At 35.7% G+C, this 72089-nt stretch overlaps 1 protein-coding gene and 1 long non-coding RNA gene across 5 annotated transcripts; one reads left to right on the top strand and one right to left on the bottom strand.

Annotated features, from left to right (window-relative positions):
- The first annotated feature begins 17102 nt into the window (after window positions 1-17102).
- On the top strand, window positions 17103-43307 carry LOC127842466 (uncharacterized). 4 transcript variants are annotated; one of them, XM_052371994.1, is made up of 11 exons: window positions 17103-17462; window positions 24210-25180; window positions 26374-26717; window positions 27370-27435; window positions 30161-30320; window positions 34139-36008; window positions 37048-37258; window positions 37759-37871; window positions 39075-39286; window positions 39848-41882; window positions 42077-43307. In XM_052371994.1, the coding sequence occupies exons 1-3, from the start codon at window positions 17122-17124 to the stop codon at window positions 26706-26708; spliced, it is 1647 nt and encodes a 548-aa protein (XP_052227954.1). In that variant the 5' UTR covers window positions 17103-17121; the 3' UTR covers window positions 26709-26717; window positions 27370-27435; window positions 30161-30320; window positions 34139-36008; window positions 37048-37258; window positions 37759-37871; window positions 39075-39286; window positions 39848-41882; window positions 42077-43307. The 4 variants fall into 4 exon arrangements, with proteins under 4 accessions (XP_052227954.1, XP_052227953.1, XP_052227955.1 ...); XM_052371993.1 differs by having other exon boundaries at window positions 34142-36008; window positions 39848-43307; XM_052371995.1 differs by having other exon boundaries at window positions 39112-39286; window positions 39848-43307.
- Window positions 43308-68703: 25396 nt separating this feature from the next.
- On the bottom strand, window positions 68704-69519 carry LOC127843222 (uncharacterized). Its single transcript, XR_008032140.1, has 3 exons — window positions 69428-69519; window positions 69141-69211; window positions 68704-68860 (listed from the first exon to the last, which is right to left on the bottom strand). It is a non-coding gene; the product is annotated as an uncharacterized LOC127843222 (long non-coding RNA).
- Between the last annotated feature and the right edge of the window lie 2570 nt (window positions 69520-72089).

Here is a 72089-nt window from a genome sequence, read left to right as displayed (position 1 = left end):
ATGTAAAATTAAGGGCCCGTAAATGTTTTGATGACATGATTCATTTCTTTCAAACCCAACAAACAAACAATGCTCAATTGGAGCAGTTGATCATCTATTGCAGAAAAATAGTATATGATGCAAACTGATGATTGCTAAATCTTGGCTGACAAGAAATTCACCGCTTGGACCGACAGACTCACAATTTCCTAAAGACTGAGAAATCGCATCTGACATAAACATTTAAGGGGTCGAGAAAATAACATATAATTAAGCCATTTTCTGGGGTCCTATAACATCTGACATGGCCTACACTGGCATGATGCTACATTTATACTGAGTTTACCCTATAAAAGACAGAATATGGCCAAAAGATAAATATTTTGAGTAAAAACACATACAGGATTTTAAATGGTGTTTTTACAAACGATTATAACCTCATCTTTCCAACCATGCATACTTATATATAAGAAAGTATGGTCATGCCGTGAATTGAAATAACCCGGGTGTACATTGTCCAGGGTAATCATGGAACTTAGGCTGGAAATCCATGGTAGAACATGGAATTACATGGAAATCCCTGGAATTTGAAACAGTTTCCAGGGTTTTCCAGGGTTTTGTTCTTGAAATGTCAATGAAATGTGGACTTTTTTTCCAGCATTTTCCAGCTTTGGATGGAAAAGCAATGGAAAACGCTGGATTTAGGCTGGATAACCATGGACAATATTTCCAGATAACATGGAAAGTGGAACACGGAAAGCAATATAGAAAAAAATATCATTCAAAATAGTGCAGCTAAGTTCTTTCTTATATTCTAAAAAATACTTTGAAATACATGTAAAGTTTTATTATGAACTAAAATTTTCTAAAAATCTGATCACACAATTGCAATATTAGACTTAACCTTACTGTGTACCAAATGTCATTTTATTACAATAAGATCCCTTTGTTATGATAGTTTACCTTACAACACTTAAAGTACATGTAAATCTACGACATGTATGTATTTAACATTATTATCTTTGAATTTTGGGTCTTAGAGTAAACTTGATCAATTAAGGGCTGTATGCAAGTTGAAAATTGTCAAGTAAATGTATCCTTGTTTATCAGTAGTGTTTTGTTGTAAGATGTCAATTTGGTCCCTCTAATCTTTGTATTCCCCCAGTTATAAACAAAGAATTAATGGGTAATTTGATGCTACAAACACTGATAAGACCGACTCTGGTTCAGAGTGAGTCAGAAATTTTGAAAATAACCGCGGTGTTTGCCAAACTTGTTACTGAATGGCTTGAAAATTTGAAATGTAGTCTTAAAGCAATGTTTGAACTTTTTCATTTGAAGTTTTGATAATATGATGAAATAACTTACTTTGATGAACATTCTGAATAGTTTGGTAAACTGTAGAAATCAACATTCTGTGTGTAAAAAAGCTGAAAAGAGTGATTCAGTGAGTTATGATGGACCTTTTTTGAATGCTCTGAACTACTGAACAGGTTTGTGGCTTTATTTACTTTGTATTGTTCTCTTATAATGCTGTGTTTATTATAATAATATTGTTTACAGTAATATATGTTTTGGCAGGTGGTTAACATTTAAAATGACTCCTCAACCCAGTTAGCTTTGCAGTATTTTCACATTACATAAAAGAGATAATGCAGTCAAAGTTGTATGTGTGTATTTTTCAAAACAAACATGGCTGTAATGATTAATTGCTTAAAAATACAGTGACCTAATAAAATGGCAATATGACTAATACTTAAATTCATTTATTAATAACAAAAATCTGCCACTTAATGCTAAGCTTTTTTTAGATATAAGATAGCTATGGCAGATTCTCTTATGTTATATTGCAATTTAAAGGGAAAAAACACAATTTGAAACACAAATACATAAACATACAAATGAAAAAGTGTAAATGTTTTGTACAGTGAATTATAATGGCTGGGTTTTATGGTTATTGTAATCTTATTTATTTTTTTAGCTATTTCTGGTCATGATATTAAACAGATTGCTTTCCCACATATTTAATGAGTACATTTATATTTTAATTTTGAAGGTTAAACTCTTGCCCCAAGGCAAAATTTACGTTGAACAGAAGATCCTAAGGAATGTGTGCACATCGGCTGCCAAAAATGGAGCGAAAGGGAGATGTTACCTCATGATGTATGGACTTTTAGACAAGGTACCCAGCACAAGTTTGCCAGCTCAAGGGGAACAGGAGTGGGAAAACCGCACCCTGGTTATGAGCAAATACCTTTCCTTGGCCGACAATCTGGATTTGTTGAGAGGTAAATTTATACAGTTAACCCGTGCAGTCCACACATGCTTATCTGAGAGGACTCTTTTCTCTTACTTGGAATTGTTTCATTTTAATTTGCATTAATTGAGAATATGTTTTAAAAGTATTACCAGAAAATGCGCAGTCAAAGTGATTGTTAAAAATAGTTTGAAATGGAAAAGTTCAAAATAGAGATGTTTCTCACTTTTTCGAACCTATTGTGTAGTAAATATGCATTATTTTAAGTAGATATGGTATTTAAAAGAAGGTTTGTAATTATACAAAATAATTTTTATGCACCCGAAGGGAGCATATAGTGATCGGACTGTCCTTCGTCTGTCTTTCTGTCACACTTTGCATTTAGGTGTCGCGTTTAGGTTTCGAACAATGCTCATAACTTCTATATCACTTCAGATAGCAACTTGATATTTGGCATGCATGTGTATGTCATGGAGCTGCACATTCTGACAAACACATTTCTTGTTATTTTTTATTCCGCTCACTTTCCAGCCATATTAGGAAAATAGTTACTGGCTTTTATTTTATACTAATATTCGCTCAATATCTCACCTTTACTTGGTGCGAAATTTCTTAGCGGGATGACCTTATAATTAGGGCTACATTAGTAAATTTGCGGAGAGTAAATTCGAGATATAAAGCGAATTTAAATTCGAAATAAACGCTAATCACCTTTTTACTGATTTACTGATTATGGCTGGAAAGTGAGCATCATTTAAAATATAAACAAAAGTAATAAAAGGTATAAAACGGCGAAAAAAATAACGGTCTCGGTATGGACATCGCCATCTTGACTATCACGTGATTACCCTGTCTGGTTACTGAATCAAAGTGGTTAGTGAGTTATTGTTACAGTCGTGATTAGATCTTTTAGAAAGTAATATGATTTTTTTTCTGAATGTTTTTTATCTTTCTGGAAGTAAATCGAAAAGCCACTTGCAAAAGAGTTTAAATTTCAAATAATGCCAACAAACTACTTGTTAACTACTTTAAATCATAAATGTTTTCTGAAATGAACAACTTTCAAGTAGACACAATTTGAATAGATTATATACTGCTTTGTGTAGTGATCAATATGAAATATCTTAAGTAGACTTAATAATAAATGAGAGTTATAAAGAAATTCCATCTCATGATTGCTGCGCAGTGACTTTTAAAGATGAATGACTATTATGCTTTTTCTTTCAGAGATCATGCAGACGTAGGACAAGGTCAAATCTGTGCTAGTGCGAGAGAAGATCTGCAGCCTACTGAAACCCAGCAAATTAAATAAACAGTTTTAATAAATGATGGGAGTTCTATACTAAAAACAGTACCCTGGTGCTCATGTGTACATATTATGACATAATAGCTTAAAATAACTTCTGTGTCAAAACATGTTTAAAGAATTTCCATTGATCATTGTTTCTTTTGTTTCTTGGCATATAGTTTTTAGCTAGGTTGTTTTCGGAGATAACCCGAGGTATTGTCATAGCCAGCACATCGTGCCGTGTCGTCCGCTGTAGGTGTCCTGCTAAAACCTTAACATTGGCTCTAAAATCAAAGTGCTTCCAGGTCAAAGGTCAAGGTCACTGTGACCTCTAAAAAAATAATATTCTGAGAAGCTTTCATTTATTCTCAAAACTGCACCCGCAGCCGAGCGTTGGCACCCGTTATACAGTGCTCTTGTTACAAGGTTTGTGACTGTACATTACTGGACTTATTTGTATTTTTATGGCTTTGAATACACTTTTTGAGGGTACTATACTGTTAATTTGCTTCTTTTTATTGTTTAACTTAAGACAGGCGTGTTCTTTTATGTAATGGCAAGTTTTTTAAATAATGGACCTAGAAGATTTGTATGCATGTATTCATTTTTGTAGACCAGGAATTTATTTTTCCTTTCTAGTGACCATGGTATAAGCTGGACAATTTTCCATGTTATACCAGGCAACCATGGAATATTAAACATGGAAAACACTATAATATTTTCCAGGGTTTACCAGCCAGCATGGAAAAAATACTGTCCGAATACTCCATGTAATCTTGAAAACCATAGAATTTTTTCCAGGGTTTTCCAGATTACATGCTGCCTGGAAAACCCTGGAAAAAAATCCATGGTTTTCCAGATTACATGGAGTATTCGGACGGTATTTTTTCCTTGCTGGCTGGAAAACCCTGGAAAATGTTCCAGGGTTTTAACTTGCAGGCTGGAAATTGTTCCAGGCTATTTCCTCAGACCATGGACAATTTTCCACCGTTTTTTTTTAATATTGACGCTGGAAAAGGCTGGAAACTTAGTCCCAATACTCCAGCCTCATATTTTCCATGGCTTTCCATGGAAAACCCTGGACAATCTACGCCCGGGAAAACTTTACACTCTTTTTATAGAAAGACATAATTTATTTGAATATTTGTTACTTTTATATTTTCTCAGGGATCTTTATCATATTGTGTTGTGTTTAAAGAAATAAAGAGTGCATACATTCAACAATTATTTATATTGTATAAATACATCATTGAGTGTATTTAAAATCTACACTTTATATATTTAAACGTACTTGATCATTAAACAAAAATGAGTATGTTTTGAGTAGTTTGTTGTCACATGGGTATCAGGTTATTTAGCTCTCAACTGCATTAAGTTTCACCCTAGGTCGTTTTGCTTTTGGTAATTTTGCCACCTGATAACATAATATTTAGTAATTGTAATGGTGATTTTTTATTATAATAATACTGGAATACCTCAAGCTAGCCTTGATAAATCCCATTTCAGCAATACTATGGTCAAGCAAGATAAAAGTTAAAGTAACATAAATACTCAAAATCAACGAATAGTTCGCAACATATTTCATATAATTAAGTTAACACATATTGTAATATAAATGTAACGAGATACATCATAGTCGCTTTTATTTTTTGTGCAACAATTTATTCCGTGTAAATTTCTAGCAACGATATCCAAACGTTTACGAGCAAATGCGAGGGGACCCATTCCCAATGGAATAAATATATATGTTTTTCCAAAGTGGACCTATACAATTTCTATTGAAGGTTTCGAAAATATATTATTTTTTAAATAAGTTACATGTTGTTCATTTTCATAACCAGTTATTATGAGTTGAAACTTAGTAAATATAATATTGAAATCACTTGTATTATCCATTATGAAGTACTTGTAAGAATACAATCAACAATATTGATCACTGGTATTATCCATTATGAAGTACTTGTAAGAATACATTCAACAATATTGATCACTTGTGTTATCCATTATGAAGTACTTGTAAGAACACAATCAACAATATTGAAATAACTTGTATTATCCATTATGAAGTACTTGTAAAAATACAATCAACAATATTGATTTCCAAATTTTAGTCAAAAGAATGCGTTTGTGAAAACAATTGTTACTAAGCAGCAAAAACAGCAAATATGCACAAACTATGAGTAATTAATGAAATTGAACAAATGAAGATTTGATTCGTTGGTACAAAAGTCTGCAGTAAGAAAACAACTGAACAAAGATAAACAACATCGACAATTTAACTGCAATGAGGGCACAAAAAACTGTGGCCGCGTCTGAGAACAGACTTGGCATGACAGAATGCCGAGTGAACCCAATGTCCATGCTCGACGCACTGTCCCCAGTTGACTATGTTTAGGTGTGGTCGCTTGTAAACATTGATGGGCGTGAATCGCTCGCAAACGCAGCAATTTTCTGTGTCGTCAATATCTGACTTGCTTTCAGAATTGTCGGTTCGGTTGATGATTAAACCGCTTGTAGATTGTTTGGGGCTTGTTTGTGGCAGGTTTGTCCTGGATGATGATGGTGCCTTGCTTTTTTTTGTGCGTCATATATTTTGAGCGCCTCAATGTATGCATCACTGGTGAGTAGTTTCCCGCCAGGCTTCGGTTTTGGGGTTGTGGAATTTTGCTTCCCTTATTTGCATTTGCAAGGGGCTGTTGTGCTGGTAGATTTGGACTTCAACCGAAGATACTCATCCACTGCCTCTGCCAGCGCGTATCGACTGCATCTTGAACATTGGTGTCTCATCTCGGAACGATTCACACGGCAAGAGCTTTTCCATCGGAACAGCATTTTTGTTAAGGGGATGCACGCCGGTTTTCCTAAAAGTGGAAACTATGTTCCAGGGACAGAGGGCCGTCAAGTACGCCTTACATGCAATGCCTGCTATTTCGTATTTTGTGACGATCTTGCCTTGATTCGCCTTCATGTACGAAGCACATTCGCTGTAATAGAAGTGCTTGAACAGCCCAACACTCTGACATCAAGGGGTTGCAGGACATGCAATGTGTGTGCTGGCAAACAGAACAGGTGGATGTGTCGATCTCTAGCCCATTTCACCATCTCTTGGGAAGTGTGTGTGCTTGTGCTGTGCCCATCAAGTAATAGAAGTACTGGGTTGCTGCCGTCTCCTCTATTGACGTACTTCAAAAAGTAGTTTTCCTGGTAGTCCTTGAAGGTTGCAGTGGTCGACCAACCAGTTTCCGACATGGTCACAACAGCACCAGGTGTAAGTTCATTCGACAAGCTGTCGTTGGATCTTTTTCCTGCATTAATTATTTTTGTAAATTACTACAGCATTTAAATATTAATGGATAGTACATTAATGTTGTGTTTCAAAGTTAATATTCTTTTGCAATTAATTAAATAACATCAATGTATTAATTTACACGACTGACTGATACTTTAAATGCATGTTTTAGTTTTATAAATACTGTACTACATAATTATCAATGTAACTCATTTGCTTAGCATATATGAATTAAAATTTAGTTTGCTTAGATTTTAATGAACCTTTAAACACAAAATATGGCGGCAGATGGTGTCCTGATGCGCTTGCGCACGCGATCAATGTTGTTGTTGCTGATCGTGGCGACGTGACCGACTGCCATCTGTTGCATGGCTGTATTACTGAAGCCGTACCCCAGTCTGGCAGAGTCTTCTGTGTGTTCCACCAACCTCAGTACCTCGTCTTCAGTGAAAATCGTTTCAGTTGTGAAGTTATTTGAATCCACACGACCACTGATCCGATCACGCAATGTCCGGTATGGAATGTTGTATTGAAGAGCACCCCGACGGTAGGTTTTTTTTTCAACTTTACTTCTTCAACTGCTTTTAGCAGTATGTCATGGGTATAGTTTTTATATTTTCCATGATATTTTTGAGGGACTGCCTACAACGTTAAAAATACATGCGACGTTAATTGGATATTAATCAGTTTTCGTTCAACTTTCCATTTTCCCCATTACGGGCCTCTACTTTACAAAAAAGTCGACTTTAGTCGATATTGTTTTTAAGTCACGTGACCTTGACATTGTAAACAAAAGTCTGGGGCAGATGTAAAACCTAAAAAAGCGTAATATTTAAGGTATACTGTTTTTTTACTCAGTTAATTCAGTGCACATTGCAATTATATGAATGTGTATACAGTAGGAAAAACTAAATAAATTATAACCTTTTTTGTCTTCATTTTTCACTTTTACTGAGAATGCAAAATCTTCTGGATATACTAGTATCTAATTCGGACACGTGCGACGCACAGATGTTTTTATTATTGCGTCACAAAAACATTCACGTACTAATAGGAATATGATATGTATATCTATAATCCAATATTTTTTAATTTATGAAGGAAATAAATGCATACAATTATACAGGTACTTAATAATAAATTCTCAACATGTGGTGTGTTTTGCACTTAAAAATGTAAAATGCATAGTTGCACTTATATTAGAAAATGAGCACCTTAATGGCATACACTTGTAAGCAGATCAGAACTGCCTCATTCCATGACAGCAGAAGTGGATGGAAACTTATGGCCCAGACCATGACTGCCAAAATTTCGATGCCTTTTATCATTCATTGTTAGGTTGATACTGTTTGCGACATGATTGAAAAAATATAAGCTTTTACATAGGTAATGTTCACAACACACATAACTATTTCAGGGATTGCCCAAGCACGCTGCTTTATATTAAACTCTGAATTATAGTACTGTGTTTAATACAGCTTTAATGGGGATTTTAATAATTTGCAGTGCGGATACATATCATAAACATATTACAAATTCCATATCATTGCAATGAACCTTAAACCTTTCATGTCAGGGTTAATAGAAGTCTGATTAAACAGTTTGAATTTATATGCAAATACTAATATACACACAATATTTAATTATATTTTCTATTTAACCATAACTTTTATTTAACCCTTTCCCACTTAAAGAAAAGTAAACATTGCTATTTATAAAAAGCACAAAACCAGAACAGCCTGGTAACTCGCAGGTTGTTCAGGGTTTATGCTGTTTGCTGCTCAGCAGTTACTAAGGGTTGGAAATGAAGCTTTTAAACTTGGATATAGTAAGAAATGCATTTAATTAGATTTAACATTTCTAAGGGAATACAAATGCGTTGAAATACGTGTCTAAGTGGTAACGGGTTAACATTGTTTTTATTGGAAATTATATACATATAAATAGTGGTATTAATTACAATATAAGGTAATTCATTACAAAATCGAGTCAATGAGATTGCATTAATATATTTAGCCCAAGGTCTCATCAAATGGTTAATGCAGTGTGTTTAAGTCAGAAAAAACATGAAATTAACTTAATATTAGGCTAAAACATTAACATAAATAAAATATATAATATTCGTACAATATAACTTTTATTGTAAGAACTACTTGACTAGTTATATTTTATTCCTTAAGTGTCATTGTGTCAAATGTGAAATGTAATCAACCCAAAGATTGAAATTACAGGCACAATAATATTAAATGATTCATGGGCAAATATTTTGCAACCTGTATCTATATTCATACATATGGACAAAGTACAAAATGTTCAAACATACCTTGTTCTAAAAATGGCAAAGTCAACAGATAACGTGATATGCTAGTTAAATTATCTTATGTTCACTTCACCTAATGATATGCATTATCTCATGTTGTTAAATCAAGTAACATTAATACATGTAGACAGGTAAAATATTAGAACATTGATGGTACAGTTAGGGTTATGGTAATCTTTGATCAGATTGTTGACTTTAAATATTCGTCTTAAATTAAGTTAACTTAAATATATGATTGAATCAGCTATTAAGTTACATTTAAAACACTCTTCGTACTAGAGTTGCGACACCTTAAGTGTTTCGCAGGATGGAATGAGTGGAGAGATCAAATCAAATTGAAAATCGATTATTTCTAAAAAAAGAAAAAAAAATTGGTATGAAAAAAAATGTGGGTACGAAAAAAAAAATTAATTGGGTACGAAAACAAATTTGAGTACAAAAAAAGGGTACAAACAAAATATTAGGGTACGAAAAACTTTATTGGATACGAAAAAAATGGGAACAAATAAAAAATTAGGTACGAAAAAATTTGGGTACGAAACAAATTTGAGTACGAACAAATGGGTACGAAAAAATTTGGGTACCAACAAATTTGTGTACGAAAAACCATTAACACCACCACCAACACCACCAACCACTAACCACCACCCACCACGAACACCACCCACCACGAACACCTCCCACCGCCACCACAACCTACCACCACTGCCAATCACCGCAGTACCACCACCACCATCACCCACCACCACCAACCACCACCCACCATCACCACCACCATTCACCAACACTACCACCACCACCACTAACCACCACCCACCATCAGTATCACCACCCACCACCACCAACACCACCACCACCATCCACCACCACTGCCACTCACCGCTACAACCACCACTGCCACCCACCACCACAGCCACCACCACCACCACCCACCACCACAGCCACCCACCATCACAACTGCCACACACCACCTACCAACCTACACCCACAACTAACCATCACCACCATCCACCATCACACCACCCACCACCACTGCCACCCACCACCACCACACACCACCACCACCACCTACCACCACTGCCACACACTGCCACCACTGCCACCCATCACCACCACCCACCACCACCACCACCCATCTCCACCACCACAACCAACCACCACCCACCACCAACACTACCACCAACCATAACCACCACCACCACATTTGACATTGCTTCTGTCCGGTCCAAAATATGACTAAAGGTGAAAGTAGTTCATCAAGGGAGTATATAGAAATCATTATTGTCGATAATTAGTTTCGTTTGAAGTTTTAACAAATATTTTAAAAACAATCCCTGAGGTAAACATTGGCACTTCACTGAGGTTCACTTGCTTGTCTTACATGTATAAGTATAGAGCAAACACTTTAACAATTATTCTCTGAAACTCTAAGGCAAAGGATTATGGCTTTTGGCCTGTATCATTGTATTGTGTGCCAAGTTTCTTCAAGAATCTTCTCTTAAGTAAAGACTTGCCATGCCCAAGGGTGAATATAGACTTACATATTTGAATAAAAAAGGGTATTTTTCACTCAAACATTAAGGCTTGGATTATAAATTTGTTGTTGAACATCGTATAGTGATCCTCTAACAACTTTGTTAAAATCATGTGTCTGGGGTTAAAATAATCCCTTCCCTTAGGGCAACCTGTTTTATTATGTGTATGTAGTGAAAACTTTGAAAATATTCTTTTCTGAAAAATTAGAGCCCTGTGGTTTGTTGTTTGTTGCATGTAACGTCTTATAGTAGGCCTCTACTACAGCTGTTGAAATCATGCCGATTGGGTCAACACTTACCACGCTCTAGAGATCAACACATGTTTAAATGAAATCATGCCCATTGGGTCAACACTCACCACGCTCTAGAGATCAACATATGTTTAAATGAAATCATGCCGATTGGGTCAACACTCACCACGCTCTAGAGATCAACACATGTTTAAATGAAATCATGCCCATTGGGTCAACACTCACCACGCTCTAGAGATCAACACATGTTTAAATGAAATCATGCCCATTGGGTCAACACTCACCACGCTCTAGAGATCAACATATGTTTAAATGAAATCATGCCCATTGGGTCAACACTTACCACGCTCTAGAGATCAACACATGTTTAAATGAAATCATGCACATTGGGTCAACACTCACCACGCTCTAGAGATCAACACATGTTTAAATGAAATCATGCCCATTGGGTCAACACTCACCACGCTCTAGAGATCAACACATGTTTAAATGAAATCATGCCCATTGGGTCAACACTCACCACGCTCTAGAGATCAACACATGTTTAAATGAAATCATGCCCATTGGGTCAACACTCACCACGCTCTAGAGATCAACACATGTTTAAATGAAATCATGCCCATTGGGTCAACACTTACCACGCTCTAGAGATCAACACATGTTTAAATGAAATCATGCCCATTGGGTCAACACTCACCACGCTCTAGAGATTAACACATGTTTAAATGAAATCATGCCCATTGGGTCAACACTCACCACGCTCTAGAGATCAACACATGTTTAAATGAAATCATGCCCATTGGGTCAACACTCACCACGCTCTAGAGATCAACACATGTTTAAATGAAATCATGCCCATTGGGTCAACACTCACCACGCTCTAGAGATCAACACATGTTTAAATGAAATCATGCCCATTGGGTCAACACTTACCACGCTCTAGAGATCAACACATGTTTAAATGAAATCATGCCCATTGGGTCAACACTCACCACGCTCTAGAGATTAACACATGTTTAAATGAAATCATGCCCATTGGGTCAACACTCACCACGCTCTAGAGATCAACACATGTTTAAATGAAATCATGCCCATTGGGTCAACACTCACCACGCTCTAGAGATCAACACATGTTTAAATGAAATCATGCCAATTGGGTCAACACTCACCACGCTCTAGAGATCAACACATGTTTAAATGAAATCATGCCCATTGGGTCAACACTCACCACGCTCTAGAGATCAACACATGTTTAAATGAAATCATGCCCATTGGGTCAACACTTACCACGCTCTAGAGATCAACACATGTTTAAATGAAATCATGCCCATTGGGTCAACACTCACCACGCTCTAGAGATTAACACATGTTTAAATGAAATCATGCCCATTGGGTCAACACTCACCACGCTCTAGAGATCAACACATGTTTAAATGAAATCATGCCCATTGGGTCAACACTCACCACGCTCTAGAGATCAACACATGTTTAAATGAAATCATGCCCATTGGGTCAACACTCACCACGCTCTAGAGATCAACACATGTTTAAATGAAATCATGCCCATTGGGTCAACACTTACCACGCTCTAGAGATCAACACATGTTTAAATGAAATCATGCCCATTGGGTCAACACTCACCACGCTCTAGAGATTAACACATGTTTAAATGAAATCATGCCCATTGGGTCAACACTCACCACGCTCTAGAGATCAACACATGTTTAAATGAAATCATGCCCATTGGGTCAACACTCACCACGCTCTAGAGATCAACACATGTTTAAATGAAATCATGCCAATTGGGTCAACACTCACCACGCTCTAGAGATCAACACATGTTTAAATGAAATCATGCCCATTGGGTCAACACTCACCACGCTCTAGAGATCAACACATGTTTAAATGAAATCATGCCCATTGGGTCAACACTTACCACGCTCTAGAGATCAACACATGTTTAAATGAAATCATGCCCATTGGGTCAACACTCACCACGCTCTAGAGATTAACACATGTTTAAATGAAATCATGCCAATTGGGTCAACACTCACCACGCTCTAGAGATCAACACATGTTTAAATGAAATCATGCCCATTGGGTCAACACTTACCACGCTCTAGAGATCAACACATGTTTAAATGAAATCATGCCCATTGGGTCAACACTCACCACGCTCTAGAGATCAACACATGTTTAAATGAAATCATGCCCATTGGGTCAACACTCACCACGCTCTAGAGATCAACACATGTTTAAATGAAATCATGCCCATTGGGTCAACACTTAACACGCTCTAGAGATCAACATATATTTAAATGAAATCATGCCCATTGGGTCAACACTCACCACGCTCTAGAGATTTACACATGTTTAAATGAAATCATGCCCATTGGGTCAACACTCACCACGCTCTAGAGATCAACACATGTTTAAATGAAATCATGCCCATTGGGCCAACACTTACCAGGCACCAGAGATCAACACATGTTTAAATGAAATCATGCCCATTGGGTCAACACTTACCAGGCACCAGAGATCAAAACATATTTTTTTTAATTTGTATAGTAATTATTGATAATTATTTCTACTTTTAACTGCAAGGGTCAGGGGTTTTATGTTTCAGTTTGGTGCGCAGGTCAAAGTCACAAAATTAAATGACACTTGAAGTTTGTGAGTATCGCATGTTTGTTTTCTCAATGTCTTGTATTTAAATTCAGATGTTAATCTTACCTTTCTGCCAGTTAATGTGTGTGCCAATTGGAGGTTGCTTTGGTACAAAATCAAATTAGGTGGTAAACAGCAATGCCGTCGCACTATTACATGGGATGTGGTATTCCCCTAGCAACCAGACAGTCTTGGGTCATACTTCATTTTGGCAGCTTCTTCCAAAGACACCAAGCACAGGTTCTTTACAGGAAACAGACCGTAGAGTGTCTTAATTAAGCTTTGGGCTTTTCAACAATCAAGCTAAAATATAGAGACACTCAACAGTATAAATATATATGTTGTGTGCTTTACCCAAAAAGTAAAAGAAAAAGACTAGATGGTGTGTTTAGCTCACATGAGCACAACGTGCTCATGGTGAGCTATTGTGATCGCCTTTTGTCCGTCGTGCGTTGTCAACATTTACCTTGTAAACACTCTAAAGGTCACATTTATTGTCCAATCTTCATGTTGGTTGAAAAACATGGCTGCCAGGGGGGCGTGGCAGTTTTCCTTATATGGCTATAGTAAAACCTTGTTAACACTCTTTAAGTCATATTTTTAGTCCAATCTTCATGAAACTTTGTCAGAACATGTGACCCAATAATATCTTGGACGAGTTCGAAAATGGTTCCGGTTGGTTGAAAAACATGGCCGCCAGGGGGCGTGGAAGTTTTCCATATATGGCTATTGTAAAACCTTGTTAACACTCTAGAAGTCACATTTTTAGGCCCATCTTCATGAAACTTTGTCAGAACATGTGTCCCAATAATATCTTGGACGAGTTTGAAAATGGTTCCAGTTGGTTGAAAAACATGGCCGCCAGGGGGCATGGCAGTTTTCATTATATGGCTATAGTAAAACCTTGTTAACACTCTAGAAGTCACATTTTTAGTCCAATCTTTATAAAACTTGGTCAAAACATGTGTCCCAATAATATCTTGGATGAGTTCGAAAATGGTTCCAGTTGAATGAAAAACATGGCCGCCATAGGGCGGGGCAGTTTTCCTTATATGGCTTTACTGTTTGGTAAAACCTTGTTAACACTCTAGAAGTCACATTTGTGGTCCAATGCTCATGAAAGTTGGTCAGAATATTTGAACTAATAATATCTGTGCTAAGATCAAAAATGATTGAGATCCGTTAAAAAACATGGCTGCAAGGGGGCGTGGCATTTTTCCTTAAATGGCTATTAATACTACAAAACCTTGTTAACACTCTAGAAGTCACATTTATTATCCAATCTTTATGAAAATTTATCAGAACATTTGTTCTAACAATAGCTTGAGTGAGTTTAAAAATGGTTATGGTTCGTTGAAAAACATGGCCGCCAGGGGGGCCCGGGTGCCAGTTGTCCTAATATGGCTTTAGTGAAAACTTGTTGACACTATATTAGCCACATTTATTGGCCAATCTTCATGAAACTTGGTCATAACATTTGTCCCATTTTGCCAGAGATTGAAGCTGGGTCATATGAGCTCAAAAACTAGGTCACAAGGTCAAATATAAAAAAAACATGTTAAAAGTCACTTTTTTGGTCCAAAATAATCTTCATGAATCAGCTAGCATTTTTTTTCAGAATAGTCTAGTTCCTTTGGCTTTCAGGTGAGCGCCTTAGGGCCTGATGGCCCTCTTGTTACTTCTAGAATCATTAAATAATTAGATAAAAGGTAAAAGTGGTAATGGTAAGAAAATGTCAAGTTGTAACTTTAGCCAATCTCTTGGAAAAAATGACATTTCTGCTAGCCAAATAATTATGGTCAGTCTTTGTCTGCTTTTAATTGTTATACATTGTCTGAATTATTTAATTGTTATACATTGTCTGAATTATTGTAAGTATTTTTTTAATACATTAGCTAGACTGGCTCTTTCAAATGTATTAAATATTGCATCCCACAGATATGTTGTCATTTAATGTGTCTCAAACATAATTTCTAAACATCTTTCATTTATCTTAATATACACAAAATGATAACAAAGAAAATCAAATATTAATACTGTTCAGTTCATATGTGTGTAAACTTGTATGATGTCCTATATTGGGTACATTTGTTCCAAATGGCATAAGTTTTTCATAGGTAAGATAACACTTTGTATTTAAATTACTTAGCATAACAGTTAAAAACAGTTCTTTGCTTATGCAAAATTAATTTTAATCTGTGTTAGACATTAAATCTCCTTCACTTAAACATAAATTTCAGTCCATGTATCAATATACACTAAAGCTCAATCCATTTGGTCTTGCTCATCAATCTGTTTAACATTATCTAAACGTCAACTTTGTATCTTCCTTGCCAAAGTTTGACAGATAATACAGTACAAACTCTCTAAAGGACCACCCTTCATAACGACCAACTGGCTATGTTGACAACCATTTTAAATCCCAAATTGTTCCTTCTATATTTGAATGGTTGATACACTCACTTATTTAACCAACCCGCTAACATCTATTATGACCACTTTAATCAGTACCAATCAAAACTTTTATCTTAATTGACACCTACCAAGCAACTAGTTACTTTCACACCTTACTAAATTTGGGGTTGTGGTTCAATAGGAATTGTGTACGACATCATTGTGACCCAATTAACAACAACAGTATTGCATTTACTGTGAGGTGTAAGATTTTTCGGCCCTGGATTTTGTTGTGAACCCTTAATTTTTGATTGAAAATTAATTAAAATGATCGAACAATGTATGTGTCAATTGGTTATTGTTTGGTACACACTTTAAAGATTAAAGACGGCCAATAATATAACAGTTAGGATTATTGTGTAAGATTGTTTTGTTGATGATTGATATAAAAATGGCCTGTATGCCATACTGTTATTCAAATCGGTTAAGCAAACACTTAATGAGTTGTTTTTAAAAGAAAAGATTGATTAAATCAACACGAGTAATTGGGAAATGCCATGGGCAGTGGGCCGTTTATTGAGTATTGGAAAGAAGGAGTTGTGTCAATTTTTATTTTGTTGCGTTCCTCCAAAACATAATTTAATCGGCTCTATTCGCTTTTTTATAGTTGAACATTTATCCGTTTTATACATTTTGTATGCAGCTGAAAACCTATTAACAATATTGTGACAACAAAACTTGTTCATAAAAGTTGTTCCCATTTTGTTTAATTATTTTCTACTGATGTATTGTTGTGTCAGCTGAATCAGTGACTTTTTGTACCAGCATTAGCCATTGAAAAATGTACGCTCACTTTATAAATTGTTCGTTATGATAAACTTTCCTGTTTAAGCTATGCTAAAGTTCATGCAAATGGATTAATATTCATTGAATATTAACGATTTGTAGTATCAGTCCATCATGGAAACTCAGCAATTAAGACTACCTTGCTGTTTAGACCACTTTTAAAAAGTCCCACATGCGGTTTTTGTATCTAGGTTTCACTGTATATTCAATATTCACGTGACCCAATAGTCCAATTACAGTAACAATGTTCACTGCTATCAGACCATTGAATGACATTTGACAGTTAAGTTGGTTTATGTTCAGTTCAAAAAGTGCTAAGTCAATTACGAAAATGGCAGCATTTTATAACGCTTCTCTTGCCATAGGCTCTGATGAAGTTAAGGATTTTATTTGTTCGTCATGCGAAGAGCAAGCAAATGCAGATTTTTACTGCAAAACATGTTCGAAACTTTATTGTGGAAAATGTATTCAGTTGCATGATAAGTGGTTTCAAAAACATTCAACTTATGGAAGGAATGACATGAAAATGGTGGAATTTCTATTAAAGTGTGAAGCGCACAAGGACGACACAATTGAAATGTTATGTGATGACCACAGTCAGCTGTGCTGCACAAAGTGTGCCTTCAAAAATCACAGGTATTGCTGAAATACTTTGGCACATATAAGAGTGTAGATATCAATGAACTGTATCACAATTTAAATGAGAAATAAGAATTGTCAAGTTGTCAATTTTGATAAATAGTATTTTAACAAACACATTTTCCCCAAAGTTTTTGTTAAAAAAATGAAATACTATGTAATTTTAAGACTAAACTTTCTTTCTAATTTTTGGAAATGGTTTATGAAATTAATTTAAAATGTTGCAAATTGCCATTTGATATTGTTTGCAACAAGGTCGCACATAATTTATTCATGATGCTCTGACACTTCTCTACCATATGCAGATGTTGTTTCCTCATGCTGCACAAGGTAATTTATCTATGCAAACCATTGTTATAAAGAGTAGAGCAGATGATTGCCTTAAGGACCCTATGAATTGTTAGAAAGACTAGTACATGCGATTGATTTAAGGGCCCTATGTATTGTTATAAAGAGTAGTGCAGATGATTGCCTTAATGACCCTATGAATTGTTACAAAGACTAGTACATGCGATTGATTTAGGGCCCTATCCATTGTTATAAAGAGAAGAGCAGATGATTGCCTTAAGGACCCTATGAATTGTTAGAAAGACTAGTACATGCGATTAATTTAAGGGCCCTATCGATTGTTATAAAGAGTAGAGCAGGTGGTTACTTTAAGGCTCCTATGAATGGTTAGAAAGACTAGTACATGCGATTGATTTAAGGACCCTATGTATTGTTATAAAGAGTAGAGCAGGTGGTCACTTTAAGGACCCTATGAATTGTTAGAAAGACTAGTACATGCGATTGATTTAAGGGCCCTATTGATTGTTATAAAGAGTAGATCTGGTGTTTACTTTAATGACCCTATGAATTGTTAGAAAGACTAGTACATGCGATTGATTTAAGGTCTCTATCGATTGTTATAAAGAGTAGATCAGGTGGTTACTTTAAGGCTCCTATTGATTGTGTATATTGTTTTACTGGATGTCTGTCGGTAGATCAGTCTGAATGTCGGTAGACCAGTTCGTTTCTGATCAATAACTTGTCAATCAATTGACCGATTGGTTTGATACTTAAGGGCCCTATGTGTTGTTATAAAGAGTAGTGCATATGATTGCCTTAAGGACCCTATGAATTGTTAGAAAGACTAGTACATGCGATTGATTTAAGGGCTCTATCGATTGTTATAAAGAGTAGATCAGGTGGTTACTTTAAGGCTCCTATTGATTGTGTATATTGTTTTACTGGATGTCTGTCGGTAGATCAGTCTGAATGTCGGTAGACCAGTTCGTTTCTGATCAATAACTTGTCAATCAATTGACCGATTGGTTTGATACTTCACATGTGCTTGGCGTTCGACAGTAGATGTCCCTTATTGGAATCACTATGTCAAAGGTCAAGGTCACTATAACACTAAGTGTGAAAATCCTTTCAGATCATACCTCGTCAACAAATTGACTGATTGGCTTGATACTTCACATGTGCATTGGCCTTGGACAGTAGATGACCCCTAATAATATTGGGTTCACTAGGTCAAAGGTCAAGTTCACTATGATACAAAGAGTGAAAATGGTTACCGATCAATAGCTTATCAATTATTAGCTCTACTGGCCGAAGGCCTGAAGAGCTTATGTCATGGAGTGGTTTTCGTCATTTTCAAACTTGTTCAGTGTCTTTATATTAATGAGGACTCGAACCCTATTGAAAATGGGTTACATCAGAGTAAAAAGTCCATAATTATCTCCCCTTGAGTTTGAGAAAATTGTGAAATAAGGCTTGTTTGCGCAATAAAGTCCAAAGTTTTCATCCAATTATTTCCCAACTTGCACAGTGTCTTTATCTGAATGATGAGTCAAAACCTATTGAAAATGAGCAATATCGGAGTTATCGGAGTCCAGAATTATCTCCGCTTAAATTTGAGAAAAAAAAAATCAGTTTTTTATGTGATAAAGTCCATAATTTTCATCCAATTCTTGACAAACTTGCACAGTGTCTTTGTATCAATGAGGACTCAAACCCTTTCGTAAAAAGAGCAATATCGAAGTAATAAGTCCAGAATGACTTCCCCTTAAATATGAGAAAATTTTGAAATTCGGCTTGTTTACACAATTAATTCCACAGTTTTCACCCAATTATTACCTAATTTGCACAGTTTCTTTATATCAATGAGGACTTGAACCATATTGAATATGAGCAGTATCGGAGAAATAAGTACACATTAATCTCCCCTTGAATTTGAGAAAATTAGCATTGTTTGCGCGATTTAAAGTACACAGTTTCTATCTTATTCTTTCCAAACTTCAACAGTGTTTATAGCAGTAGAGCAATTCAGGCCCTCATGTGCCTCTTGTTTGACTGATTAGCTTGATACTTCACATACGCATTGGCCTTGGAAAGTACATGAGCCCTATTGGGGTCACTAGGTTAAAGGTCAAGGTGACTATAACACTTTGTGTGGAAATGGTTTCCAATCAATAACTCATCAACAAATTAATCGATTGGCTTGATACTTCGCTTCTGCATTGGCCTTGGGCAGTACATGACCCCTTTTGAAATTGGGATCACTAGGTCAAAGGTCTTGGTTACTATAACACTAAGTGTGAAAAACGTTTCTGATCAATAATTCTTCAACAAATTGACAGATTGGCTTGATTCTTCACATTTGCATTGGCCTTGAACAGTAAATGACCCCTATCGAAATTGAGGTCACTTGATCAAAGGTCAAGGTCACTATCACAATAAGTGGATTCTGATTACTATCTCATCAACGAATTGACTGATTAACTTGATACTTCACATGTGCATTTGCCTTGGGCAGTAGATGACCCTTATCAAAATTGAGGTTACTAAGTCAATGGTCACTAGCCTACTTGATACTTTTCATGTACATTAATCTTGGACAGTACATGAGCCCTATTGAAATTAGTTACGCACTAAATGTCAAATAGTTTTTAATCAAAAACTGGTAAACTGATTCACCAATTGGCTTGATACTTGTTATGTCCATTGGCCTTGGACAGTAGATGACCCCTCTCACAATTGGGGTCACTAGGTCAAAGGACATGGTCACTGGCACAATAAGTGGGAAAAGCGTTTCTGATCAATAATTCGTCAACGAATCGACCGATTGGCTTTATTAGCTCATCTATTTTTTGGAAAAAAATTATGAGCTATTGTCATCACCTTGGCGTCGGCCGGTTAAGTTTTGCGTTTAGGTCCACTTTTCTCAGAAAGTATCAATGCTATTGCATTCAAACTTGGTACACTTACTTACTATCATGAAAGGACTGGGCAGGCAAAGTTAGATAACTCTGGCGTGCAATTTGACAGAATTATGTGCCCTTTTTATACTTAGAAAATTGAAAATTTTGGTTAAGTTTTGCGTTTAGGTCCACTTTTCTCAGAAAGTATCAATGCTATTGCATTCAAACTTGGTACACTTACTTTCTATCATGAGGGGACTAGGCAGGCGAAGTTAGATAACTCTGGCGTGCATTTTTACAGAATTATGTGCCCTTTTTATACTTAGAAAATTGAACATTTTGGTTAAGTTTTGTGTTTAGATCCATTTTATTCCGTAAGTATCAAAGCTATTGCTTTCATACTTGCAACACTTACTAACTATCATAAGGGGACTGTGCAGGCAAAGTAATGAAACTCTGACTGGCATTTTGACAGAATTATGGGCCCTTTTTATACTTAGAAAATTGAAAATTTGGTTAAGTTTTGTGTTTAGGTCCACTTTATTCGTACAGTATCAAAGCTATTGCTTTCATACTTGCAACACTTATTAACTATCATAAGGGTACAGTAAAACGACTAGTTGCATAACTCTGGTTGTCATTTTTACGGAATTATGGCCCTTTTTTGACTTTGAATATATGGTTAAATTTTGTGTTTCGATCCACTTTACTTCTTAACTATCAAGGCTATTGCTTTCAAACTTCAAATACTTTCATGCTATCATGAGGTTACTGTACCTGGCAAGTTGAATTTTACCTTGACCTTTGAATGACCTTGACTCTCAAGGTAAAATTATTAAATTTTGCTAAAATTGCCATAACTTCTTTATTTATGATTAGATTTGATTGATACTTTGACAAAACTACTCTTACCTGACATACCACAATAGACTCCACCCAAACCATCCCCCGTGCCCTTCCCCCCCCCCCCGAATCCCCCTCCTATTTTTTTTTTTAAGATCATCTCACAAATGACCACCACACCCTCACACTATACCCCCCCCCAAATTTCATTTTTTTAAACGGTTAAAAAACACAAATATTTATTTTTATTATTTTATGTTTGAAATACCGTCCAACCATCGCACCCAAGAATCCCCCCACCCCCCACCCCCATGTTTTTTTTGTTGTTTTTTTTCATTTTTGTTCCGCATTTTTAGAAAATAATGTAATAAATGTCCACACCCCCACACTATACACCCCTCTTCACTCCACCCCTCCCTCCTTTGTGATTGAAAATGAGAGTCCCTTCACCGTTAAAAAGAAAATAGATGAGCGGTCAGCACCCGCAAGGCGGTGCTCTTGTATTGCCCATGTGCATTGATCTTGAACAGTAGATGACCCCTATCAAAATTAGGGTCACTAGGTCAAAGGTTAAGGTCACTGTCACAATAAGTGGGCATATGTCTCCGACCGCAGAACACTTGCTTTTATTGTGTGTAGTATAAAGTTAATTGCAAAATATTATTCATACATGTGTATTTCCCAATTTTTAAAGAAATCATTGACTTTAGACTTGCTACTGTAAGAAATGTCAATATCACAAATATATATACAATAGACCAATCTCTTGGATCCTTCTTAAACACATTTTTACAATGGCGTCTTTTCTTGTCCGTGAATAGATCAAGTGACAACAACAAAAGCAACATAATCACAATTGGTTAAATTACAAATATACTTATTAAAAAATAGTAGACCAGGTTGCATGTCATAAGCTGCTCAAGGCAGGCTAGATTGTTAATACTGACACTTTATTAAGAAATAGAGGACCTCCTCTAAGATTTGGGGTTATTTTAATTTGCATTTTTCCTTTGGTCCGTTTGTTGTTTGGTTTGTAGACCAATCATTTCCAAATGATACTTAGAGCATGCTTTGACCTACAGCCATGCACATTTTTATCTGCCCCGCTTCGAAGAAGAAAGGGTACTCAAGAACGCTTAGGCCTAGGATCATTTAACTTCATAGGTACATTGATCATGACTGGCAGATGACCCCTATTGATTTTCAGGTCACGAGGTCAAAGGTCAAGGTCACAGTACTTGAAATAGTAAAATGGTTTCCGGATGATAACTCAAGAACACTTATGCCTAGGATCATGAAACTTCAAAGGTACATTGATCATGACTCGCAGATGACCCCTATTGATTTTCAGGTCACTAGGTCAAAGGTCAAGGTCATGGTGACTCAACTTAGAAAAATGTTTTTTTTATGATAACTCAAGAAAGCTTACGCCTAGGATCATAAAACTTCATAGGTACATCGATCATGACTGGCGGATGACCCCTATTGATTTTCAAGTCACTAGGTCAAAGGTCAAGGTCACAGTGACTTGAAATAGTAAAATGGTTTCTGGGTGATAATTCAAGAATAATAATGAACATTTTGAACAAACATATGGAGTTGCACACGCTAACCTGACCATTCAAACATTTAACAATGGCGTCTTTACTTTTCCACGAATAGATCACGTGACAACAACAAAAGCAAAATAATCACAATAGGTTAAATAACAACAACACATATTGGGAGATAGGAGACCAGGTTGCATGTCATATGTCGCTCATCACAGGCTAGATTGTACATACTGAGTTTTGGAATAGACTTTAAATATACGTCATGCTTGTTTTAGTTGGATGGAAGAGCATTAATGATCTTTTTTTGCATGTGTTATTATGGATAGTGTGGTCAAGGTGTACAATGACACTAAAACTGAAAACAATATAAACTACTAAAAATGTATTCTTAGTACATGGATACCTCTACAATCCAATTTGTCCCACAACTGCACTAATGTCAAACAATTATGAACAAATATATGGAGTTGCACATGTTAGCCTGACGATTATGTTACTGTAGAAGTATCCCTCTATTTGTGTAACGCTAATTTTCACAATTGAACAAATATCGTTTTGTTAAAGGGATTGTCACATAAATCTTATGTAAAAAATAAAATTAAAAAATATCAAGATGCATAATTTCACATCGTGGGTAATGCTTTAAGAATAGTTCATCCCTCTATCAGCTGTACTCTTTGAGTTACTCAAAACACAATTTTAAATGTGATTTCAGGGGCCATAACTCTGGGTATGTTGAAAAAAGACATATCAAACTATGCATGTGGGTAAAATTATACAATGATAAATATTTATGTAAAGTGTAAGTCCTCTTGTAGCAATACTGTTTATTTTACATTCTACACATATTTAAAATGTCATTTTTGTATAAATATGAGAAATTACTACAATTATGATGAAAACAACAGAAACAACATATAGAAGTGCGCATTTAAGCTCACATGCCTGGTTACTGTACTTGTAAAGTTGCAGGAATACATGTTGAGTTATATATGACAGATGGATGGAAAAGTGCCAATCTATATACCACCATATTAAGCCCAAGAAGCGTTAATTTATTGTCCATGTATGTTTTTTTTGAGACTTTATACTTGTTTGAAGCATTACATGATATCACTGACTATTCCTTGGAATAAACATGTATTGATTGTTTATTTCAGCCAGTGCAGAAAAGTGACCCAGATTTCAGAGCTGACCAACTCGCAGCCCACAGGCTTAGAGAGGCTGTCAGTGGAGCTGGAAACTGTCCTGGGGGAAATTAAAACCCTGCAAATCAGTCAGGAGGCCAGCATTCAGTCATTGCAGAGAACATACAAGGAACATAGGGAAGTTATGATAGAGCAAATGTGTGGCAATTTAAATACTTATATAGATGAATGTGATAACAATTCTGTGGGTACATCAGGCGTAAATGAGCAATATTTAAAAGAAGAGATGTGTAGGAATGTTGTTTCTATCGTGAATGAATTCAATAATATTACTGCGAAGGAACTTAACGAGATGAAAGATGAAGTTATAAGCATAAAAGGGTCAGTTACAAGTTCTATTCATAAATGCACAAGTCTTCACTATGACTTGTCGCAATTCCATGAAATCGTTCAGAACATTGGAGATAATAAGGAGCTCTGCCTTATAGCCAGCATAAAATGTAAGCATATAATACAGCAAGCATTGACTCTGCTAGGAAAGTCAGGCAAGGCGTTTAACGTCCAGCGGAAGTCAGTGCACAATGTGAGAATACCAAGTGATTCACATTCATGTAATATCACAGGCATATGTGCTCTCCCAGATGGACAGGTCCTGGTTGCAGATAACGATAATAAGAGAGTCAAGCTTCTGAACCAGCACTACCAGGTGGTGAGTCACTGGGATGTGACTGCTAAGCCATTGGGCATATGTCAGATCACACCCAGTGAGGTTGCAGTGGCTATGAATGTTGAGGTCCAGTTTATCACAGTAAGCCAGAGCCAACTCGCCAAAGGCAGGAAGCTTAAATTACAACATCCTTGTGATTGTATTGCCCACCATCAAGGAGACCTGTTTATTGCATCTGGTACTGCTCTGTACAAGTACACTCTGAATGGCAAACTAGTCTGCAAACTCTATGAAAATAAATCAGATAATTATAGAGGTAAGAATCATGGTGGATTCATCCTGATAACATTCGTATTATGTACAGGGGTTTTCTAGCCATTTTAAGAAAAGGATGTCTGGTTAAATTGGGATTTGTTGAAGAGATAAAATGGCAAATTTGGGATTTTTTTTCGACTTAATGGACCGAATCAGATTTGTTTATCAACAAATATCGACACATCAGGCCTTTACCTTTAGACACTTCTTTCTACAAATAAAAATATTTTATTTTTTTTTAATTAAGAATATTTTTTTACAATATTGGTTTGGGATCGGGTCCATTTTAAGGCTATTTTTACATAGTAGAAAACCCTCTGATGTATTATAAAGTAATTATTCTATAATTCATATGTGCCCTTTGAATGCTACAGTAGCCAAAAGAAGGTTCAGAATTATTGATTTATAAACATGAGTAATGAAGTACTTTGACTGTGACTACATGACATGTCTATAAATAGAAACTGAGTTCCTGGGAAAGAGACACTTATTGACCTGGTGTTCATTTGTGTGGCTGGCGTCTTACTGTACAGTGCAATATGTTTTATACATTGAACAATTTCATTACATTGTATTAAATGGGTACTCTTTAAATTGTTGTTGTTTGATTTTAAGAAGTGTTCAAATATATGTATTAATTATAATAAGTCATTAAAACATTTTGCTGTTGTAAGGTGTTTGGAAATAAACTAGATTGAAAAACGTCAATATATGTTGTTTGAAATATTAGTTCACTTGTTATAAACACTTTAAATCACAAATAAAAGCAATACACTGCACATATATGAAATATGTCTGCTTTTGTCAATTTCACTTGTGTCAGTACATTGCTATCACATGTATACATGTGTGGAGAAGCTATAATTGTTGCATATAGAAACATTCAAAATATACACAAATTGATTGAACTGTGTAATTGTTTTCATGAATGTTATTGTTTCCATCTGTGTAATTTTGCTTCAATTCTTATTTTACCAGTCGCATTTCAACATGTCAAATGTTAACACAATAGCTCTGCTACTGAAGTTTAATGTCACACTTAACTATTGAATCATTAAAATGTATGCATATATTTTAGATGTGTAAAGGCCTATTATAACAACATATGCATAATACAATATCACTGCAGTATGTTTAATAAGATTATTTAACATTGGCAGTAATTCAATATCTTGATGTTACTCTGTTTTGCAGTAGTGAGGTGTGCTGTGAGTCCCACAGGGGACAGGCTGTACATCATCAGGCAGAGCAAGCTTCTCACCCTGGCCAGGGATGGAACACTCCTGGCTACATTGACAGACCCAAAACTACGATACCCATATGGTCTACATGTGACTCCTGCAGGCCAGGTGCTGGTCTGTGGATGGCTGACCTGCCCTGTACAGGTGGACTGGAAGGGGGAGAGTATGCTGACCACTCTGGCTACACGGGTGAGGAATGGAGTGTCAGTCTGCTACAGCAGCACAACATCATCCATCATTGTGGGACTGTTCAGGGACGATGACATCCTGGTGTTCAGAGTGGAATAGTGTATACATGTATGTATTAGTTTTAATTAGTGATTAATATTTCAATGACAGTGTGTTGTTCAGCATAAGAACAGTGTAGTGTGTGATGTTAAAATACAACATTAAGTGTGTAGTTAAAGATACAAATGATTTATGTACACAAAGTATTATCTGATAACACAATGTGAGGGTTTTTGTTTGAACATTAGATCTAATGCATATTATTTTATGTTGTTATAACGTTTGTGTCATTATGGTCCTAAAATTTAGTTCTTGTAAACTAAAGTTCTTGCATGCAAAAAACAAAGCATTTCAACTGAATATGTTATATTTGTACATATATGCACATGTACATAGCAACTGAGACTATTTTTAGACTTTCATTTCTATAAACACCATGCCATGTAAGAAATGTATATGGATGAATATATTTTTTTATAAAATATGAAATTGTTTAAGTAATCTTTGGAGAAGTATATATTGATATTGTTTGCAATGTTTACAGAAAGGTAACACTTTATGTAAGATTTATTAATTTGCCATGTTTTATGCTGTTGAACATTTGTTATTGATTTTCATTACATTTATATAAACGTGTGTGTGTTAATTACATTTTTTATAAAATTGTTTGAGTTCTTATATATACATACAAGAAATACATCAAGCTATTCTGCTGCTACAGTCGCTGCTGAGTCAGGACAACGATGCTGAGGATGTGGTGGACAAGAATGACCTGACTACGCAGAAGGTAACATAGACCCTTTGTCAGACCTTTTCTTTGTCATTTTGGGAAAAAATGCCATTGTGGGTTTGGAATATTTTCCTGTGAAAGTCAATTGATTTGGGAAAAACTAATTTAATATCATTCTTTCTAATATATCAAATTATATGAATTAAATCATATTACGATAGTTATTTACTTTTATAGATCTAAGTGAAATTTGATTGAGATATAATAATTATAATGCATAAAAACGGGAATATCACGTCAGGCAATTTACGCGTGTTTAGTGGGAAAAAAACGCCCCGATTGGACGTTTTTTTTACATCTTTACACAGAATCATATATGCCAAAATTTGACAAAAAAATGGTGAATGTTTGTGTTTCTTGGAAATTTTGAGCACTTTTATTGCAAATATTTATCAGAATGTCCTTTTAATAATGGATTATACGGGAGTATCGGGTAATGAGTAGCAACGGTAAAAGTAGTAAGTTGGCAGTAATAGGTAAAAAGTATGGTTTCATACGGATGTATTAAGGAATCAATCGAGACGGGATTATGGGTATCTATGCAGAAAAGTGTTAAAACAATTTTTGTTAAATCTCGTTATTAATGACTTTATTGCTGTTTTTTCTTGAAGAGTCATAACGCACCGTCATAACGTCATTTCACTCTGAAAAAAAACAAACCCACATATGTAGGGTGCAGCCCTCCCTCCCCCCACCCCATGGCCCGGGGGCTCTGAAAAAATTCCTGTTGAAAGCACTGTAATTTTAATACATGTAAGGCACTTATTTAAAAACAAATAAAATGCTTCGGGTATGGGTCCGTTTTACAGACCCATAAATAAACCAGGTCTTGTGTATTTCCTGTTTATTAAGAATGCAAAAAGATGAGGTGGTAAAGAACATAATGAATTTACATAAGGTAAAATATCCTCTTAAATTGTTTGTATATTGTACATATGGTAAAATATCCTCTTAAATTGTTTGTATATTACATATGGTAAAGTATCCTCTTAAATTGTTTGTATATTGCAAAATCATTGATATTTCTCTTCATCAAATTTTGGTGCTTACAAAAGTATTTCATGGACATATTATTAGTTAATGTGTGGATTACTCAGTTTGGAAAAATAAATGAGGAATTTGTGTCAGTTCATTTCCCGTGTGTTTGTGATAAATTTGTGGATTGGTAAAACCTTAAAATCAACAAAAAATAGCCCCAAACGCATAATAATAGTTTTACAGTGTTACCTCTGTATTAAAAATGCTAAATATGAAGTGGACAAAAATATGATATGATTTCATAGAAGTTAACATTGTGTCTTTTCTTTTATGTATCATGTTTACAGTGTTGAGTTTGTATAAAGTTGTGAAATATTTAGTTAAGCTTTGAATGCCTTGGTTCTATAGAGCCTGTTTGCAAGGAGGTGTTAAGTTCTTGATGTGCATACTGTGTTATTGTTTTTTTGTTAACTATAGGGGCCAAAATCGGCCCCATACCAAATGCTGGAACTATGTTTTTTTCCCAAACAACTTCCTAAAATTCCCAATTGAAGGTAAAGTAAAAGAAATGTTTCTAGCCGAAAGTGTTGTCCCTGATAAGCCTGTGTGGCTGTATAGGCTTATCTGGGCAGACACTTAGTGCACAATTTATAAAGCCCTGTTTTCACAGAATGAGGCTCAAAGTAAGTCCCCCTACGAGTTATACTAGATAATACCAGGTGAGCCTTGTTCTGGGAAAAGGGTGCTTAATGAATGTTATGTACCATCCACATATTAGCCTGTGCAGTGCGCACCCAGAATTATCAGGGATAATGCTTTCCATTTTTGAGGAAATTTTCGCTTTAAAGAAATTATTTCTAAACAAAAATCATGTCTTGGTAGAAAGTGTCGTCTCAAGTTAGCCTGTGTGGACTGTACAGGCTAATGTGGTAATATACATATTCATTTAGCCCAGTTGTCCGGAATATGGCTCAAGTTTAGTCTGCTTCCAATCTGTTGGTATTTGTAAATTCTGATTAGACCAAATATGGTATAAAAACCACTATGATTAAAAACTGGTAATTGAGACATCGGTGTACATATAAATGCAAATTTAACATACATATTGAGCAATTCTAATGGTAGCTCACAATTTCCAAATTTTACATAGTTTGCCATTTTTAAAGAGTTGGCTACTCATTTTTTCACAACATTGAAAATTTCAAGCCGTATTTTGTTCACAAAATATCATATCAAACACAGTTAATGTTTAAAATAACTTGGACAAAATATTGTTTTGTTATTGGTAACTGTGAAAATATAGATTCATGGGCGTCATCAAAGTACAGGCAAACTAGTATTGTAATATGATAGTAATTAAGGGCAAATGGCCTGTAACATAATTTTTACTCCAAGGTGTATGTGAAAAAAAAAGCCTTTTCTTTCCATCTTTATAAAGCACACGTAATAGGCACTTCCTTATATTCAAGTGGACTAATAAAATGAGCACTGAAACTGAACATTTCAACAAAAACGCATGTCAAGGAATATATTTTGATTGGATTTGTGCAATTAAGTTCCATGCAATTAAAAATACCTATAATTCCCGAATTAAAAGATATAATTTTCCCGATGTTTGATATTATTACGCTAATTCTCCCCATTGGTGTGGTACAGATACTTTTTCAATTTGTCAACAAAATTGCTGGTGTATTACTTATTTACTAGTTCAAAAGAATTCATATTGGTTTTCTCAATGTTACAGCAACTACTAAACACAAAAGACAAAGGAATAGTGAAAGGCTCAGCCAAATCAAAGTCCAGCGATGTGAGGGTGACACAGCCTTTCAATGTCCTCGTATTGCAACATGAAGGACATTTTAGCTGAAACTAACAAGGGAGAGAACTGTAGATCTGCACCAGCAGTGAGCTGTTGCCCTTAAGTTGTTTAATGTTTTATGTATTTTTAGCTCCACTGGCCAGAGGCCAGCGAGGCTTATGTCATGGTCTTGTGTCCGTCGTGCGTGTGTGCGTGTGTCCGTCCATGCGTTAACTTTTTCTTTAAACATCTTCTCCTAAACTACTGGTCCAATTCTGATGAAATTTCTCAGGAATGTTCCTGGGATGAACCTCTTCCAAATTTGTTTAAATTATGTTCCTGGGGTCAAATTTGACCCTGCCCTGGGGGGTCAACAATTGAAAATTTGCTTATATAAGGCCTATTTTGTGAAAACTTTAAAAATCTTCTTGTCCATAACCATTGGGCCTAGGGCTACCAAATTTGGTATGTAGTGACATCTTATAGTCCTCTACCAAGTTTCTTCAAATTATGCCCCTGGGGTCAAATTTGACCCTGCCCTGGGGGTCAAAAAATTGAAAATTTTGCTTATATAAGAACTATTTTGTGAAAACTTAAAAAATCTTCTTATCCATAACCATTGGGCCTAGGGCTACCAAATTTGGTATGTAGTGACATCTTATAGTCCTCTACCAAGTTTCTTCAAATTATGCCCCTGGGGGTCAAATTTGACCCTGCCCCGGGGGTCAAAAAATTGAAAATATGCTTATTTAAGGCCTATTTTGTGAAAACTTTAGAAATCTTCTTGTCCATAACCATAGGCCCTAGGGCTCCCAAATTTGGTATGTAGTGACAACTTATAGTCCTCTACCAAGTTTCTTCAAATTATTCCCCTGGGGTCAAATTTGACCCTGCCCCGGGGTAAAAAAATTGCAAATTTGCTTATAAAAGGCCTATTTTGTGAAAACTTTAAAAATCTTCTCGTCCATAACCATTGGGCCTAGGGCTAACAAATTTGGTATGTAGTGACATCTTATAGTCCTCAACCAAGTTTCTTCAAATTATGCCCCTGGAGTCAAATTTGACCCAGCCCCAGGGGGTAAAAAAATTAAAAATTTGCTTATATACGGCTTGTTTTGTGCAAACTTTAAAAATCTTCTTGTCCATAACAGTATGGCATAGGGCTACCAAGTTTGGTATGTAATTACATCTTATAGTCCTCTACCAAGTTTGCTCAAATTAAGCCCCTGGGATTAAATTTGACTGTTCCCCAGGGGTCATAACATTGAACATATGCTTATATTGGGCCCATTTTGTGCAAACTTTAAAAATCTTCTTGTCCATAACTATTAGGCCTATTTCTACCAAATTGGGTATGTAGTGACATCTAATAGGTCTCTACTTAGTTTGTTCAAATTATGCCTGTGGGGAAAAATTTAACCCTGCCCCGGGGGTCACAAAAATGAACATAATTATGCTTAAATAAGGCCTATTTTGTGCAAACTTTAAAAATCTTCTTGTTCATATTTATAGAGCCTAGGGCTACTAAATTTGGTATGTAGTGATATCTAATAGTCCTCTACCAAATTTGTTCATGACTCGCAGATGACCACCTATTGATTTTCAGGTCACTAGGTCAAGGTCACGGTGACCCGAAATAGTAAAATGGTTTCCGGATGATAACTCAAGAACGCTTAGGCCTAGGGTCATGAAACTTCATAGGTAGATTGATCATGACTCGCAGATGACCCCTATTGATTTTCAGGTATCTAGGTCAAAGGTCAAGGTCACGGTGACCCGAAATAGTAAAATGGTTTCCGGATGATAACTCAAGAATGCTTATGCCTAGAATCATGAAACTTCATAGGTACATTGATCATGACTCGCAGATGACCCCTATTGATTTTTAGGTCACTAGGTCAAGGTCACAGTGACCCGAAATAGTAAAATGGTTTCTATGATTACTCAAGAACGCATATGCCTAGGATCATGAAACTTCATAGGTACATTGATCATGACTCGCAGATGACCTCTATTGATTTTCAGGTCACTAGGTCAAAGGTCAAGGTCACGGTGACTCAACTTAGAAAAATGGTTGCCGGATGATAACTCAAGAAGGCTTACGCCTAGGATCATAAAACTTAATAGGTACATTGATCATGACTCGCAGATGACTCCTATTGACGTTCAGGTCACAAGGTCAAAGGTCACGGTGACTTTACACAGTTAAATGGTTTCCGGATGATAACTCAAGAAAGCTAATACGCCTAGGATCATGAAACTTCATAGGTACATTGATCATGACTCGCAGATGACCCCTATTGATTTGTAAGTCTTTAGGTCAAAGGTCAAGGTCACAGTGCCAAATAACGTATTCACACAATGGCTGCCACTACAACTGACAGCCCATATAGGGGGCATGCATATTTTACACACAGCCCTTGTTATATTTTGAGATGATGCTTTACAAAGAAAAATGCTACTTTTGTATTTGTTATAAATGTGTGAAAGGCTGTTAAGAAGGAACCAGAGATTATTAACCCTTTGACAAACACTAACAGGATTTAACAGGTTTATAGCTGACGACTTTATAAATAATTGTGATAAAAAAATTCTCCTTTTATCACAATTATTTTTACCCTACCTTATCATTTCCTTCAGATTCCATTACAATTTAATTGTCATCTGCAACCTCTTTCAAATTGGGAAAGTCCAAAATGTGTCGTTTGGTAAAGGGTTAAGGCATTTTGATTCATATGGGTCTTGTGAATCTGTTTCAAATCAAATGCATAGATTTGATCTTCAGCATCTAAAAATATGTGAAATAGAAAAAACGACAATATCTTTTGAAGAGATAAATGTACCTACGTTATAAGCAAAGGACCTGTGCAAGAATTCCCGGGCTTTTTAGTCTGTTTAGTTAACACGGTAGTAACTTTTTCCAAAAATAAAAATGCTCACCGTACCAACTTTAAGCGCCCAGTGGGACGAGGGATAGAAAGAGAAAGTCACATGCTTGAGTACATTTCAACCCATATGCGCATTGCACATTTTTTTCGCATAAAAAAACAGTGGAGCGATACAGGGCCATCATGGCCCTCTTGTTATTATGTCTTACAACTTACATGTTGATTGACTTTAAAACTGTTTTCTAGTGTGAATTTAAACAGATTTTAACCATCAAAGATTCTGTAAGCCATGGTAAAATAATATGTGTGTATGTTTTTTGCAACATTGGTGAGACATTAATATTATTATTAAATATTAATATTGTTGCCTCCCATTTATTGAAACATATATTAACAATAAAACATATCTAAAAGTAATGTGATTAATAGAATAAAAACAATTAAAAAATATTAAATTTTTAACCAGATGGTTTTCCTTCTTTTTGTTATGCAGCAATAAATTGGCTAATATTGATAAATAAGCTGTGATGTGGAAAAATGGGTCCTTATGCATGTGCTTAAATTGTTGTCACAGATTAGCCTGTGCAGTCCACACAGGCTAATCATGGACAACACTTTCCTCTTAAAGGTATTTTTAATTGAACAAATAATCCTCTTTATGAAAATCCAGTCTAGTCAGAAAGTACCTTCCCTTATTAGCTTATGTGAATTTCACATGCTAATCTGGGACGACACTTTCTAACATTAGTGATCCGCATATTGGCTTATGAAAATACATCTCTGAAAATGGAGTAAAGATAATAGATATAAATGTTCAGATAAGTATAGCATAAGCCAACACTTTTCTTGTTTTAATACAAAATGACTTAATTGTATTTATTTTCATACTTTTAAGGACAAGGAACCAATAAAATGCCAGATTAGAAATTCATGTTGTTGAAAACCTTCACAACCTGTCAAGAGGCATAGTTTGTTATAGATTATAATATATTTCGTTACATGTTCCTATCACCCACTGTGTTGTTGTTGTTTTCAGCAGAGCACCAGCATTGATATCGAGTTGGCCCAGCAACCGCACGAGTCCCGCCTGCAGGAGCCCCAGTCCAGAATGGCCATTCCCCTCCCCTGACTTCTAACTCCTCCCCCTTGACCTCCTGACTCAAAAAGTCAGCATCGTTGAACAACTCCATTCTGCAGGAAATTCTGAGCATGATTCTGTTCTGAACAAACGCAATGCCCACGTCTAGTTGTCCACACATAAGCCTGGGTAGTTTTGTTAAGCTAGAGTTCCGCGTGGGCCTGAGAGGGACGAGTTTTACAGACAAAAAAGTTATAACAGTAGTTATGGTAAAGCTAACAGTCAGTTGTTGCTGTTGGACATCACAACAAATATCAGACGAATAAAAAGTTCAATAACTTGTTTCAATCTTTATGGGACAAACAGAAATTGAACGGGAGAAAATCAAGGAACAATAAAAGCGTGAGCTTTCATAGTGTGATACTTCTGTTAATAGTTTGGACGACAGTATGGTTACAGACTGCCCCAGATTGTCCTCTCAGCAGCCAAAATATTATAATAGAACGGACTTTTGGCAATGTTACTGACAAAGAAAGGCAGTAATGACTTGGTTGTGTATACCCAGAACACAATACATCCATGGTGACACAGAAAGGCAGTAATGACTTGGTTGTGAAAACCCAGAGCACGCTACATCCGTGCTGACAAAGAAAGGCAGTAATGACTTGGTTGTGAACACCTCGTGAACACCTCAAGCACGATACATCCATGCTGAGAAAGAAAGGCAGTTATGACTTGGTTGTGAACACTTAGAGCACGATACATTCATGCTGACAAAGAAAGGCGGTAATGACTTGGTTGTGAACACCCAGAGCACGATACATCCATGCTGACATAGAAAGGCAGTAATGACTTGGTTGTGAACACCCAGAGCAAGATACATACATGGGGTGTGCATCAGACGCGAATTCTGCCTATTATTGTAAACAAGTTGCTAAAAGTGAACATGTCTGGTGTTGTTATGTGCACTTCCCACTAAGAGCCCAAAAGGTCCTCGCATTGAATCGATGCAAATGAAGACTTTGAAAAATGACGTCAGTTGTGTTGTGTGGTCCAGTAATCCTTTCAACTCTCAACCTGAAGTTTATCAAAACTCAAACTCAGCCCTTTGCAATATCACACCTTGCAACACAGTGTACTTTACCATGAATGTTTCGCGGTTTAAAACACCAAAATTTCAATTTAAAGTTTGTGCGCGAACATATTGATACATTGCTATTCTGAGTTCTAATAGTGATATCCTAAATATCAATAATAGATTAAATGTTTGGCATTAAAAAACAGGTGTGTAAAGTAATTTGTTGCAGTGAATATTCATTTGTCACTAAAAAAAATCAGGGTTTAGTTTGCTTGTCATTTCCTTTTTAGCAATCATTATTAGACAACAAAACGAACGTCGTTTAAGTGAAAGTCCAAGACAATTCCGACCCAGTTTGGGCACAAATACAATAACTAATTAAAGAAATTCAGTTTGTCTTGCGTCAGCCTACATGTAGCAAGCCTCTTATAAACATCTCCCAAGCTACATCAATGCTTCCAACAGCGGAGCTGGGCATCGACACATTGTTCTGAACGAGTCGCTCTAACTACAACGATCTGATCCAACAGAGAGCAGGCTCTGCATGACTCCTCTGTTAATGTGACTGACCTCGATATGTTGCTTTCCAATAATGTGAATCTTACTCCAGATTAGCTGTCTGCGATTGACACAATTCAACAACAGTTGTTGTCAGGAATTTCCGGCTTTGGGATGGCGATTTGGCGTCGGGGCTTCATCTCTGTCTTTGGCCTGGTAGCAGCAGAAGCAGCAACAAGAACAACAATTAGTGTAAGAGCCTTGATCTGGGATATGGGGCTTCGTGTATGTGCTTAAAGTGTCATCCCATATTATCCTGTGCAGACTGCACATACATGAAGTCCTATTAAAGTATCATCCCAGATTAGCCTGTGCAGACTGCACATGCATAAAGTCCTATTAAAGTGTCATCCCAGATTAGCCTGTGCAGACTGCACATACATTAAGTCCTATTAAATTGTCATCCCAGATTAGCCTTTGTAGACTGCACATAAATTAAGTCCTATTAAAGTGTCATCCCAGATTAGCCTGTGTAGACTGCACATACATAAAGTCCTATTAAAGTGTCATCCCAGATTAGCCTGTGCAGACTGCACATACATTAAGTCCTATTAAAGTGTCATCCCAGATTAGCCTGTGCAGACTGCACATACATTAAGTCATATTAAATTGTCATCCCAGATTAGCCTGTGCAGACTGCACAAACATTAAGTCCTATTAAAGTGACATCCCAGATTAGCCTGTGCAGACTGCATATACATTAAGTCCTATTAAAGTGTCATCCCAGATTAGCCTGTGCAGACTGCATATACATTAAGTCCTATTAAAGTGACATCCCAGATTAGCCTGTGCAGACTGCACATACATTAAGTCCTATTAAAGTATCCCAGATTAGCCTTTGCAGACTGCACAAACATTAAGCCCTATTTTCCCAGAATGAGGCGCATATGCTACAATTAACTTCAGTATTTTATGTGCCTGAAAAATTTCCTAGCATCAAATGGGAATTATGTGCTTTTAAATTGTTCAAACTTAGTAAATAAAATGCAAATAGCACTTGATCTGATATCAATTTCAACCATAGAAGGTCAGGGAATTAAGTTTTGTATATTTTTGACCGAAATTTAGCCCCTGACCAAAAGTTTATCCTTGCAGAAAAATATGCTTTAATAGTATTGTTAAATTATATTTAAATTTAGTAAAATAATAATGTAAAAGCCTACAGCTCATTTCGAAATTATTTTCTTCATTTATTTTCAATATTTATTTAAATTCCTGGATTTTGTTTAAGAGCCTGTTCCTACAGGAACCCATGCAATCATAGATCTGTACCTAGCTGAACAACAGGCTGTCTGGTCAGCTGGGCCCAGACGCCCAGTGACACTTCCTGGCCCAGGACCTTGGGGCAAATGCTCAACCAGTCCTACCCACAGTATGGAGCCACACTGAACCTGGGGCTCCATGCTTTCTTGGCCAGGGGCCAAGATAACCTCGTCAATAAGGTAGGTCGGAAATGTAATTAATCATTTATAATGTTCAGTGTTTCACTCCAAATTTCAATTTAAACAGTTTGGGTGTGTTTAATATTGATATAACTCTATCCTGGCTGCTAACTTAAACAAATCATTAATGTAAGTGTTAAATATTTATAATAGCCGCCATTTGTATTGCCTTGAACATGCTCAGTGGGGCGGGCATACACATGTGTCCTTGTCTGTAATTCTCCCCGTCCTTCCTTTCATCCTTCCTTATGTCCGTCCCACCTTTTAAGTGTTGCACGTAACTTAATAAATATTGGTTCCAGAGGGACACAAAATGTTTGTATCAAGTGTACAATATATAGAAGGCTATGTTTGTATCAAGTGTTTAGTTTATATCCCATTTGTATCAAGATCCTTCAAACATAATGTATGTCTTAAATATTGTTTTACTCAAACAACATTGATTGACTTCTAATATAACTGATGCCATTTCAGAATGCATTGAATTATTTGGTTTACAGGGACACATTCCTGGGATGCCCTAAGGTCTTTCTATCTGTTCACAGAGGTCTCATACTCACAAGTTCAAACCCAGTGAGCGATGTTCACATTATCAAACTCTGCATCTCAATAGGTAAGTCACCTTGCTGTTGAAAAAGGGGCCACTGTGGCAAAGCATTCAGAAGACCCAGTCTTAATAGACTAAACCTTTTGATGCAATAAAGCTTTCACAAAAACCCACTACAAACTGGGGTTTCTGCTCTTCAATTAATTGACCAGTTTATCTAATCTAAGTTTAAGGGTTCAGCCACAAACTACTTTATCTGTGAAGAAAATGCAAAAGTTTAAAGCTTAACCCTCAAATTTGCATTTTAAATTTAATATCTAGAGTTATATTAAAATCAAAACCAACACAACAACAACAACAAACAATTTCTCAGCAGGTACCAACATATCTGACTCTTTCACTCTTTACAAAATCAGGTTCCATATCAACTGTAAATATGGTTCTTAAACTAACATTGAATTACGAAGAGGGATCAGTGATGTTCGTGCCTTTTAGTTTAGGGGGGTATACAGGAGTGAACTTGTCGGTCTGTCTGTCGGTTTGTCTGTCGGTCTGTTTGTCGGTCGGTCCGTGTATTAAGTGTCCGCTCTCTAATGCAAGTTGTTGTTGTCCAATCTTCACCAAACTTGGTCAGAAGTTGTATCTAGATGATCTCTAGGTCAAGTTTGAACACGGGCCATGCGGGCCAAAAACATGGTCACGGGGTCACTTAGTGCGTTTTACACATTCAGTTTGGTGTCCGCTCTCTATTTCGATTACTTATCATCCTCTCTTCGCCACACTTGGTCAGACGTTTTATATAGATGATCTCTAGGCCATGATCGAACATGGACCATGCTGGTCCAAAAACTAGGTCATGGGGTAACTTAATGCGTTTTACACATTTAGTTTGGTCTCCGCTCTCCATTTCAAGCACTTATCATCCGCTCTTCAACAAACTTGGGCAGAAGTTTTATTTAGATGATCTCTAGGCCATGTTCGAACATGGGCCATGCCGTGCGAAAAACTAGGTCACGGGGTCATGGGTGCGTTTTACACATTCAGCATGGTGTTCCCTATTTCAAGTTATTTTCATCCGCTCTTCAGGTGGGAGTGTTCGTCACGTCTGTGACAAAGCTCTAGTTTTTTTAAAGTTGATATCTTTTTGAGAGAGTATTAATTGTGTTGCCAGGGTTGAACCCGCATTTTGATACTTGATAATTTTTATGAAATGCTAGTAAATTCTTAAAAATAGTTGTCTTAATTGACACATGACATTCTTAATTGCAGAAACCCGGCTATCAAAGCGTTTAGCTTGTTCTTGAAGCATTTGCACCAGCAACAGTCATCATCTCGAGTTACTGGCATCTCTATGGTGTGGAACCCTCCTTCTGTGAACATCATAACAGCACATGAACCAGTGGCAGTCATCATCTCAAGATTCTGGTATATCCATTGTGCAGGACCCTCGGTCTGTAAAGATCATTCAGAGTGAACCTCGGGTGAGTGTTCAAGTCGTGTGCATGTTTTTAGCATGCCCTTAAGTTCACAGATGTGTTGGTGCATGTAGATTTACCTGTGTCCGTCCATACGTGCATTCAGCTGTTGAATTTTTATATCAAGTCTAAACTCAAAAAGTATTGCTTCTAGTGTGATTAAAACAAAGATATTTGCCAAACTGTGAACTTGCCTACTTGTGTATTTTGGTTCTTTTTCTTTTACATAAGTGGACTTTTGAGACAAAAGTAAAACGTGGGTGCATGGTGGCAAACCCTTTTTACTACTTCTGAAAAGATATTCGAGTCCAATTGCAAAATGTATCTTCATCAAATCCTAATCCCAATTGTTTGGTAATAAAATGGTCATACTTCAATATAAATATGTATTATCAATTATTATTTTATAAATAGTCTCAGGACCATTATTTCCTCTATGGATTCAAATCAGCTTAGTTGTAAAACTTTGAAATACCAAGTCATGTGCGTGCTCTTGTTTGTTTTCATCGGTATCAAAAATAAAATGAAATACTGGCATTTACAGTAACAAGTATTTCTTTTTTTCAGATGCCATTTGACGAAATCAAACAATCCAATCAGAAACACAGCCTGTTGCAGCAGTTGTTACCATATTGACCCCAGTCATACCTATGAAGTCACTAGATACATACTTTTTAGATGTGCTAGTCTCTACGTACCTCCTGGTTTGTTTAGCACTTACTCTGACTCTTTGAATTTTATGACGGGTGAAAATGAATGACCTTGTTCACTTCAAAATGGCAAAATGACACATCCCAACAATTCAAGTGGAAAGCCAGAAAGTCATGTCAACAGCCACATTTTGTATGTGTAACAGCCAAGTTGTTTTCAAACAAAAACAATAGTTTACGTTTTATTTTTTATGTGACCAACCAAGTTGTATTCAAAGAAAAACAATAATTAATGTTTCATGGGAATTATGCTGTCAGTCTCTTTATGTTGAAAGTTTTGGTTAAACATAGCATGTTAAGTTTTTTTTTAAAGCACACATTGTGCATTTATATCCAATATCTTTGTCTGTATAATGAATTTTTCACTACATATTTTGATCCTTATAATGGTAAATGTATGGGAAAAACAATTTTATCAAAGATATTCTAAGATTGTCAAGTCTGTTAAAATGATGCTGGTAACTTTGACAAAATTGAAAAAAGGAGTATTTTCATGTTATTAGATATGTTTCAGTTTTGTGTTTTTACCCATAATATAGATAAGCTAATTTAATGAATTGTTCACAAAGGTTTATAACTTTTACGCTTCAGCTTTTTCTGTCTATTAATCCTTTCGAAAACAATACTAGTCAATTTGCTCATTCGGGTCGGTTTTCGATCATGAATCTTGTTTAGTAGCATACTATTTTATTTAAATAATAATACATTCTGGGAAAAATTATTTAATCAACCTAAAATTATTGATTCTGTAAATACCACTTTGTTGATTTCAATGGATATTGTTTGTAAAATTAATATAGTATGACTATTGCGTGTTTGGGAAAGCTTTTAATGAAACTGAGAATTAAAAAAACAAAAAACAAATAAAGAGTTTTATGAAAATTGGCAAAAATTATTATTGTTAATTTATGTTGTTAGATCATAGACATGTATGCTCACAATTGTTAAACTTTGTTTTTGGACACAATAGTTTATTATGCTTCATGTTTGTTAATGCACATGAAGATAACCAGAGTGTTTCCTCTTTAATAAGTGAGTAACTTAATCAAGATTTATTGATCACTGTATATATTGTGTAGGAATATTTTGCCATATATACATAAAGCAACTGTAGAACATTTGTATTTTAAATGTAAATTATTCTTGTATTGTTGCCATGTGTATAAGATAAACTAACTGTTTACCTTAGTTTGTAAAAACCTTTGTAAACAAACATTTCCTGTGTGAATGCTCATATATATATTAAACTGTTAAAATAATGCACAGTACCAGACAAAATAGTCAATTACACAGTAAGGGAAAGTGTTGACATATGCTAACAATTGTAAAAAATTGCAATTGTCTCTATCTGTAATAATAGAGAGCAATATTATTTGCTTAAAGAATATAAACAAAGATGTCTGCTTTGTAAATTAATAATTGTGTTTACATCTCAACATAATATGTAAATACATTAAAGTCTAAAAGGATTTTTTGGAATAAACACTTAAATAAATATATGTGCGTATATACGCTGATTTTACATCTGATTTAGTTTTGTAACAGTGCGTTTGACCTTTCACGTTGACCATCCCACACTTGCTGTCAGTGCAGTGCCTTCATTAGGGTCATTTTTATGCCCCCGGTAGGGTGGCATATAGCAGTTGAACTGTCCGTCAGTATGTCCGTCCGTCCGTTTGTCGGAAAAAAAACTTTAACATTGGCCATAACTTTTTCAATATTGAAGATAGCAACTTGATATTTGGCATGCATATGCATCTCATGGAGCTGCACATTTTGAGTGGTGAAAAGTGAAGGTCAAGGTCACCCTTTAAGGTCAAATGTCAAATTTATGGCGTCTGTCCGTCCGTCCGAAAACTTTAACATTGGCGATAACTTTTTCAATATTGAAGGTAGCAACTTGATATTTGGCATGCATATGCATCTCACGGAGCTGCACATTTTGAGTGGTGAGAGGTGAAGGTCCAGGTCATCCTTCAAAGTCAAATGTCAAATATATGGCGTCTGTCCGTCCGTCCAAAAACTTTAACATTGGCCATAACTTTTTCAATATTGAAGATAGCAACTTAATATTTGGCATCCAAAGATAGCAACTTAATATTTGGCATCCATGTGTTTCTCATGAAGCTGAACATTTTGAGTGGTAAAAAAAGGGAGGTCAAGGTCATCCTTCAAGGTTAAAGGTATTTTTTTTTTATTTCGTGTCGTTCCCATGAAGCTGCACATTGTGAGTGGTAGAAGGTCAAGTTCATCGGTCAAGGTCATCCTGCAAGGTCAAAGGTAAAAAAATCAAAGTCGCGTTCTCATGAAACTGCACATTATGAGTGGTGAAATTTCAAGGTCAAGGTCATCCTTCAAGGTCAAAGGTCAAAAAAATAAATTCAAAGCGGCGTTCCTATGAAGCTGCACATTTTGAGTGGTGGAAGTTCAAGGTCATCCTTCAATGTTAAAGGTCAAACAAAATATATAAAAATTCAAAGCGGCGCAATAGGGGGCATACTGTGTTTCTGACGAAAAACATCTCTTTTTGTAAATATCCCACTGTTTAAGTTCAGCAAATGTTTTAAGACCAGAATTCCTTACACTTGGGGTTGTTATTATTTTACTTTTATTGAATGCATGAAACATGTGTGTTCTGTTGTTGAATAGCTAAACATAGCTTGATGTTTGTAAATTGTGTGACAAATGTTGATCAAATTGATACATAGAAAAAAACACAATCTTAGTTAACTTGTATGTGTTAATTACCAAACACAAATATAAGTATTTGGTAACAATACAACTATTGTGCTTTATTCGAAATACAGTATGAAATGCAATTTTAAAATCATGCCTTTATATGTTCGTCTTCTCCAAATAAGCATTTTGAATAAGCAAATATAATATCTCTATGGAAAGTATCCGTAGGCCCCATGCAATGGCTTGTGTACCTCATATTGATCAGGGTCTTTCTAAATTATTTCCTGATTGTTTATCCCTGTCTGAATTGTGTAAATAGCTTCAACATCGTGAGATATCTGTTAAGAGGATTTCAATATTAAAAGTTAAAATAGTATCTTAACTGCATACATCTGTTGCATTCATTTTTACATGTTTATATGTTCTGGCTCACTGAGTTTTATATTGTCTATAATCTTGCGTACTTAAATTGTGTTTTTTAAGACAACATCATTATACTGATTATGCTGTTTTTGTCCAACATTTCTATATATACAAGTTGTATGTAAATAATTAAATATGTATATGTTGATGATATGTATTTCCCGATCTAAGTTTGATGTTGAACTCTCAATAAACGACATGTTTTGCCAATTTAATCCCGAATGATTGTCTTGTCACTTATATATAACTTTCCTCTATTGAACCTGGGGAGCTCATTTTGTTTTATTTTGACTGTCATTCCGTCCGTTAGTCCTCCTGCACACTTTTATCTCGTGCATAATTTACCATATCAATCATTGACAACAATACAAAATATAAAATCTCCATAGGAATAATGAAACTCCGGAGGCGGTATCCGAAAAAAAACAGTACTAACACCTGCTTATCTCTTACCTAAGACAAGCGACTAATTGCCTATACAACACAGGGCAATAACAACGACATACCATGAACCATTAACATAAATAAAACTGAAACACGGTCTTGGAAATGTCTATATCAATCATGTGGGATTTCCATTGTTTTTAAGTTTATTAATGTAACTATATGTAAAATATAACAGTAAACAAATGAGGAATGTATGGGAAAACACTGCCATGCCAAGATGTATGCTTTCAGTATATAAATACCTTAATGCTGCTTAATTTATGCTTTTTATTGTACTATTGTTGAAATAACTCGCTTAATAATGGTTATTAAACAAATATATTAAATCAGTAGGAACGTACTTAAAACTATGCTTATACAATTTCACTTAATATTTGATTTAATACTGTCTATAGTTCACTTGCTATACAGGTAAAACTAAATAAGTTAACAACGTTGAAAATAAAGAGGGCACCTACCACAACTTACGAATATCATTTAAAAAAAATCTAATTACAAGGATTATTATTGTTCAACAAATAGGTCTGTTTAGGCTGTATTAAACATTTTCTAACACGGTTTTATGCTATTTGTATATGACCCGAAACCTACCCGCAAATACATAACATCAATGTAAACTGCCTTATTTATTTTCAAGTGTCAGCACACAAACTAAATATATTCTAAATTGAATATATTTTAATAAGCCACTTAAAATGAACATGGCCCGTGTTCCAGACTGCACCAATTTTGTATTTTGCATTGACAAAACACACATGCACAATCTTATAATCTCACGTAGAGCCGTCAGATATAACTTTGAGGAGACTTAAGATAGCAAAACATTGACACCAGTTGCAGAAAGATAAGCATAATAATTATGTCGAACTGACTTCTTACAACACAACATCTGTATTGACTTTGGCAGTTAGTATACGACCATATGATCACTTCCGGGTGAAATAATGGGCTTTATTATGTTGAATATTGGCTCATCGAACTTCATGTATAGCGATTTTGTATTTAAAGGGACTTTTACAACTTTGTAGTATGGGTTGATAAACATATTTAAAAGAACACTGTAAATCAGATAGCGAAATAACACAATTGACACATGATCATAATGAACAAACATATGCGTGTATGAGAAATAATATTAATAAATTGATAACACAAGAAAGAGTAAACACGGCAAAGCATTTGGATTATTTGAAGGGCTTCTGTTTGTTTATGTTATGAATACAATGTTTATTTTTTTGTAAAAATTCGGATGAACAAGCTCTTACAGTAACCGTCTGTTTAAATCCAAAGGTAAGGGGTTCAAGCCCAGGTAGGGATAACGATTGTGTCTGTGTTTTTGTTAAATTTAAATTTGTTGTTTTAAGCTACTCTGGCAAAAGGCCAGAGGGGCTTATGTCATGGTCCTGTGTCCGCCGTGCGTGCGTGCGTGCGTTAACTTTTCCTTTAAACATCTTCTCCTAAACTACTGGTCCAATTCTGATGAAATTTCTCAGGAATGTTCCCGGGGTGAACCTCTTTCAAATTTGTTCAAATTATGCCACTGAGGTCAAATTTGACCCTGCCCCGGGGGTCACAAAATTAAAAATTTGCTTATATAAGGCTTATTTTGTGAAAACTTTCAAATCTTTCGTCCATAACAATTGGGCCTAGGGCTCTCAAATTTGGTATGTAGAGACATCTAATAGTCCTCTACCAAATTTGTTCATATTATGCCCATGGGGTCAAATTTGACCCTGCCCCGGGGGTCTTAAATTAAACATATGCTTATATTGGGTCTATTTTGTGAAAATTTTACAAATCTTATCGTCCATAACCATTGGGCCTAGGGCTATCAAATTTGGTATGTAGTGACATCATATAGTCATCTACCAAGTTTGTTCAAATTATGCCCCTGGGGTCAAGTTTAATCTTGCCCCGAGGGTCACAAAATTGAACATATGCTTATATAAGGCCTATTTTGTGAAAACTTTAAAAATCTTCTTGTTCATAACCGTATGGCAAAGGGCTACTTAATTTGGTATGTAATGACCTGTAATAGTTTTCTTTTTAGTTTGTTCAAATTATGCCCCTGGGGTAAAATTTGAAACTGCCCCGGGGGTCACAAAATTGAATAAATGCTTATATTTAAGGCTTATTTTGTGAAAACTTTAAAATTTTTGTCCATAACCATTGGGCCTAGGGCTACCTAATTTGGTATGAAGTGACATCTTACAGTCCTCTACCAAGTTTGTTCAAATTATGCCCTTGGAGTCAAATATGACCCCGCCCTGGGGGTCACAAAATTGAACATGCGCTTATATGGAGCCTATTTTGTGAAAAGTTTAAAAATCGTTCTTTCCATAACCATTGGGCCTAGGGCTATCAAGTTAAGTATGTAATAAAATCTAATAGTTCTCTACCAAAAATGATCAAATTTTATCCCTGGGGTCAAATTTGACCCTGCCCCGGGGGGTCACAAAATTGAACATATGCTTATATAAGGCCTATTTTGTGAAAACTTCAAAACTTCTTGTCCATAACCATCCAGCCTAGGGCTATAAAATTTGGTATGTAGTGACATCTTATAGTCCTCTATCCAATTTGTTCAAATTTCATCAGTGCGGTCAAATTTGACCCTGCCCCGGGGGTCACAAAATTGAACATAATATGCTTTTATAATGCCTATTTTGTGAAAACTTAAACAAAAAATCTTGTCCATAACCATTAGGCCTTGGGCTACACAAATTGGTATGTAGTGGCATTGTATAGTCCTCTACTTAGTTTGTTCAAATATACCCCAGGGGTCAAAATTGACCCTGCCCTGGTTGCCACAAAATCGATTATATGCTTATTTAGTGCCTATTTTGTGAAACTTCAGAAACTTCTGTCCTTAACCGTAAGGCATACGGCTACCAAATTTGGTATGTAGTGACATCTAATAGTTTTCTACCAAGTTTGTTCAAATTATGCCCCTTGGGTCAAATTTGACCCTGCCCGGGGTCACCAAATTGAAAATTTGCTTATATAAGGCCTATTTTGTGAAAACTTTAAAAACTTCTTGTCCATAACCATTGAGCCTAGGGCTACCAAATTTGGTATGTAGTGACATTTTATAAACCTCTACCAAATTGTTCAAATAATGCCTCTGGGGTCAACTTTGACCCTGCCCTGGGGAGTCACAAAATTGAATAAACGCTTATAAAGCGTCTATTTGTGAAATCTTTAAAAATCTTAGTGTCGAAAACCATTCGGACAAAGGCTACCAAATTTTGTATGCAGAAACATCGTATAGTCCTCTACCAAGTTTGTTAAAATTATTCCCTTTGGGTCAAATTTGACCCTGACCCGCGGGTCTTAAAATTGAACATTATAGGACCTAGGGCTACCACATGTATGTTGTGAGGTATAGTAGTCCTCTACAAAGTTTGCTCAAATTATGCCCCTGGGGTTAAATTTGACCCAGCCCAGGGGGTCACAAAAATGTACATGTGCTTAAATAGGGCCTATATTTAAGTATTTGCACGTGCCAAGAATATTTGTTTCAGCCTTTTTTCAGCAGTGGAGAGATACAGAGCCATCATGGCCCTCTTGTTTATCATTGTAAAGCTTTTAAAGCAATTCACGTCGAATGTAAAAAAAAGCAAAATCTGTAAACACGCCCGTTTACATTCAAACAGTACAGTTGTCTGCAATATCGTTTTACAAATTGCATGTTTATCTCGTTCTTCATAGAAATGTGCATTTGTCAATATCTTCAAAATTGCAACATTCCTCTTATGTTAATTTCAAGTATTTGTATTTTGCTATATATTTTAATCGTTATCATATACGTGTCAGTTTTTCCAACATGTTTTTACTGTAAATGTAATTAAATTGAATATTTTCTATAGTTTTTCGCACAAAAACTTCCATATGTTTGAAGCCAGCCCACATTATACTAATTATAGGGTAGGGTCAACCACTATTGTAATCATTGTTTGTTTGTAGAGGGATATAATAATACTGTGTCTATATATATGTACACATGTTGAACCAAGTGTTTTATTCCAATCTCGTAAATGAACACAGCTATCCCTGAAGTGAAAATATTGTTGTACGTTGACTATTTGTTACCAGCACAATACAAAAAATATGTTTCATAGTTTTACTTCTATATAATAGTTGTTTACTAAAATCTCCCCCCCCCCCCCCCACACACACACACTAAATTCTGAGATGCATACATATGTCAGACAGTTCGCTATCCTACTTAAATTCAGTTTAAAATCATGAGATTCCTTAGTTACAGAGCTTTCATATATTATATGGTGGTGTGTCTGTATGGGTACAAGACCATGGTTGTGCTCACCTTAAGTGCTATATTTTTCTGAAATTCGTTTAGAAAAAGATTACTTATTTGTGGAAAATAGTTTAAAAAACAAATAAAGTAACCAGTCATACAATTTTGCTTTATTTTTAGTATTGATGCAGATTAGAGAAGACCCAATTTGTTAATCAGTGTTTGTTGTACAATACACTATTAGCACGTTTAGAGCAATGCTAATCCTCTGGTACTATCCATAGTAGCAGACAAACAAATGTTTTGAAAAAAAGTCAAATACTTCCATTTAATTTGCTTGTTTTATGAATGGTAGAATGTTGGAATGGTGAAACACACTAATTTTATCAAGATTCCAAGAAATAATGATATTTTATACCGTTCTTATTGTTTGATTTAACATTCTATTCATTTGTTGTTGCATATGTAAACAAAGTGTGTGCGCGCATACTAGTGTCGGATTAAACACCGTATAAAATGATGTATATCCGTGACTGATCAAAAAAGGTGGTTATTGAAAAACGTGGTGGGGAATACATGTATGTTATATCATATTCATGTCGATCAGTCACTGAGTATGGTCAATGAAAGTGAAATTTCATATAAAAAATGCTCTGTAACTTCACTCTCTAAATACAGTTAAAAAGTGACCAGAATGCAGTAGTTTACGTTTCATTTTCTAAATGTTCTAGGGGGATGACCTTCAAAGCCCCCGATTGCAGTAGGGGGACATCCCCTCCCGCACATATCCCCTCCCGCACATACCCCCTCCGCCACTTCGTTGCTCAATAACAATCGTCGATGGCAAAAATTCGCACCCCCTTTTCAAAACAATGGCTACGGGCCTAACTGTACATCATTATTGTTTACAATGTATCTACATAATTTCATTAAAAGCGATAATATACGTTTTCATTGATATTGTATATGCTTGTATACGCTTTCGGAATTGAAAGTATTATGTGCATGACAACGCAAATAAACTCATTTTATTCCACAAAAATTGATCGTAGCGATATATATGTTCTTTCAATGACATATCTGAACGTGAAATCATTAATTGTTATAGAAAATCAAAACATCGAGGAAGTATATTTGTTAATGAATAGTTTTCCCGGCGAATGGGAGTTTAGGTGGTTGTGATCATTCCGGACACGTGGATTTGATCCGGGTATTCCGGTTTCCCCCACTGTGCTCTGTAAAGGTGTGGATATTAAATGAGAATATATTTTTTTGTTATATGTATTCCACAAATTCTCGACTTATATTTTATATAGATTTTCGCAACGTACCAAACGGTTTTGTTTGCGACTTGAAGTACTCGTTGTAAAAGAGAGCGCAACATGGACAATTTGAACGACGATTTTCTTACAATTGCGATGTGAAAATAAGTTGTTTTAACAAAACATGTTGCTTTAATTATGTACACATGCATGCACGCAAGTGGATCCTGCAGCGTGTTGTTAATGATGTTGCATAGAACTTGAATCTAGTAAAGACACCGTAATTTACGCTTTAGCTCAATGCATGGTGAAAACAAAGTGTATTGTATATGTCTGTGATGAAAATAACATCGGATATGCCTTTTAGTTGTGTATTTGTATTTGCTGGTAACCATTTCGTTTCCTATCGAAAATAAAATATGTACTCGGGTTTATATAATTTCAAAAATAAAGGAATATTTAGAGAAAAGCTTAAAAAAATAACGCAAATTTAATGACTGTCCTGTTGTCGACCTATATCGAAACTTTAATCAGGACGGACAAACACGTTTCAGTAGGCATGCCGCCGCTCTTTGCTGTTGTTTTTTCATTTCATTTTTGACGATCATTTATTCGATTGAACTTTATTGACCTCAAATTAATCCGGATGACCCTGATAATTTATGTGTAGTTCGTCGATGAGAACATTGACTGATCGTTCGCCTTTATTTTTTCCAGTTATTTCAATCGGTCAATTCCAAAGTTACGACAGTTAAGGTGTCCGTACGCAATATGTTCTGTCTTTGGATTAACGTGTTAATTATGCTGCCTAGCCTTTGAATTTCATTAAATACAAATGTAAATTTGAGTACGTTGCTAATTATTGCATCAAATATCAAACAAAATATCAGCACGATGCCTTTTTTTGTACCATAATGCGACAATGTGTTTAAATAACCCGTTTATTTTTAGAAATTATATCATTTAATTGGGGGGAAAATGCTTATATTATTTATGTAGTCCTTTGTAAGAAGACGGAAGGTTTCAATACGGCGCCGCTTAAATATGCTTCAAATATTCAGACATTATTCCGTCGTATGACATACTCAAAAACTTAATATTTTTCTTCTAAGACAAAGAAACAAACTCTGAAAAAAAGATCTGTACGGTACTTCGTTATCTTCTAGAAACACTGAATTGTGTGGCTGCTCCGTAATTGTAAGGGCGCTTGGCATCAAGATCTGGCAATTTGTTCTGTTGTCACATGGATACAACACGACCTGTTCATTTCATTCATGATGTTTGGATTTCACCCCTCGGCCATCGTGTACACGACTTCTGGGAACCTTCTTATCATCTCAAAACAAATTTTAAGATACGACCGATATTTTGCTTACAAGAAGATACAATTTAATCACAAAAAGAGCAAACGGAAGATGGGGATTAAAGCGTACGATTAAGCGAGAGTGTTTGTGACGTTTGCATTGTCGCTCCTTGAGAGTCGAGCGCGTCAACCCGTGCAGATCCGCCCCGATTCTCACACGTAAGAGAAATTATGCTTTAAAAATATTTGTAGTATATTTCATATTTATGTTTGGTATGTTCATATATATGTTATAAACTTGTATATGTTTTCAATTATATCACATTAATGTGGTAAAAGTATGGTATTTGTGTTGTATAATATTAAACAATGTGTGTGTTCTTGTTTAAAACGCCATACCACAAGTACAAAGACATATTCGAAAACCAAGTTATGGCAAGTGCCCACATAGAAAATTAAGTCTTCAAATAAATGGTGTCGATTTCTTAAGAGGATATATGTCGTGCATTACATGAAATATTTAGTACATACTGTGACCTGAAAAAAAAAACACTTCTAAATTTTAGTACAGTTATTAACAAAACAATTGTGTTGATGCATATTCATACATGTGTATCTATAAATGCTTTGTCAGTTTATAAAGGTTTTTATTTGTATTAGTCAAAAAGATGTTTTGATAGAACTAGTTAAATTTACCTTAAATTTACCTACGATTTATACGAACACGTATATGTTTGTAGGAAACATGCTGTGTATTAGTGCCGTCTCAATAGTTCCCCCACCACTTGGAAGAGCATTTATTTGGTTGATGCACATAGATCATTTACATTACATTCATACATGCTTTGCATCATTTATTGTTATAATTGTTATAATGTATTGTGGATTAGACTTAAATAAACTGATAAACTGTTAAACAGTTTACATGAAAACACAATCGAAGTTTGCATGATGTTGAGGTAAAGCGATACGAGTTATTTGTTGATACAAAACCAACGGTAAATTGAACGCGAAGTTGCCCTGAATTGATTATAGTTGTTTTTCTTTACACTTGCAGCAATATAACCATTACTTTAGAGTAGAACACGAATCGTTGAAATGATTCAACGTGTACGATTGACTGCTTACACAGACCACATATTTGTATTCACTTGTGCCGCGTTCTGTGAAACGGGGCTAAGGCATGTCCGAACAGCCTAATAATTAGGGACGACACTTTCCGCTTTTATGGAATATTTAGTTTGAGGAAAGTCTCCTTTAAAGAAGAATCCAACTTAGGCGGAAAGTGTCTTTTCTGTTTACCCTATGCGGACTGCTTACGCTAATCTGGGACGACACTTTACGTCACGTATAAAACCTTGTGTTTACCATAAGCGAACTGCTTACGCTAATCTGGGACGACACTTCCATATGCGAACTGTTAACGCTAATCTGGGACGACACTTTACGTACGCGTATAAAACCTTATGTTTATCATATGCGAACTGCTTACGCTTATCTGGGATGACACTTTAAGTACATGTATAAAACCTTCTGTTTACCCTTAGCGGAATGCTTTAGCTTATCTGGGACGACACTTTACGAACATGTATAAAATCTTCTGTTTACCCTTTGCGGGTTCTTTACGTACATGTATAAAACCTTTTGTTTACCCTATGCGAACTGCTAACGCTAATCTGGTACGACATTTTACGTACATGTGTAAAACCATTTGCTTACCCTATGCGGACTGCTTACACCTATCTGGTACGACAGTTTACGTACATGTATAACACCTTCTGTTTACCCAATGCGGACTGGTAACGTTTATCTGGTATGACACTTTACGTCCATGTATACAACCTTCTGTCTACCCTTTGCGGGCTGCTAACGCTAATCTGGGACGACACTAAACGTACATGTATAACACCTTTTGCTTACCATATGCGGACTGCTAACGCTAATCTGGTACGACTATTTACGTCCATGTATACAACCTTATGTTTACCCTTTGCGGGCTGCTAACGCTAATCTGGGACGACACTTAACGTTCATGTATAAAACCTTCTGTTTACCAAATTTTGACTGCTAACGCTAATCTGTGACGACACTTTACGTACATGTATACAATCCAGTTTTCCCAGAACGAGGCTCAATCAGATCATAAACGTCTACACCGCCATTGATACGGGAAGTGACTCTGCAAATAAAAAAAGATTACAACGTAGTGGTCAGCAGCTAAATTCCGCGCAAAAACAATCAGTTGGAAATGACAAATGAATCCCTGTGGAATCCATTTTGACAATAGAAATCGGTTCCCCGGTAAATATCGCTGAAGTCTCTGTTCCGTTTAGACCCTGACGAATACCGCTACGTCCCGATAGTCAACACCTCCGTCGCACTCTAGGCTAATGTTTCAGGCTTTAATTTTAAAACCGCACCTCTGATTAGATTATGGATTGTCAAAATTATTTATACGCCACGTAAAAATCATACCATTTATAGCGTATTTTATGTCATAATTTACCCCGCTGTTTTGTAGCAATAGCGCACGAGTTATGCTGTTGCTGCATTGTTTTTTTATAATTGAGCTCTGTGAAAACTGTGATTCATGAATATTCATAAAATGCCATTCCATTTAAGTCTGGCTAATCAGGGACGACACTTTCCGTCTGAACTGGATTATCGCTAAAAAGAGACTTCATTAAAACGAAAATTACAATAAAAGCGGAAAGCGTCTTCTCTGATTAGCGTGTGCGGATTGCACATGCTAATATTGGACGACAATGTATGCACATACATTAAGCCCCATTTTCCAAGAGCGCGGCTGCTTGTTGTTAGTTATGAGCGTTAACTCACACTAATGTAGAGAGGCAGTTTTACAAGCCAGTTTGATTTTATCTACGCTGGGAACGCTAACTGCAAGTCAGTCTGTTGTTTGCTAAGCTTTGAACGATAACCTCTGCCTGTCTTCCCTACCTGCAGTAAAATTATGCAGACGACGAATGCTAGAAGCGTCTGCTCTACTACTGCAGTGTGTATTTGATCAATAGTGTTTAACTGCTTGTAAGACGACATTGGCTTATCTAGTGTATATCATTGAAATCTGTACATATTGGCTGCGTTCAGTGAAAACAGGGCATAATGCATGTCAAAATAATAATATTAGCCTGTGCACACTGATTAGCCTGTGCAACGCGCACAAGCTTATCAAGGACGACTCTTTCTGATTTTATGGTGTTTTTCGTTTAAAGACAGTTTCTGGTACTGGAATGAAAATTAATGCATATGCATTAAGTCCTGTTTTCCCAAAATGATGCTTAAATTACCTTTTTATTAATGATTAGAAAAAAACACATCTCGACCTGTGCTTTAAGACACACTCTTTATAAATGTGAATGGGTTGTGTTCATTTCAAACTTGCGATATAAAAGCTATAACATAATTTTGAAAACTGAGTTGCGTCTAAGATTATACAACAGCGAACAACTTCAGTGTCTTCATCGCTTTGATTTTAAATAATATACTCGGCTTCTCTGCTGGCGTTATTGCGACGAAAGGAAACTGTTTGTCTATCACTCGGAATGCGAATCTTAGCCGGCCGATACATTCCCGCTTCTTGTGGTGTTCCGGAAAGAATCGTGAAACGCTGGATTATTCATATATCTGTCAATGAAAAGTGTCTTATCAAAATTAAAAGGTAACTAACCAGTTGTGATATTACTAAAACGTGTATCTTGTTTATTAATATCCTAACATTTATTGATAGCGCAAGCATATATCAGAACTTTTCTTTGAGGCAATTTGTTTTCGGAAATGTATATATGCTTAAGATGGAAAACATTATTACCAGTACGCTAGAAAATGAATTTGATACTTTACAATGTTTCATAATGTATTACATATTTACGATTTGTTAACAATCGTTTAACGAAATGAGATGGCTTGTTTGATTCATTACTAAAAAGTTAAAGCTCCTTTAAAATGTTATGTGTCCGTTATTTTAACGCTTTGAAGAGTTATGAACATGACATGTAACTGAATTTATTATTCGTCAGTGATTGTAATAATTTAAATCTGATGATTTTAAATATTAGCATTTTCCCATGTGTCAATCTCATAAACTCAAACGGTAATGTTAATCCAAATGTCAAATCATAACTGTTACTTTGCGATTCAATTTGTTACTGTTGCTTTAGGTAATATTATTGATGCCGTTCTCAAATGTTCTAAAGCTTAAAACTCAGTGCAAAATTTCTGGTAGATGAGAGAATGTAAATCGTCTAGCTGCTGAAGAATTGCATGCCATAATGCACACCTGCACTATATAATCTTGCATACTATATGTTATTATTCAAAGTTTTTGATAGTCATATTTGTTCATCTAGATTCCCTGTATCGGTCATAAATCTTTTGAATGCAGAGTGCTGGATTGCCAATTAATTTTGAAACCTGAAATGGAATATATCAAAGTAATAAAATATGTTGTATGGCTTTAAATCTATGAGACGTAGGTTCTCAATATAATAAAACATCCATTAGATATATATATGAGAAATGACACCCCATTATCATAATGAGTATATAATTGTGCGCTATAAATTTATTTAATGCAAATGACCTATTCATGTGATTCAAACTATTGCAAAAAGGGGATTAATGCATACATACAGGCTTATCAGGGACGGCACTCTCCTTTTCTATGGAATTGTTCGAATTAAAGGTAGTCTCTTCTAAACAAAAATCAAGTCTCAGCGGTAAATGCCGTCCTACGTTAGCCTGTGCGGACTGCTACTCAGCAGTAAGTGCCGTCCTACATTACCCTGTGCGGACTGCTACTCAGCGGTAAGTGCCGTCCTACATTAGCCTGTGTGGACTGCAATCAAGTCTCAGTGGTTAGTGCCCTCCTACATTAGCCAGTGCGGACTGCTAATCAAGTCTCAACGGTAAGTGCCGTTCTACATTAGCCTGTGCGGACTGCTAATCAAGTATCAGCGGTAAGTGCCGTCCTACATTAGCCTGTGCGGACTGCTAATCAAGTATCAGCGGTAAGTGCCGTCCTACATTAGCCTGTGCGGACTGCTAATCAAGTCTCAGTGGTTAGTGCCGTCCTATATTAGCATGTGCGGACTGCTAATCAAGTCTCAGCGGTTAGTGTCGTTCTACATTAGCCTGCGCGGACTGCTAATCAAGTCTCAGCGGTAAGTGCCGTCCTACATTAGCCTATGTGGACAGCTAATCAAGTTTCAGCGATTAGTGCCGTCCTATATTAGCATGTGCGGACTGCTAATCAAGTCTCAGCGGTTAGTGCCGTCCTATATTAGCAGGTGCGGACTGCTAATCAAGTCTAAGCGGTTAGTGCCGTCCTATATTAGCAGGTGCGGGCTGCTAATCAAGTCTCAGCGGTTAGTGTCGTTCTATATTAGCCTGCGCGGACTGCTAATCAAGTCTCAGCGGTAAGTGCCGTCCTACATTAGCCTATGCGGACAGCTAATCAAGTCTCAGCGGTATGTGCCGTCCTACATTAGCCTGTGCGGACAGCTAATCAAGTCTCAGCGGTTAGTGCCGTCCTATAGTAGCATGTGCGGACTGCTAATCAAGTCTCAGCGATTAGTGTCGTTCTACATTAGCCTGCGCGGACTGCTAATCAAGTCTCAGCGGTAAGTGCCGTCCTACATTAGCATGTGCGGAGTGCTAATCAAGTCTCAGCGGTTAGTGTCGTCCTACATTAGCCTATGCGGACTACTATTCAAGTCTCAGCGGTAAGTGCCGTCCTACATTAGCATGTGCGGACTGCTAATCAAGTCTAAGCGGTAAGTGCCGTCCTATATTAGCCTATGCGGACTGCTAATCAAGTCTCAGCGGCAAGTGCCGTCCTACATTAGCATGTGCGGACTACTAATCAAGTCTCAGCGGTTAGTGCCGTCCTGCATAAGCCTATGCGGACTGCTAATCAAGTCTCAGCGGTAAGTGCCGTCATATATTAGCATGTGCGGAGTGCTAATCAAGTCTCAGCGGTTAGTGCCGTCCTATATTAGCATGTGCGGACTGCTAATCAAGTCTCAGCGGTTAGTGTCGTCCTACATTAGCCTGCGCGGACTGCTAATCAAGTCTCAGCGGTAAGTGCCGTCATATATTAGCCTGTGCAGACTGCTAATCAAGTCTCAGCGGTTATTGCCGTCCTATATTAGCAGGTGCGGACTGCTAATTAAGTCTCAGCGGTTAGTGCCGTCCTACATTAGCCTGCGCGGACTGCTAATCAAATCTCAGCGGTTAGTGCCGTCCTATATTAGCCTGTGCGGACTGCTAATCAAGTCTCAGCGGTAAGTGCCGTCCTACATTAGCCTGTGCGGACTGCTATTCTGGACATCAATTTACACACGTTCATTAAGCCCCGTTTTCAACACGTGCATTCAGCCCCGTTTTTTTCAAAAGTGTTGCTTATTTACATAGAGGAAATGCATACAATACATTAAGCATAAACGAATTAATACAGCGGATGTGACTGCTTTTGAACAATAACTACATACATTTGTGGTTTAAACCGATTGATGACTTCACGCCATACTTGGCCCAGAATTATCACTAAACGCAAACGCGCAAACAAAAATCAACATGATTATATATCAATTTAAATTAAAGAGTTTTATAAGATAGTTATCGTATTTTATCTAATTAAAACCAGTTTAAGTTTTAAACCAAAGTTTGTTCCTGTTTTAAAGATTTTTTTTCGTTCAAACTTCGATAAGGGGCAAAATATATAAGTCTCGCTCAGGGTAAACGGGGCTTAATGCATTAAATACGTACAGAACTGTCCGGAACAACATGTTCCGCCTGAAGTGAACTTTCGCGAAGAAAATACCTCATTTAAACGCAATATACCATTCAAGCGGGAAGTGTTTTCCCAGATTAGCCTGTGCGGGCTGCGCACATGCATTGAGCCGCATTTTCCCAGAGTGAGGCTAAAATATATAATGTATGCACATTAATTGAACTCCAGAATTATCAACAGCATCTGATTACAGAAACAGTATAATGTATGCACATTAATTGAACTCCAGAATTATCAGCAGCTTCTGATTAAAGAAACAGTATAATGTATGCACATTAATTGAACTCCAGAATTATCAACAGCTTCTGATTAAAAGAACAGTATAATGTATGCACATTAATTGAACTCCAGAATTATCAACAGCTTCTGATTAAAGGAACAGTATAATGTATGCACATTAATTGAACTCCAGAATTATCAGCAGCTTCTGATTAAAGGAACAGTATAATGTATACACATTAATTGAACTCCAGAATTATCAACAGCTTCTGATTAAAGGAACAGTATAATGTATGCCCATTAATTGAACTCCAGAATTATCAACAGCTTCTGATTAAAGGAACAGAATTATTAAAATGCTTACCAAGAAGTCCGTTTTATTATTGCACGTAGGGTTTTGTGTTTCGATGAAGGATATCATAAGGAAATATTAATTCAGTGTAAGTGATCAAAGTCTGTTCGTCTCCTTCAGCCAACATTTCTGAAAAAGTGTGTTCCTCTTGTGTAAGTGATTGAGTACTGTAAGCAATTTATTTGTGGTACATTTTCGTTGATTTCATGGGTTGACCGAAATAAAAATTTAACATTAACATATCGGAAAATAAACGAGGAAATTTACTTAACGTGACAACGAAAAATACATGTTTTGAAAAAAAAATTCGAGCCGATCAATGCAAATGATGTTACAGTATTTCAAATCGAACGGTACTATCTTGAATGAAAGCGATGTCGCTCGCTGAAATATCCAGTGCGAAAAGTGTATCAAAGTCTTTTGTTTTGATCGGATTTCAGATAAAAAGAATGTTTTTGACAGCAAATCATTTAAAGTTGCATTCTTTGTTTGCTGCATTCCACTTGTCTTATCTCGCGGCCTGATACGATGGGTCGAGATTATTGGGGGAAACCATTGAATATTCTACTTGTAATATGAGCTATAAATATAGATGTAGTAGATGGTTTTTTTTAAACAATTGCTATCGATAAAGAGATGATATCTTTGGAAAAAATAATCGGTGTTCAGACTCGGAAGTAAGTGATAAGTACTCGTATTATGAATGATATAACTTCAATTACTTACATGTCAAAGTTATGACATGATATGTTATATTGATTACAAGGCCGAGAACGCGAAAACTTGATACGAAGCAGCAAAATCATAATGAGAGAAAACGGGATCACGATGTCTGTCTGTCTGTCTGTCTGTCTGCCTGCCTTCATGCCTGCCTGTCTGTATGCCTTCCTGCCTGCCTGCCTGCCCTGCCTTCCTGCCACCCTGCCTGCCTGCAGGTCGGTCGGACGTTCGGTCCTTAAAATAAGCAAACGATAATTGTAGGGTATTTTTATTCATTTGATTAACATACATTATGAACTGCCGCGTTGTTTCAGTTAGACGATTTTCCCTGCATGCCCCAGTGTGATTAATTATGGTTCAATAACAGAATAAAATCTAACGATGAACACCATATTCATTATAACGGTTTTAAAACAATTTCCCCTTAGGGTAGAATTAAAACCTAAACACAAATTATCCTTATCTAGAACTCTTCCCAATATTCTCAAATATTTCAGTTGAATTTAAACCTATTGCCTTTAAGGACGTTCTGGTGATATTATGCTTAATGCAAGTGCTTTGAGTGTCTTCCCAGATTAGCTTCTGCTGTTCGCACAGGCTTATCAGGGACGACACCTTCCGCTTTTTCGGAAGATTTCGTATCAGTAAAGGAATTCTCTTCTGAACAAAAATACAGTCTTAGCGGAAAGTGTCGTCCTTATTAGGCTGTGCCGACTGCCAGAGCGAACTGATTACATATTGCATTGACTAGGAAGCCTCTTGTTAACAACTAAATAAAGAACTAAGAACTTTTCTGCGAGCTTTTTGTTTATAAAATATTATGCGACAGAAGGTAATGAAAACGTCCAAATGACGTCATTAGATACAGTATAATTTGTCCTATGATTACGGTCTTGCTGGAAAATGAACGGTGCTCGGTAAGAGAACTTCGTTACACGGCTTCTTACTAACCCCGCACGATGTGATACAGGACAGCAAACGTATTTTATTTCACTAAACCAAAATATTAAAGGGGTCTTTTCACGTTTTGATTAATTGACACAATTTAAAAAAATATTCCGATTCGCAAATTTTCATTGTAGCTGTGATTTTTGTGTTGAAACAATAATACTGAACACTTAACATGCTCAATTATATCCATTATAGGTTTTTTGACGATTAAATAACCTTAAAATTATTAAGCATAGCAACGCGAAACGATTGCTTAATTTGGAGAGTGCTGTTGTTGTCGTTATATGTTGTGACACTGCGAGGATTGCTTATATAAAATATAAAATACATCAATAATTGTATGAGCACTGATGGGCTAGTGGTGTAAGCGCTAGTCTTTTACTCCAGGGGTCAGTGGTTCCATTCAAGTTGAGGGTTCCTTTTTTCTTTATTTAAATTATTATTTTTTTAATGGAGCTTTTTATATCAAATGTTTACATTTATCTATGTACAGCATTTAATGACAAACTTCAATACATGCCAAAATTTGTGAAAAGGTCCCCTTTTAAGCTCAATTAATCGTTATCGGCTCAGGTACTACTTAAAGGGATCGGGGTCAGATAAACAACGACTGAGATCAACAATAAGTATACACGAATCCATCTCTGTGGGTATATAATATGGTTAACATTCAGGGTATATATTTGCTTTTCAAACGAGATTAAATTAACTGTATGGTTAGTGTCAACATTATTAATGAACACGTTATCTGACTGATATAATGTATCACATTAAAGGCATAAACACATACCCGTGGATTAATAAGTTCATATTCCTGTTGCCACTGTTAATTTTGTATAATTTAAAATTTAAAAACATGATATTAGCCTAGATCTAGGAAAACTATGTTCTTTGCATGTGCGTAAAGTGCCATCACGGATTAGCCTGTGCAGTGTTCACAGGCTAATCATGAAATAATCTTTTCGCTGTAATAGTATTTTTCGTTGAAAGGAACTCTCTTTTTAAATTAATCCAATTTAGGCGGAAAGTGTCGTGGCCAGATTGGCTCGTACACACAAATAAGCATGTATCTCACACACAAATAAGCATGTATCTCACACACAAATAAGCATTTATCTCACACACAAATAAGCATGTATCTCACACACAAATAAGCATGTATCTCACACACAAATAAGCATTTATCTCACACACAAATAAGCGTTTATCTCACACACAAATAAGCATTTATCTCACACACAAATAAGCGTTTATCTCACACACAAATAAGCATGTATCTCACACACAAATAAGCATATATCTCACACACAAATAAGCATTTATCTCACACACAAATAAGCGTTCATCTCACACACAAATAAGCATTTATCTCACACACAAATACGCATTTATCTCACACACAAATAAGCATTTATCTCACACACAAATAAGCATTTATCTCACACACAAATAAGCATTTATCTCACACACAAATAAGCATTTATCTCACACACAAATAAGCGTTTATCTCACACACAAATAAGCGTTTATCTCAGTTGTCACAGAACGATGCTTCAATATATACGTACTAAGCCTATCAATACAGATATGTTCAATCTTCTGCTATTGTATCACGAGTTTAATAACGCAGACTTCTCAACACATATTAATGTAAGAGTTCTCCTGAAACAACCTTAGTCAATTTGCAAGCAATTTTTATTTCATATTATCTTTCAACGGAGAATACACGAAACACATTTTGCGAGTATATGATCAGAAGGGATAGATATGGTCTGTGAAAAAAAACCTGAACAACAATTGGTGGAACACGATGTAACATCAAAAACTGCGTATATAGTTAATCATCACTTTGTCAGATACAGTTGTGACAAAAAGTACGTGGAAAAATTGAGCTTGGGTTCAGTGCATGTGCGTAAAGTAGTCTGTGTAGTCTGCACAGGCTTATCAGAGACGCCGCTTTAATGGAATTATGCGTTTACAGGAAGTCGATTCTAAAAGACAATCTTGTGTAGGTGGAAAGTGTCGTCCCTGACTAGAAGGTGCGGATTTCACAGTGTAATCTGGGACGACAATTTATCCATGACTAGAAGGTGCGGATTACACAGTGTAATCAGGGACGACAATTTATCCATGACTAGAAGGTGCGCATTTCACAGTGTTATCTGGGACGACAATTTATCCATGACTAGAAGGTGCGGATTTCACAGTGTAATCAGGGACGACAATTTATCCATGACTAGACGGTGCGCATTTCACAGTGTTATCTGGGACGACAATTTATCCATGACTAGAAGGTGCGGATTTCACAGTGTAATCTGGGACGACAATTTATCCACACGCATCAATCCCAGATTTTCCAGAACGAGGCTCCATTCTGTATTTTACACGGAACAGATCACCAAAGTATCAATAGCATGCAGGTGGGCACCGATCAATGGCATACACGCATATATAATCAATTAATACAATCGCTTGTATAATAATCAACGGTAGATAATCCTCAATATCCCTTAATTACACTGGAGTCGGTCTCCGAAATAGTACCAAATATGGCTGACGCAGTTTCCAAAGATCACTGACGATACGGGAAAATGTTACGCCACAACAATATACGTGTTATGAGCAATCATTAAACGACATCTCATTCTTGCGTAAGTCCTATTAGTTCAGAAACATGAGTAGTGTGCTGACCAAAGAAGGCAATAAGGTCAACGATCTTCCAAAGCAATACCTTAATCTTGAATATTTACAAATAGATATTTTTGGACTGAGTGGTCCTGAAAAAAACACTTAAAAACATTAATAAAAAATACATTACATAAAATAATCTTAGATGCCGGTATGTAAAAAGTAAATGATTGGAATAACATACAAGTATACAAATGAGATGCGTTCTGGGAGAAATGGACTTAATGCGTCAAGTGTCATCCCAGATAAGCCTGTGCAGTCCGCTTATCTGGGACGACACGTTTCCATTTCATGGAATTTTTCGTTAAAGGAGGTCTCTTCTAAATGAAAATCCACTTAAGACGGAACATGTCGTCCCTGGCTAGCCTATGCGAACTGCACATGCAACACTGGAACGACATTTACGCACATGCATTAAAACCCAATTACACCACATAGCGGCTTAAATTATAACCCGACATATTCCCACTTCTTAGAAAAGGGAACAATGCCCTTTCATAGAAGGATTTCAATGTAAAATTCCTGACCACGGAGGAAATATAAGTTTTAGTAAATTTACAAATAAGAAACATCGATATAATGTTAAAAGAAATCTTTATTTGAGAAAAAGTGTTAAATGGCATCTGATACTTGTTTTACTGAATTTACTTAAATTTTGAAATTCATATAATGTTATGTTTTTTTGTGGAAAAATATGTGAGTGTTTTCATGAAAATATGCCCTCATTCCTGTACCAAAGTTTAGCTGTGTACTGTGCCCGCTAGGCTCACTCGTTAACTCTACTTGTTTGTATAGCGACAGATTCAGGGTACATTTTCCACATTCCGGTGACGCATACGATGTCTTCGCGGTTCCTGATACGGATTTTTGAAAACGTTACAGGCTTGCGCTTACTTACACGTTATGTGTATGCTTTTGAAGCTGATCCAATTTAAATAACATAGAAGCGGTAGTGAGAGTTTAGACTTAAAATAAAGCAAAAATGCAATAATTTATGGACAAACGTGTAAAAATGTCTTATTGCAATTAGAATTTTGTGTAACAACCCGTTTAAATTTAAATTTATTGCAAAACGGGTTTATTGCAAAACGGGCTGTAATACACATTTCAATTGCAATAAGAAACTCGAACCCGCTTTACAATGAAATTGTTGCATTTCTGGGTCTTCTTCAATTGAGAATTACATTTGTTGAAATCACTTTCTATACCAATTATGTGATGTAGTATGAAATTTACGCATGAATATGTATCACTTTCAATGTCTTTTATTTGTAGGTCGAATCTTACACCTCTGTCTTAGTTTGAAAAAAAAATCCTAAATAAACGACATTTGAGTATTTCTGTTCAAATGTTTCTATCAATTGGTATCATTTAGTACATGTGTGATGCGTTATTGCAAAACGGTTTAATTGCAAAACGAGTTGGTATTTTTTTGCAGTGCAATAAAAATACATTGCATCCCGTTTTGCAATAACATTATTTAATTTCTGGGTGCTTAAATATGAAATTGTTAAGATCACTTTATAAATAGATTCTGTGTTTTTTATCACATTTACTCATGAAGATGGTCACTTTCAATGTCTGTTTGTGGTCGAATCTTACACCTCTGTCTTATTATATGTATACAAACTCCATAAATATGACATTTGAATATTTCTTTTCTTCGTTTCAAATCAATTCAAATTAATAAGTACATGTGTAATAAGCTTATTGCAAAATGAGTTTAGTGCAAAACGGGTTGTTAAAAAATGTACATTGCAATAAAACAGAGTATCCCGTTTTGGACTTCTGGGTTTTATCTTAATTTCCAATTGGTGAAAATCAGTTCATATATACCTCATTTGTTGTTTTATCATATTTTCCTTGTAGACGACATTTCAAACTTCCTTTATACTGTTTCAAATCAATTTGAAACAATAAGTATATATGTGATGATTTTATTGCGAAACGGTTTGTTACATACAATCTTTACTTAAGTTCAAAATTGGTTGATCTCACTTTCTATATACATTATGTGTTGTTTTATCGTATTAAATCTCGAAATACATTGCCTTCAATGCTTTTTAATTTTTAGTAGAAATTAACAGTTTTGTCTGTATTTGTAAATACTATTATTTCAATACGATATTTCACATTTCCATTTTAATGTTCCCAATCAAACTGAATTAATTAATATATGTGTAATTATTTTATTGCAAAACGGGTTTATTGCAAAACGGATTTTTATAAAATGTTTACATTGCAATAAGACACTCCAACCCGTTTTGCAATAATATATAACATCATGAATATAAATCTTGGTTATTTATGGTAGTTTGGTAGTTCGTGGATCTTTTTAATGGACAGTTTTCGTATGTACCCATATTTGCTTTAATTTCGCGTTGTCCCCATCAAACTTGGTTTTCTCTGCTTGACATATAAGCGTATGCTTGAAAGTCTGTATTGTATCGTGGATCGTTTGAAAGCTGTCTAAACACACCAATAACTGACTCTACACAAGTAACGATCTCTAGAATGTCTCAATAAGCAATAGGCTATTGATGCAATGGAGAGAAAAAAAAGTTTCAATACAATACTTGGCATCGTACGAATAAGATGACCCCCTAGCAATTTCTATGAAACGGCACAGAAAGAAGACCTTCGTCTGAAATGGAATTACAAGAACATGCCAATACATGTTGTATGTGTTATGTATACAATCACAGCCACCTTAACCATCACCACCACCACCACCGAATCCGGACTACCACCACCAACACATAAACACGTGTGCACATGGACCACCACCAACAACACAAACACACGTGTGCACATGGACCACCACCACCAACACAAACACACGTGTGTACATGGACCACCACCAACAACAACAACACAAACACACGTGTGCACATTTTATGTTATTTACCACCACCAACACAAACACAAATGTGTACATTTTATGTTATTTATTTTGTTAACGATGACTGACCAGATACCTTAAAACTCAATTACATTTTATATATTCCTTCGAATGGAAATATTCACAGATTAGCGAATTATTGAAATTATTGGAACTTTCTAAAAGTTTACGAAAACAAAAGCAAGTAATTACTACCGACACGCACTAGTGAAGTACATGAAGCGTTGAGTGTTTCATTAATACCCGGGTGCAGGATCACGTGGCTTACTGGGGTTACTTATTAAACGTTTATGGATGTAAACACGCCGGTAAGTCGTGCTTTTTGTAAAAATAAGTTTTTAAAACAAGAATTTCAACGAGTGCATAAAAGACAGATTTTTATGCTGCTTGTGGCATTGTGAAATACATCAGTGTTACATTATTTAATAAGCCTGTGTTCTTGTTTAATAATTCATTGTGTACTGCACGATTATGCACGGTTATGCTTCACGCAACGTAATTTTTTTTCACCTATTTCAGACGTATTCAAGGATGTATTTTATACATTAAGATATCGAAACAAACTGCAAGAACATTGGTTTTTTATGCACTAAATATTTTTTCAAATATTTTTCAATAACTTGAGATATTTGACAAAATAAAGTTCTTAACGGTGTGTTTACATTCTTCCAGCCGAGAGCAAGACTGCCAATGATGTTTTCGCAATATATGTGGCTTAAGGGATAACAGATCAGACCTACGAAAAAGAGAGAATGGCGTGAATGGAATACATTGAGGATATTTGTTGGATTCGGGTGATCATATAAAATATATATTTTCTATGATCACGAGTGAATAAAACTTGATATTCCACCGAATCCAACAAATTTTCTTTTTATTTTATGCTTTTTTCACAGTTTATATACATTATTAAAGAGTTTAACTAAAGAATTTCGCTGTGACAATGACGTCATTTGGTCAAAAATGACGTCAGTTAATTAACAGTAAACAGTATACACTTATTTCATGGATGCGTGGTGAACAGTCAAAACTGTTTCCCAAGGTATCCGGGATGACTTTGGTACTGTTGCCCGAGGCCGATATTTATTTCAATAAAATTGATTGTCTGAACTAAGTGTGACAAATGAATGTATACAGGATATTTACCTTGGTTAAAATAACTGTATAGGCCACCATTCTTTGAGTATATATTCATTCACATATACGATTTTCGATTAGCAGCAGAGGTTCGTAAAAACAACTGTAAAGCAATCAATACGCCTTGCTTTTACTTAAACTGCATATATTGTAACGTTTTAAAGATCCGTATGTGCAATGTTTTTATTATGTAAAAAGCAATTGAGGATATTGTTGACTTATTGCATGTGAATACTCGGATTCCATACGCGACTACAATGTCGGCATGGATTTTAATCTCATGAACATTGCGATTGATTTGTGCATGTCTTAAAATAATAGTCTATTCGGGGCAGTAAATATGTAGAAACATATAACATTTTTTGCTATTGATTATCAAATGTTTTAGATAAATACTATTTAAACATTTATGAAAAATGATACACGCTTTAATTTTCTCATTACGTTAAATGTCTTTTGCTAAAAAGTAGAAAAAACGCGTGACTAGTAGATATTTGAAACTACCGCATTTAAAGAAAAAAATACCGAAGGCATATCTTTCACTGGAAAACATTATCTGAAAACGGGAATGCTCTGCGATATATTCATAACAAGTCTTTATTCACTAGTTGATTTGTAATGTTAAAATTATGTTTTCAACAAATGTTTCATTAAATGGAAGTGTTGTCAGTATATGGATTGCAAGAGGTTTTGGATATCGTCGTATGTACTTTTTATGAATTTGTTCGTTTTTCAAAATTACATTGTTAAATTATATATTTTGCATTTGAAGTATTACAATGTGTTTTTACTTGTTGAAAGACATTTAAAATGCAATGTGCATACATTCGCTTTGTTTGCTTAATATAAACAATCGAAACGTTAGTTAAATCAGAAAGTTGCCTTGGTTTTCGTTTAGAAAGTACCTTTTGTTTTATGAAAACGCTACAAAAAATGTTCATACAATGTACGTATAAGGCATTTTGCTTGATAACCTCCTAATAACAGACAAATATGCCTTATGCAAAAACATCTATTTACTGAACTCTGAAATAAACAAAGATATATTGTCTTCATCAGGACCTCTGGATTTTCAATAAAATGTTTGGGTTTTGTAAACAAAATTTGTATAATTTATATGAATACGTAATATGTAGAATAATGTATGTATACCTTATTTTAATAACCTTTGTGAATTGTCTAAATGTAGCCATACGAAAGCAGACATTAAAATGGTCGGAATAAGAAGTCCTACATGAATAAGGTAATGCATTTCATGTAGTGTTGTATTCTTTTACAGGGCCATTTTTTGAATTCATTAATGGACATGTCTATATATATTGTTTAATGTTTCATGGCGTTAGAAAATCGATTTGAATTATGCAAATATGAGTGTGTTTTTCTGTATTGTAACGCAATATATATATATATATATATATATAAATATATATATATATATATATATATATATATATATATATATATATATATATATATATATATATATATATATATAAACAAAAACGCTGTATTTGTTTTATGCCGAAGTTTCGACCTCACGGTCTTCATCAGCGGCCAAAATATGTACGGATATGACGTCGTGCATTTCCGGCGTCAACGTTGTTTTCGCGCCCTTTCATGTCTGTTTATTCTTGCACGTTGATGCCATATGGTCGGTATGTCGGAAGAAAAACCGTACAGGAGGAAGACGCCGTCAACATGGACTCCAAAAGCAGGCCGCGATAAATGGTTGGATGCGTATATCAAGGCTGTAAAGGATGACATCATCAAGGGTCTCAAAAGAAAGTTTAAGCTCAATATGAGTAAATCTGAAGAATACGCTCTGAAAGAACTTCTTAACGACGATGAAATTGTCATTCGGCCTGCTGATAAAGGTTCTGGTATAGTCGTAATGGATAGCACAGATTACATACAAAAATTAAAGGTGAAATTTCCGATAGCGACACATATGCGGAAGTTACCGACGACAAAACAAAATCAGTGCAAAACAAGGTAAAAAAGGTGGTAGACAACCTGTACAAAAAAGGTTCCATAGACATGTAACCAAGCCAGAAAATTCCCCGAACGACATGGGGATCGAACCCGGGACCTCCCGGTTCAAAATCAGACAGACACTCTACCGCGTCGCTATACAAGCTAGCTCATATAGCAAGGCAGTAAGTTCCCTTTATACCGAACCCTGCTACATACACCCCCTCTAATTATGAAATTCTTCCACGAATTTCTCATTGCCATGACATCTGTGGGACGTCTGACACACATGGTGGGTTTTTTACGCCCAAAAATCAGTAATTATTTGATAATAAATACAGATGCAGCATCAATGTACCTGTCTATTTGCAACAAATTTACAATACAAATTTGCTAAATGAGCTAGCTTGTATAGCGACGCGGTAGAGTGTCTGTCTGATTTTGAACCGGGAGGTCCCGGGTTCGATCCCCATGTCGGTCGGGGAATTTTCTGGCTGGGTTACATTGGCGCCCCACGTTGGGCGCCATTTGTGGCTTGTAATTGTGTTCCTTATATTATAAAAATGAATATATACAGACAACACACAAGCTGGGTTCATTACATGTCCATTTAATTTAGTTTTCCCTCAACACTATAACTTTTAATGATTACATAATTGTAATACAATCTCTGGAAATAACTATGATAAACAGCTTATTTAAAGCGTCTCAGAGAAATCACAAAGGCGTCGCAAAGTTGTCAAAGCCCTGAAATAACAATAACAATATTCTACAATAATATAAATTGATACAGACTTACAATAACATTTAAGTATGTTATCATAAATAAATACTATGTTATTCATACATATCTAGTGGTCGTCAATATAAGGTCTCGCTATATTGTAGCACAATACCACGAAAACTTACAATAGATCGACAACTTACAATAGATCGAACTAGCATTACATTCCCAATGCTAATCATCAAAATAATAAAAGATACAAATCTAAACTTGATAAAAAATACATCCAATAACATGACATACCAATTGTGGATTGGCCTCCTATGACAGCTTATGACCCCAGTCTTGACTGCAGATGATGCCCAGTGCTGTGACTGCAATATTAGCTCATATGTGCAAGCATAAGAAAAGAAAGTGATCTTTGTTATGACTGTTAAATACAAAGAATTATGCTGCCATCATAAACTATACCAAGGTCAATGAAAACAACCATATTTAACTGATAAATACAATACCGACAAAAGCACTATTCAATGGCCATCTAGACTAGCATATTACTAATAAATTTACATAGTTAAAATACAACATACCTTTATAGAAAACAGAATAAAAGTGAAGAACAACTGCTTCAACCAATATGGATGACTGCTTTCCCGCAAATCGTGCTGAATGATACGCTTGCTTATATAACCTCATTATAATCTTTTAGGGGTTACACCCAACTAGTTAAAGTTAAACCGGTTACATATATATATATATATATATATATATATATATATATATATATATATATTGTATATAAACGTTGAACTTTAAAATATTATCGTAGTATTTGTTTTGTCAATACTGTTGTTTAATTGTTGAACATATTATCCACTAAGAACATAAATTTATGTGAAAAGAAATGTTCATACCTAAAATGACACAAACTACAGAGTTATTGTATACACAAAACTACTACTATACGGATGAATAATAACAATTACATGGCCGGTTTCTAAACAAAAGCATAATCGCCAAGACCGTAGCATCAGTTCAGTGCGTTAGGAACGCGCGCTACTTTCTTCCGCCTTCATTCCTTAATTACTTTCGTTTTTAAACCATTTTTTTCTATCGTATACAGAATTCTATTCTCCTAAGCAAGATGTAATTTTTAAAACTGAACTCCAAATATAAACGCTACAAGTACGAACATGTCAACAGTAAATCTAGATTCTAAAACTCCAAAACGGTATGATATTTGCAAAAGTTAAAGTTATAACTCGCCGGGCTGTCAAAATCTGAAGAAAAACTTAATATATATTTATATATCTGTTTACTACGTAACGTAAGCTTTCTAATGATATATAATTTGTCAAAATCGGCCGAGAAATGAAACTATAATTTAACAAAAGACGTGAGTGGGTAACTCAAAATGTATAACCTCGGCGCTTCACTGTACGCTAATTGTAAAAGATCGATAGCCACAACACGTTAAAACGCGCGGTGGTAAAACATAAAATGTGTATTTCTTGTGTTTAACTCGCTATAAATCCATTAATAACAACGGGAATATACTAAAAGTTATATTTTTTAAAAGAGGAATTAATAAGCAACAAGATAACGTATAAACCAATACAATCGGAAGAATAGTTTTTGCATAAGATTGAATTTACTACAGTAAGGGTCAAATACTCGATTCATCTCCTATCAATATACACTCCGCGCTTTGATTCGACATTGAAAGGCACTTTTAACAAAACACTTACTTTTTGTTTATAACACCACAATTACATATTAATGGACTTCGTCAACATTCGCAACCAGAGCGTTACAATAGTATTTTTCAAAATGTTCTTTCCCCGAACATCTGTAAACAGTTGATCTCAATCAAACTCGCACACAAAACGTAACAAATATTCAATTTGAAACAAACATGCCAATATGTTTTGATAGGGTAACTTTGATTACAGAGCAAATCGCTCGTTGTGTATGACGTGATATTGGTATAATACATATGTTGAACGTGCGTTGAATGTAACTACTTGGATGCCTTTACAATCAATAAGTCAAAAATACCCTTATTGAAAACTAACGCTTTTTAATCCAAGACACTAAACAATATACAAAAACTGTGTTTATCCCTTTGTCCTAAGAATCAATAAAATGCAAATACATAAATAATAACAATCCCAAAATTATATTTGAATGTGAACAACAAAGGAAGCCATATCCGTGCGTGATAAAGAAATTGAATAGCGTCATGACTGAATATTCTTAATGCATTATTGTAGAAATGTTCTGAAAAAACATTTTGCGACATTTCAAGCTAAAGTCTTTTTAGTCGTCTTTGTATACCTAGAATAATAAAAGTGTTGTGGTATAAGTGCTTTTGAGTGAATTAACTAATAAATCTGTATCAGCCTAATGCTTGGTAGAACCATGTATATGTGTGTGTTTATGTTTGTTTGTAAGCTCACGGAAACGCAAAGTCAATTTTATTTCACAAACTTAAGGTACACATTAATTTTGATTTGGACAAAGCATATTTAGTAGAACAGACGTGCCTGTAATCATATAATGACAATGGCTATTTTCAAACCCATAAGGGCCTTTAATTACGCGTTAACCAAACTTAATATCGTCCTTATGTGAGTTTTTCTTGGCTGAGAATATTTTAACTTAAATTGTCTCAACATCAAGTTGTGTTAGCGATTGATTTCTGAAGCCAGGATGTAACATGATTTTGCATCATTTAGCAACACAGTTAATATACATGTATGTGAACATGATCTAATCAGTTATAAGTCCCGACAGGATATACTATGCATGTTTTGGTAAACTTGCCGTTGATTGCAATTGTGTATGATTCAGAATATTTAATAAAGTGTATCGAAAAATAGTTGATTTCTCCTTTCTTAAATTCACTCTAAGCTAGGAACAAGAAGGGCAGTACATTACATGTTCAATTTGTTTAATTTCAAAACGACGCGACTGCAGAAAAGAAGAGGGGGGTGGGGGGGGGGGGGTCAGGCGGTACCGCGTGCGTCGGCCAATCTGTACCTTACTTTGCATTGATACTGAAAGCATGCATTGTGATTTAGGTTTGTATTTTATTTGGGAAACGTTGGGTCAATGTTTCCGTTAATCAACGTTGGAAATTGAGCGAGCCGTGTAAAGTCATTTTTTACATGAAAATAGTTTCTTCTGAATTATTTGGAATGGGGAACTGCACTGAAAGTGTGTGTATATGAAGCTTACGAACAAACTAGC

Source organism: Dreissena polymorpha, chromosome 8 (assembly GCF_020536995.1).
Source record: "Dreissena polymorpha isolate Duluth1 chromosome 8, UMN_Dpol_1.0, whole genome shotgun sequence".
Lineage (NCBI taxonomy): Eukaryota > Metazoa > Mollusca > Bivalvia > Myida > Dreissenidae > Dreissena > Dreissena polymorpha.
The sequence above is the reverse complement of the archived record's forward strand: the minus strand, read 5'-3'. Positions and strand labels throughout refer to the sequence as shown.

Excerpts from the sequence above, each read along its gene's own strand:
- LOC127842466 (XM_052371993.1), top strand. The coding sequence starts at position 17,122 with ATGTTCAGTTCAAAAAGTGCTAAGTCAATTACGAAAATGGCAGCATTT. Across the intron at positions 17,463-24,209 it reads TGTGCCTTCAAAAATCACAG|CCAGTGCAGAAAAGTGACCC; the intron begins GTATTGCTGAAA and ends TGTTTATTTCAG. Across the intron at positions 25,181-26,373 it reads TAAATCAGATAATTATAGAG|TAGTGAGGTGTGCTGTGAGT; the intron begins GTAAGAATCATG and ends TCTGTTTTGCAG.